Here is a 72,089-nt window from a genome sequence, read left to right as displayed (position 1 = left end):
CAAATCCATTCTTCACATACACATCCTTATCCATTATTTCTCATACTCATTCACATCCATTCTTCACATACACATTCACATCCACTCTTCATATACACATTCACATCCATTCCTCACATACACATTCACATCCACTCTTCACATACACATTCACATCCATTATCATCACATTCACATCCATTCTTCACATACACATTCACATCCATTCTTTACATACACATTCACATCCATTCCTCACTTACACATTCACATCCATTATCATCACATACATTCACTCACATCTCATATCATTCATTTACATTCTGATTCACATCACATCACATCACATCACATCACATCTATTCATTCATCATCTATCTGATTCACATCTTATCTCATCACATCTATTCACCTCACATTCTCATCACCTCTATTCACATCACATCCATCCATCCAGTCATCATCTATCTAATTCCCATCACATCTATTCACCTCATATTCTCATCACTTCTATTCACATCACATCCATCCATCCATTCATATCTATCTGATTCGCATCACATCTCATATCACATCTATTCACCTCATATTCTCATCACTTCTATTCACATCACATCCATCCATCCATTCATATCTATCTGATTCGCATCACATCTCATATCACATCTATTCACCTCATATTCTCATCACTTCTATTCACATCATATCTCATCACATCTATTCACCTCTCATTCTCATCACTCTATTCACATCACATCCATCCATCCAATCATCATCTATCTAATTCACATCTTATCTCATCACATCTATTCACCTCATATTCTCATCACTTCTATTCACATCACATCTATCCAATCATTTATTTGATTCACATCTTATCTCATCACATCTATTCACCTCTCATTCTCATCGCCTCTATTCACATCACATCCATCCATTCATTCGCATCATCTATCTAATTCACATCACATCCATCCATCGATCCAATCATCATCTATCTAATTCATATCTTATCTCATCACGTCTATTCACCTCATATTCTCCTCACTTTTATTCACATCACATCTATCCAATCATCTAGCTGATTCACATCTTATCTCATCACATCTATTCACCTCAGATCTCATCACACCTCTCTTGACATCACACCCATCCATCCAATCATCTATCTGATTCACATCTATTCGCCTCATATTCTCGTCACTTCTATTCACAGAATTTAAACATAGAATTTAAGAGGATTCTAATTTTTGATATAAAGATTCTTTACGCATCTATTTATGCATAATTCAAATTTAAGGAAAATGACACTTTTGAAATAAAATTAAATCCTTTAAGCATCTTCCTATGCATAAATTCAATTTTAATGAGAATGACACTTTTGAAATAAAATTAAATCCTTTATGCATCTTCCTATGCATGAATTCAATTTTAATGAGAATGACACTTTTGAAATGAAAATAAATCTTTTATGCATCCTTCTATGCGTAAATTTAGTTTTAATGAGAATAACACTTTTGAAATGAAAATAAATCTTTTATGCATCTTCCTATGCATAAAATCAAATTTGATGAGAATAACACTTTGGAAATAAAAATAAATTTCTTTATGCATAAAATCAATTTTGATGAGAATAACACTTTTGAAATAAAAATAAATTTCTTTATGCATCTTTCTATGCATAAAATCAATTTTAATGAAATTAACACGTTTGGGATAAAAATAAATCTTTTATGCATCTTTCTATGCATAAAATAATTTTTAATGAGTATAAAATTTTTGATATAAAAATAAATCTTTTAGAATGCACAAACGGAGGGAAATACTCTTTTAGGAATAACCTAATGATAAACTTTAGTTCCATAAAATTTAAGAAATTTTTACCATAACCTCCTTCATATGGCTGACCATTTCTCAATTTTAACATCAAATTTATGACTTGAATTAATCCAATTTGAATTCTAATATCTCTAATCTACTCCATTTTTTAAAAATCAAGAGAGTGAACAATGAAAATAGTTTAATCAATCTTTTAATTAAAATCTCTAGGATTAAGAAGGGCTGAATTGTAAAGAAGAGAAGGGAGTGGCCTTTCCATCAAGGCATAGTATCTTATTTTAATTCAAATATTACAAAGCATAGAATTTAAGAAAACCATAGATTTAAAATTCACAATAAGTAAGAATTAAGCTTACATGGAGCTTGTAACTTTCCTTTGGCTTGAGGGATTGAGGGTTCTACTCTTGTTTGCAGCAAGAGTGACCACCAGTTCTTTTGGAGAGGATTTAGTCAAAAATAATTGAATTATCAAGTGAATTCAATGTATTTGACTCTGGGGAGGAGTAGAGTAACAGTGCATAAACACTATTAACCTTTTACAAAGGGGGAGGCTTCTATTTATAGGAAAAAATGAGCCTCTAATGAAGCAAACTGTTTTTAGAATTTTCTAGATCAGTTTGGTCAATTTTTGACCATTTTTGGGTCAGTTTATCTCACTTTTGGATCTAGTTGAAGCAGGAGAGAGGAGAGATAAAAATAGGCACCTCCTTCATGAGGGAAATTCCCCACACTGAGGTGTCAAAATTGCATCATTTCCTCTAAATATCTCTTCTTTTTTAGCAAATAAACCTTGTCCTTAGTCAACTCTTCATCTTATGTGAGCATTTACTCATTTTTGGGGGATTTTCTTTTATTATTCAATTTATCTCCTCCCTACATTTGGATTAATCTTATTGGTCATAGGAACCTTAATTCAAAATTTTGAAAAAATCTGGACCCTCAGGCTAAGGTCCTTTTTACCTATTTTTAAATAATTCTAATTGCACATTGGAAAGTTCTTTTTGAATTTTTGTTTCAGGGGAAACCATTTTAGACACTAGGAGGATTTTTATATCCAAAAATATCTCAATTTTGGATTACCTCCCTCTGGACATTTTCTCTCTCTAAGCCAAAAAAATAGGATAAAACTGGATATTTCTTTTATTTCAGAGAGGGGAATAATTATAAGATCAGAAGGGGAGGTTCTTACAGCTGCACACCTCAAAATCTGGAGGGATAAATTTTACATTCTTGAGATGCGATTGTTGTGACTGTGGCAAGAGTCAATGGGGGGTTGCCCAAGTGAAAGCCATGTCTCATAAGACATTAAGTTGTAATTAGCCCCTGTATCTAGAAGAGCTAATTTTTCGGTGAAGCTCATCACACGATTTTCATTCCTAACCATAATCAAGCAGGCTTTACCTCCTAATCTTCTTCTTTGAGGTCGACAACTTGGGCCATGTTGACCACAATATGTTTCTGCCGAAGTTTGGCTTGCGTCACTTTAGCCTTTTGTTGGGCTACTTGTTTCATTTTTTCGTGGTGGTTGTTTTTTTTTTGGTCATGAATTGCCCTAAGAGTGGTTTTTTTTAGTGGGCCATAGTAGCATTTTAATTTGCTACCATATCACACTGACAGTGTCTCTGTGCACACAACACCTTGTGGGTTATCTGAGTGACTAGGAAAAGTCCTAAGCCTCTAAGCTTGAGTTTGTGTTTTTGAGATAAAGAGGAGTACCGTGTCTCCCTTGTTCATTTTCATGTACTTCAATTGGTCATCGAACCATTCTTTATGCCTTAGTTTTTTTACAATCATGCTATACACTACTAGGAGGCGTGTTTCGTTAAGCTTTTCAAGCTCCAATAGGCGACAGCCTAGGACATTCCCCATGAGTTTTTCTTGTACATCAATTTGTAAACTTGGGACCAAGAACTCCATTGGCATAATCGCTGTAGTTCCATAAGTCAAAGTGAAGGGGTGTCACATTGGTAGTGTGACATGAAAAATTGATATCTTTCATTTTCAATTTTGTGCATATTTTGATGGTTTCTCAATGGTAATAAGGTGGAAGCTTGTCCAAGAAGATTGCGGCGCCCACAATGGAATAACGGCGTGGTGATGCGGCGGCTTGGGCGCGGCTACCCCGATAACAACATTCTATCTTCAAATATATTGGTTTTACTTGATTTAGGGTGCACACATTGTAAATGCCACAAGTATGCTTGATAAATACTTTGGTATGGTAGATAGGCTAGTGATGTGGAAAATAAAAGTGGGCCTTCATGCTCACATGGATTTTAATTGTATTATTAATATGGTATTCACCATAAGGCTACAAGTTCGGGAGTGTGGAAGGCATGTGGAGGAGTGTGTGTAGGTGCATAATTGGAAAAGATTCTTCTAGAATGCCTACATAGAAGAGGAGAATTCTGCCATGTGTAAATGGGATCTCCACCTACATGCCACTTAGACTTGGCTATTATCTCATCACACTCTCAAAGTCAAAAAGTCTTCAATTTAATAATCAATAGAAGACTTAGCCTAAGAGGACAATTGATGGTGACATCTACCCTTATGTCACTGAAGGGTTGAAGATTTTTATGTTGTAATTTGTAACAATGGAAGAGAGGGTGATTCTCCACCTATAAAAGGAGCCCTCCTCTCCCTTTCAAATCAAGGAATGAGCCTCCTCAATTGAGCATTTTGTGTCATTGCCATTCTCTTATCTTTCAAACCCTTATTCAAACACTCTCTTTACATGTGAATGTCTCATTTAGCATTAGCTCCTCATGCTTAACCCAATTTTGGACCTCTTTGATGATTCATGATAAGTGGGATAAGGAGTTATTATCTTGGTGGGCCTGTGACTTCTCAAGGTAGCCCTTGCCTTATTGCCGCCCTCCTTTGGAGGTACCAATGGTTTTAGCGGTAATGAGTATGCGGAAAGACTTTGGGGACCATAGGTAAATCTTTACGATTGTTCGCTGAGCAATGTTAACCCTTACCCTCTAGCTTGAATCATGAAGGAGATGAAAGGCAAGAGGCTATGTGAAAATTGAGGTTTCATGCAAAGAGAGGGAAGTGCAGTTTTTGTGGTCCAATATCCAATTTTCAACCGGTAATTACTCATCACTCGGGTGTTGGTTTCTTAAATGGATCATATGGCTAGGAAGCTCTTTATATGCTCTTTCCACTCATGTAACTAATTTCTTAATCCCTTACTTCATTGATGATCAGAATTTCTCCCAAATTTGCTAACTTTTAGGCGAATTTTCGTAGTTTTATAGTCTTGTAGTAAAATGCTCATAACTTTTTGCTCAGTTGTCTGTTTTTGAAAGTTTTTATATAGGCGCGAAGCTCTCTTCAAGCTCTACCCATCTATATAATCCTATCTTACATAGCCTTTATGGATTTAAAAGTGCAATTCCCTGTGTATCTCTGTTTTTTTAACTTTTGGCCATTCTTTCTTCTTAATAATGATTAATTCTTCTTAATCTCTTATTAAAAGGCCAATCCCATGTATCTTATCCTCTTGTAAGTGATTGCTATATTCATTTGCTTTAATATGTTCTGACCAAATTTCCCAATTCGATTGGATGAACCTTACCAATATTCTCCGTATGTTTCCGTTCACATAATCCTGAGTCAGAAGATTTTCTTCCAACAAAGAATCGCCCTCTTGTTTGGAGCTGCAAGACTGGCTGAAATTCTTGCTTCTCCAGAGCCTTTCATCTTTCCTTCCATGAATTATGATCTCACCTTTGATGTGTATATCTTTATCTTAACCTAGGGAGAGAAAGGGAGGTGAGGAGGCTGTGAGGTTTTATACAAGTGTGTTTTGATTCTAAGAAGTGACCGAAGTCCAAACCCCAACTTTGTGTCACATCTTTTGGTGGAGTTGACAGGCAGGTTTTACTTAGAATTATTCTATTTTAACCTCAAGGTCCCCCATAATTAAAGAAAAATTATTTTGGAAAAAGTAAATTTCCCTTGTCGCTACTCATCTTTTGGTGCAAGATGTTCAACATTCCGGTGTTCCATGGATCGGAAGGAGAAGACCCGAGGAGTAATCTCCGAGAGTTTAATCGAGCATGCCGCTTGACGGGTTGGTCTATGAAGGAGAGGGCAGAAATACTTCCAGATTTCTTGGAGGGTGTGGCCTTAACTTGGCACATTGAGGTTTTGCCAGAGGAGTCCAAGAATGATTGGGAAAGATTGACCAAAGCAATGAAGGAGAGATTTGGGACAGTGGAGTCACCAAATGCTTTACTATTGCAATTGGATCAAATTTTCCAAAAGGAAGGAGAGTCAGTTTCTGCCTTTTCAGTGAGGTATGAAACCTTATTCATCAAATATCAACAAGCTGCTTTACATGTTGCTTCTTCTTCTTCAGCTTCTATGGAAGATTCAAAGAGTTATTTAGCAATGGAGCACCTTAAGATGAGCAAGTTTATCAGGGCTTTGGATCCCCACTTACATGGAAACGTTCTTAGCAAAGATCCCACTAATTTTAAAGAGGCTCTTCGTATTGCTTTGAAGAAGGAGGCCACTCTTCATATTGAGTCCACATTCCAATCTTCTCCAAGTGTGCCAACCCCACCACGAGTAGAGATAGCCTCAACATCTCAGGTACAAGCTCCATCCTTGGATCATAACATTGCACAACTTATGGCAGAATTTGTTGATTTGAAGTTACACTTAGTTAATGCAAGGCCACCTAGGGTTCCACGAGCTGAGGATAAACCTAGGGATAGAAGTAGTGTCACATGCTATGAATGTCACCAAGAGAAGGGGCACTATCGCACTGAGTGTCCAAAGTTGAGAAAAAGTGAGGATAAAAGTTTAGCACTTTTAGAGGAATTATGAGCAGAAGAAGAGGAAACATTGATGCCATGAATGGCAAAAAGGGGTCGTAAAACTAGAAGCCAGGAAGAAGAACAAGAAGATAAATCTAAAGAAGAGGAGAAAAATAAGAAGAAGAAGAAGTCATCTAAGTGAAAAATTGGACAATCTAACTTTCCTCTTAAATAAGGATCTCTTAGTTATGACCTCTTAACAGATCTTAGGGAGAAAACAGCACAAATCACATTTGGGCAGCTTTTGGCACTCTCTCCAAAGCTCAGAAAGGAATGGGATAAGCTAGTTAGCACAAGGGAATCTAAGAAAAAGAAGAAGAGGGATAATGGGACTCCTATGGTTCAGAAGGTGGATATTGATGTAGGAGATGATTTGCGTGTGATCGATGTCATCATTGAGGGGCAAACAATTTCTAATGCATACATTGATGGAGGTGCATCAATCAATGTCATGAGTGAAAAAACAATGAAAGATGCTGATTTAAAGTTGTCTTCTACTAACTCTCCCTATCGCATCAAACTTGCTGATAATACTAGGGTGAAAACCTTAGGAATTGTCACGAATTTGGGAGTGGATGTATGTGGTATTTTTGTGCCTACAACTTTCCAGGTCATTCTTACAAAACCTGATGCTAGGGCTTATCCCATTGATATTGGGTAGGCCATGGGTTCGCCAAGTGAAGGCAATTCAAAAGTGGGAGACAAGTGATCTTTTTCTACAAGGTGAGAATAAGAAGGTCCACTACAACATCAAGAGTTGTCGCAAGAAAGTGGTAAGAGGTGAACCTTCAACTTCGGAAAGTTCAGAGTCAGAGTCATCCGATGAAGAAGAGACAAGTGGTAGCTCTGAGGATTCCATCTCAGAAGGGGAGGTGGAGGGAGTTGCATTTGGTCTTTCCCTGGGACGGGATCGAGGGGATGCTGAAGACAATGGAGCCTTGGAAGGGGAAGCTTCTTCAACCATGTGCAAGAAAGGAGATGTGGACCTCAGTAGTCTTCACCAACAGAATGAACTTCTTCTTGATGAGTCCATAGCAGGTACTGAAAGGGAGAATTACTTTAAAATGTTGGATGGATTTCCTAACCTTTTTGCAAACAGCTACTCACAAGTATGCCAAGTTACCCTAGTAGAGCACAAGATTGATCTCAAGCCCCTAAGTAAGCCAGTGGTACAGTGGCTAAGGCATTTGGGAGTAGTGCAAGCAGAGGTGCTTAAGAAGGAGGTAACTAATTTGCTTGAAGCTGGATTTATTTTTCCAGTAGAGAATTCAGAGTGGATTTCCCCAGTTGTAGTCACTCCCAAAAAGGATGGAAAATGGCGTGTGTGTGTGGACTTTCGCCCTCTGAATGCATGCACAAAGAGGGATTATTATCCTCTACCCTTTCAGGATGAGATTTTGGATCAATTTTGTTGCAGGTCATGAGTTGTATTCAGTGTGTGATGGATACTCTGGATACTTTCAAATCCGGATTTGTGAAGAAGATCAAAGGAAAACCTCATTTATCACCCCTTGGGGAGTGTATGGCTATAGGGTGATGCCATTTGGCTTGACCAATGCACCAGCAACTTTTCAACGCTTCATGAGTCAGGTATTTGCACCTTACTTGGGAAAGTTTATAAGGGTCTTTCTGGATGATTTTTGCATTTATTCAAGCCGCATGGATCACTTGGAAAAGTGTTGGCCTTGTAAAGTATTGATGATGCAAAAGGGTGTCTTAATCATGGAAAATGTCGCTTGGCACAAAGGAAGGTGGTTCTCTTGGGATATGTTATCTCAGAAGAAGGCATAGAGATGGATCCTGAGAAGGTGCAGGCAATTGTGGCCCTCCCACCATCTACCAATGTAAGGGAGGTAAGGAGGATTTTGGGTAAAACAAAGTATTACCAATGCTTTGTTGACATGTTCTCTGAGAAGATGTATCCTATAAATCTATTAACAAAGAAGAATGTTTCTTTCCAATGGGGGCCCGATCAAATTCAATCTTTTTGTTTGCTCAAGGAATGCATGAGTCAAAGTCCAATTGTGCAGCCTCCTAGGTGGGGGGAGGACTTTTATGTGAACCCAAGTGTCTCATCACATTCAGTGGGTGCTATACTCTTGCAAAAGGGAGAGCAAGGGCGTATGCAACCAGTGTATTATGCAAGCCGACAACTCACTGATGCCGAGGAGAGGTATGGTGAAATGGAGAAAGGTGGTTTGTCTCTTGTTTTTGCAGTAAAGAAGTTCAGGTCATACTTATTACCTCGCCCTTTTTTCTTCCTCACATCTCAACCTTCTTTACAATTCTTGGTCCGCAAACCCAATCCTGCAGGAGGGAAGTCTGCAAAGTGGATTTGCGAGCTTCAAGAATTCTCTTTCACTTTTATTACAGAAAACACCACTAGGGCCTCTCTTGCAGATTTGCTTATAAGGAAGGAAGAGGAAGAAGGAATAGGAGCAAAGGAAGAAGTATATGAAGATTTGGAAACGCCACCAATTGCTTTCACTATGCATTTTGATGGAGCCTTTAGCCCTTCCAGGCAATGTGGGGCTGGGGGGATAGTTTTATTTGATCCGGAGGAAAAGAGGTATGATGGCCGTGTGGAGAAATGGATGGATAAGAAGCTTCTTCGACGCTGGGAAGGCCCCTTCAGGATAAAGCAAAAGTTCAAAAATAACACATCTTCTAGACAATGCAAGTGGCCAGAAGGTTCTCGGATATGCCAATGAGTACCGGCAGCGGCTAAAGATATTTTACCCTCAAGCACCATGGCCAGCAGATCCCCAAGGCAAGCATGGAGGATCTGCTGGGGGGGGGGAGATGTGACATGAAAAATTGATATCTTTCATTTTCAATTTTGTGCATATTTTGATGGTTTCTCAATGGTAATAAGATGGAAGCTTGTCCAAGAAGATTGTGGCACCCACAATGGAATCACGGCGTGGTGATACGGCGGCTTGGCGGCTACCCCGATAACAACATTCTATCTTCAAATATAATGGTTTTACTTGATTTAGGGTGCACACATTGTAAATGCCACAAGTATGCTTGTTGATAAATACTTTGGTATGGTAGATAGGCTAGTGATGTGGAAAATAAAAGTGGGCCTTCATGCTCGCATGGATTTTAATTGTATTATTAATATGGTATTCACCATAAGGCTACAAGTTGGGGAGTGTCGAAGGCATGTGGAGGAGTGTGTGTAGGTGCATAATTGGGAAAGATTCTTCTAGAATGCCTACATGGAAGAGGAGAATTCCGCCATGTGTAAATGGGATCTCCACCTACATGCCACTTAGACTTGGCTATTATCTCATCACACTCTCAAAGTCAAAAAGTCTTCAATTTAACAATCAATAGAAGACAGCCTAAGAGGACAATTGATGGTGACATCTACCCTTATGTCACTGAAGGGTTGAAGATTTTTATGTTGTAATTTGTAACAATGGAAGAGAGGGTGATTCTCCACCTATAAAAGGAGCCCTCCTCTCCCTTTCAAATCAAGGAATGAGCCTCCTCAATTGAGCATTTTGTGTCATTGCCATTCTCTTATCTTTCAAACCCTTATTCAAACACTCTCTTTACATGTGAATGTCTCATTTAGCATTAGCTCCTCATGCTTAACCCAATTTTGGACCTCTTTGATGATTCATGATAAGTGGGATAAGGAGTTATTATCTTGGTGGGCATGTGACTTCTCAAGGTAGCCCTTGCCTTATTGCCGCCCTCCTTTGGAGGTACCAATGGTTTTAGCGATAATGAGCATGCGGAAAGACTTTGGGGACCATAGGTAAATCTTTACGATTGTTCGCTGAGCAATGTTAACCCTTACCCTCTAGCTTAAATCATGAAGGAGATGAAAGGTAAGAGGCTATGTGAAAATTGAGGTTTCATGCAAAGAGAGGGAAGTGCAGTTTTTGTGGTCCAATACCAATTTTCAACCGATAATTACTCATCACTCGGGTGTTGGTTTCTTAAATTGATTATATGGCTAGGAAGCTCTTTATATGCTCTTTCCACTCATGTAACTAATTTCTTAATCCCTTACTTCATTGATGGTCAGAATTTCTCCCAAATTTGCTAACTTTTAGGGAATTTTGGCAGTTTTATAGTCTTATAGTAAAATGCTCATAACTTTTCGCTCGGTTGTCCGTTTTTGAAAGTTTTTATATAGGCGCGAAGCTCTCTTCAAGCTCTACGCATCTATATAATCCTATCTTGCATAGCCTTTATGGATTTAAAACTGAAATTCCATGTGTATCTCTGTTTTTTTTAACTTTTGGCCATTCTTTCTTCTTAATAATGATTAATTCCTCTTAATCTCTTATCAAAAGGCCAATCCCATGTGTCTTATCCTCTTGTAAGTCATTTCTATATTCATTTGCCTAAATATGTTCTGACCATATCGCCCAATTCGAACGGATGAACCTTACCAATATTCTCCGTATGTTTCCGTTCACATAATCCTGAGTCGGAAGATTTTCTTCCAACAAAGAATCGCCCTATTGTTTGGAGCTGCAAGACTGGCTGAAATTCTTGCTTCTTCGGAGCCTTTCATCTTTTCTTCCATGAATTATGATCTCACCTTTGATGTGTATATCTTTGGGTGGTTGCAAGATCAGGGTGCCCAGTTTTGTCCACTCAGGCACCCTGTAAACAATTAAAAAACAGGCATTTGTTTACCTTTAGTGGCTAATCTCTCCTAGTAAATGAAGGAATTTCGTTTCAAGTTCTTTTGTTAGAACATCATATTCAAAGTTGGAAATATAGTTGCATAATTTGATTAAGCATTAGATAGTCAAAAGTCCTCATTTTCTTAGGTACAAAGTCAATGTATACACGCTGTCCCAAACTTGAACTGATTCCATAAAATGCTAATATCTTTTACATATAAACTCATATGAGATTCCCACTTTGTACCTTAGATCTTCACATAATATGGAGCTTAACTTGATTTTTTGAGAAAATTTTAAGATATTTGTCTATTTTCTTTAAATATTTCAAGGTCTTTAAAGTGTTATAATATACGCCACTTTTTGTACCCACAATAGCTACCACTTAAAATCCTCAATCTTGTAGATCAAAAGAGTGGGTAGATACTGAGACATTAGTAGAATGTGGTGGTTAGTAAAAATTGCAAATCCAATGGTTGGATTTTTAATGATCTCTTTTTCAAAATTCTTCCACACTATTAGAAGGCCTGTAAATATTAATAATCTAATTAGTAAAATTACATTTTTGATGTGAATCATATAAAACCTATAGGGACTAGTGTGCTTGTAATGGTGCGTCTATGGAAAAATAAATTGGGTCACTCTAAGTATGGAAAGATTATTTTTTTATCATTTCATCATATTTTTGATTAATTTTGATTAATTAGACTAATTTATATTAATTTAAGTTATATTAGATTAATTTAAGGACAAGCGTATTTTCTATTCTTTGCTTGATCTCATTTTAAGTACCTTGCCCCCCAAAACGTGCTCTCCAAGCATTGTCCCAGTCCAACATAAACTGGATAAAACTGGACACCCTGATCTTGCAACAACCCCTTTATCTTAACCTAGGGAGAGAAAGGGGGGTGAGGAGGCTGTGAGGTTTCATACAAGTGTGTTTTGATTCTAAGAAGTGACCGAAGTCCAAACCCCAACTTTGTGTCACAGTAGCATCCTTGTAGGATGTTCTATAGGCCTAAAGTGCTGCCACCTAGCAACTTTTGTTCCCAATTGTTGAGAGGCACAGCCGTTGATGCTTTTCCATAGAACAATTTTTATCCAGGATTTACTTCATATATTGTACTATAAGAGAATTGAGTCTCATTTTAGGGATCCATCAGTCCAGCATAACCCCATCCCAGTCCCGTGGGTTAGCCAACCACCCAACCACTATAGTGATGGGATCCATTTAAGAATTTGTTTAGGTTTTGTCTCGGGTACTAGGGAAAAGAGTTGCCAAGCCCCCTAGCTAGATATTCATGCAAATTTAAAACAACTCACACCACTTACACACCCAATATGAAATTGCCTTTTTCACAAATTCAGCTCTATCTTTAAAACAATCTTTTAATGAAACTATAGTATCACTGATCATAATCCTCCAAAATTATCCAGTTGAATCCCAAATTTTAATTTTTCCTTCATCGGTGTACCTATGGCATCATTGGCAACCATAACGCTCACCACCTTTCCACTTAGGGGCCTTTTCAATATTTCCGCTCATAGTACCCGGTAACATATTCACTTATAAAAATCAAAATGGAATCTTCGTTGAAGATCAGCAAGATCAACCAACAAATCCATATAAAAGAGCCATGGACTCATCCATTGAGGACCAGCAAGGTCAATCAACCAGATCCATGCCCGAATTCAGAAAACAACTCTTACTCCTTGTTCCAATATCTTCCACGACGTACATGTGGGTATCTTCGGTGACCCAGAGCCCGAGCAACGTATGGTCAGCACCCTCTAGGATCCTTCGCAAATCACCTAGCGCTTCACTCATAGGCCGCTTCCTTAAGTCCCTCATCCACCATACTACAAGCTCACCATTTAAATTGAACGAGATGTCCTCCATTGACTCTCCGTCAGCTGTTGAAACTTTATCAGTTAGGTCCCCACAACCTCATTCACAAGACGGTCAAAATGCTTCCCCAGCATTCTTGACATAAAACAATCATTTAAAAACAGGTCATAAATACAGTTTCTATAATGAACTCTCGTCTTTCCACATCAATCCACATTATTTAATCCACATCCATTTCATATGTATTCCCATTCTCATCCAATCACATCATTTTCATCTCATCAAATCTTTCCTTTTTATCCTCATCAAATCTCATCCACTCGCATCTACCCATATCCACATCTCATCACATCACATTCATTCACATCTCATCTATTCATATCTACCCCGATCCACATCACATCACATCACATCCATTTCACCTCACATTTCATTCATTCACATCTATCTCGAATCACATCCCATCATATCACATTTATTCACATCACATATCATCCATTCACATCTATCCCAATTTACATCACATCCATTTCACATCACATCTCATTCATTCACATCCCGATTCACATCACATCACATCTCATCCATTCACATCCCATATCATTCATTTAAATCCCGATTCACATGACATCTCATTTACTCACATCTATCCATTTCACATCACATCACCTCCATCCATCACATCCATCACATCACATTCATTCATATTCATCACATTCACTCTCATCACCATCCTATCACATACATTCTATCCACATAACATCACATCACATCTATCCACATCATATCTCATTTATACACATCTCATCTCATTCATCCACATCCATCCAATCGTTCACATGTACAACTACCCACATCTATCCATACATTCATATCTATCACTTCCCATCCACATATATTCATGTCACATCACATCTCTTTACATCACATCACATTATTTCACATACACATCCATTCTTTCACATAAATCCACATCCATTCTCTCACATACATCCACATCCATTCTTTCACATACATCCACATCCATTCTTTCACATACACGTTCACATCCATTCTTTCACATACACGTTCACATCCATTCTTCACATACACACTCACATCCATTTTCATCACATACACATTCACATCCATTTTCATCACATACACATCCACATCCATCCATTCATTCATATCTATCTGATTCACATCACATCTCATCACATCTATTCACTTCACATCTCATTTCTATGCAAGTTTTCAGTTTGATTTATTTTGAATACAAGGAGTATTTCTTAAATCAGTATCCCCAAAACTTCTTGATCGGAATTCTGAATTTCATACCAGAATTTCTCGAATTCTATAACCTTGATCCACAGATCAATTCGAAGGGTCTCAAACTTAGTTTCAGATTTGGCAAGAGTTTTGAGTGTATTTTTCTAAATTGGTCACACCTTCTTTCCTCAAAACTGACGAAAGAGTTTGGTCTTGGTCATAGTCTAATTTAAGGTTCGAGTCGAATAAGATTTTTCCTGAACTATCTTTCTCAAAAAGGTTTGGTAATTCAGTTACTATTTTACTGAATTTCTTTCTTTGAATATTCACTTAACTGATTTCTAAAATAGATACGAATGCCAATGAGGAATAAATTAATCATTTATCTGAATATTTCGATCTCGATAGATTTCTTGAATTTTCTTTTTACAATCCGTGTAAATATAAAACGATAGAAATTTCTCTCTTAGAGTATTTAATTATTCATATACCAAATACTCATAGAATTTAAACATGGAATTTAAGCAAATTCTAATCTTGATATAAAAATTCTTTATGCATCTATTTATGCATAAAAATCAACTTCAATGGGAATAACACATTTAATAAAAAATACTTTTATGCATAAACTCAATTTTGATAGGAATAACACTTCTAAAATAAAAAGAATTTCTTTATGCATCTATTTATGCATAAAAATCAATTTTTATAAGAATAACACTTTTCTAATAAAAAAAATTCCTTTCTGCATCTTTCTATGCATAAAAATCAAATTTAATAAGAATAACACTTTTGTAATAAAAAATTTCCTTTATGCATCTTTCTATGCATAAAAATCAATTTTAATGAGAATAACACTTTTGTAATAAAAAATTCCTTTATGCATCTTCCTATGCATAGAAATCAATTTTAATGAGAAAAACACTTTTGTAATAAAAAAATCCTTTATGAATCTTCCTATGCATAGAAATCAGTTTTAATGAGAATAACACTTTTGTAATAAAAAAATTCCTTTATGCATCTTCCTATGCATAGAAAACAGTTTTAATGAGAATAACACTTTTGTAATAAAAAAATTCCTTTATGCATCTTTCTATGCATAGAAATCAATTTTAATGAGAATAACACTTTTGTAATAAAAAAAAGTCCTTTATGCATCTTTTTATGCATAGAAATTAATTTTAATGAGAATAACACTTTTGTAATAAAAAAAATTCCTTTATGCTTCATTCTATGCATAGAAATCAATTTTAATAATTAATATCAGTGATATCCATGCATATTCATAGGTGAATATGTACATGGAGTAATTAGAATATTTCTTTTAGATGTAAAAATGGTGAAAATTACTCTTTTGGAATAACATAAAAATAAAATTTCTTTTCCACAAAATTTTAGAAAATTTTGCCATAACCTCCTTTGTATGGCTGACCATTTCTCATTTTTTTCATTCTTTATTTAACTTAAATTAACCCAAAATAGATTTATAGAGCTCTAATCTACATAATTTTCTAAATTCAAGAGAGTAAACAATAAAAAGAGTTTAATTAATCCCTTAGTTAATCTTTCTAGGATTAAGAAAGGTTAGAATATAAAGAAGAGAAGGAGGTGGCCTTTTTATCAAAGGCATAGCATTGAATTTAATTCAAACATTTCAAAACATAAAAATCAAGAAAATCATAGATTTTTCATTAAACAAAGTAAGAAAATTAACTTACATAGAGTTTGTAAGCTCTCCTTTGGCTTGAGGGATTGAGGGTTCTACTCTTGTTTGAAGCAAGAGTGGCCACCAAATCACTTTGGAGAGGATTAGGCCAAAAATAATTGAATTATTAAAAACTTCAATGTAAATGGCTCAGGAGAGGAGCAGAGTAACAGTGGATAAACACCATTAAGCTTTTACAAAGGGGGAGGCTTCTATTTATAGGAAAAAGTGAGCCTCTAACCAAGCAAACTGATTCTAGAATTTTACAGATCAGTTTGGTCAATTTTTGACCATTTTTGGGTTTAGCTTACTTTTTGGATCTAGTTTTGAAATAGGAGAGAGGAGAGATGAAAATATCTCATTTTATTGATTAAAAATTGGGGGTAATGATGAGAAAAAGGTGCCTACTTCATGAGGGGAGATCCCCACACTGAGGTGTTAAAATTTAATTTTTTAATTATTTTCTTTGGTCCTTAGTCCACTCTTCATCTTATGTGAATATTTACTCATTTTTGGGGGGGGTTTTATTTTATTCTTCAATTTATCTCCTCCCTACACTTGGATTAATCTTATTGGTCCATAGGAACCTTAATTGGATCATAATCCAAAAATATCTGAAAATCTGGACCCTTAGGCTAAGGTCCTTTATATCTATTTTCAATTAATTCCAATTGCACATTGGAAATTTCTTTTTGAATTTTTGTTTCAGGGGAAACCATTTTAGACACTAGGAGGATTTTTATATCCAAAAGTATCTCAATTTTTAATTATCTCTCTCTAGACATTTTCTCTCTCCAGGCCAAAACATGATCTTTATTTTATTTCAGAGAGGGGAATAATTATAAGATCGAAAGGGGAGGTTCTTTTACCTGCACACCTCAAAAGGTGGAGGGAGGAATCTTACACAGAGAGAAAGTGTCAAGGACTTTTAGTTAGGGACTTGAGGCATTGGTGTGGGATACCCAAGTAAGAGGGAAACTTGGTGTGAGATCCCTCTGCCCCCTCCGCGCGCTGGACTCCCGGTAGCTGAACAGCGGAAGCAGCCCCCTCATGCGCGGGGCAGGGTTTCTCACTCAGGGCCTCGCCCTCGAATGTCCGGGCACGAGACTAGGCTGGTGGTCACTCCAAAAACCGAAACCGGAAAAAATTCCCATGCCCAGAAAGCGAGGGCGATTCCACCATTATTTTTATTTTTTTAAAACGATTTTTTCTAACGTGATCAATTCTAGGCTATCCTTCAACTGAATAAACCAGATAGAAGGAAGCTATCACTGATATAATTTGTTCATTTTAGTAAATTCAATGCTTTTTTCCTGATCCAAGTCAAGCACAGCCGTTGATCTACTTATTGAAAAATTTATCAGGGGATTGTCTAACTACTCGAATCTTAGCGTAATCCTAAGATTTTGCAGTTTGATTATTAAAACTCCACTGATTCCAGCCTAACCCCATCCGGCCCATGGGTTAGCCACCACCCTACCACTGGAATCGGTGGAACCAAACAAGTACTCACCCACCCATAATTGAATTGCCGTTCTTAACTTTAGCTTTAGAAAACAGATACGCACACACTCCTCTTTATTGAAACTTTAATAAAAACAACCCTTGATAAACAATTTACGGTTTATACATGTCATACTTCAAAATTTTCATTGAGTCCTTGTTTCTCAACAAAACAGTATCACTCTGGACTCTCTGTTGAGACCAGCAAGTCAACAACGAGATCCAGTGATAGATTATAAAAACATAAGTCCATCATATAATATCTTCCTCGACATACACATGGATGTCCTCGGCACCGCAAGCCCGTGCATCACCTGGTCAAAACCCTCCACCAGGATCCTTCTTAGGTGTCCTGGCACTTCACTCAGGGACCGCTTCATCGGCCCTCGTCCATCATATCGGAAGCGCACCATTTTAACCATACCAAGGCTGGTCAAGACCTCGGCAGGTTTTGCCGCGTGAGCTGTCCCTCGAACACTCCCCGCCAGCTGTTGCAATCGAACTTCCCTTAGATAAACATATATGCCAAATGCTCCCTCCAGCATTCTGGCATAAGACAGTCTTTTAAGAAGGCAGGGTTTCTATGCAAGTTTACAGTTTTGATTTTTGTTTGAATACCATGAGTATATCGTAAATCCCTCTCTCAATACTTCTAGATCCAATTTTCAATTCCAAACAGAATTCTTCAAATTCTGTTAACTTGATCCTTAGATCAAAGTCACAAGTCTTAACTTAGTTTCAGATTCGGTGGGTGATTGAATACATTTTCCCTGAACTGGGCACATCATCATTGATTGAAACTGACGAAGGAATTAGGTCTTGGTCAATAGTCTGAGTTAGAGTTTAGGTCTGAAAGGTTCTTTCTAAATTTATCTTCTCGAAAGGTACTATCTCTATTTCTCTTTTTCTAAAATTTCTTTCGACGAATATTTATTTACAAATTCAAAAACATGGATTTCTCGAGGAATATTCATTTATGTCGATCTCCGATTAAAATTTATCTTTTATGCATACCTCTATACATTAAAATTAATTATGATAAAAATAACAATTTTATAATAAAAATATATCTTTATGCATACTCCTATGCATGAAAAAAAAATGATAAAAGTAACACTTTTGATATAAAAATTTATCATTATGCATACTCCTATGCATGAAAATAAAAATGATAAAAGTAACACTTTTGATATAAACATTTATCTTTATGCATACTCCTATGCATGAAAATAAAAATGATAAAAGTAACACTTTTGATATAAAAATTTATCATTATGCATACTCCTATGCATGAAAATAAAAATAATAAAAGTAACACTTTTGATATAAAAATTTATCTTTATGCATACTCCTATGCATGAAAATAAAAATGATAAAAGTAACACTTTTGATATAAAAATTTATCTTTATGCATACTCCTATGCATGAAAATAAAAATGATAAAAGTAACACTTTTGATATAAAAATTTATCATTATGCATACTCCTATGCATGAAAATAAAAATGATAAAAGTAACACTTTTGATATAAAAATTTATCTTTATGCATACTCCTATGCATGAAAATAAAAATGATAAAAGTAACACTTTTGATATAAAAATTTATCATTATGCATACTCTTATGCATGAAAATAAAAATGATAAAAGTAACACTTTTAATATAAAATTTATCATTATGCATACTCCTATGCATGAAAATAAAAATAATAAAAGTAACACTTTTGATATAAAAATTTATCTTTATGCATACTCCTATGCATGAAAATAAAAATGATAAAAGTAACACTTTTGATATAAAAATTTATCATTATGCATACTCCTATGTATGAAAATAAAAATGATAAAAGTAACACTTTTGATATAAAAATTTATCTTTATGCATACTCCTATGCATAAAAATAATACTTGGAATATAGAAACCCTAAAGATTAAAGAAGAATTTTATTTCACTAATTTCAACAAATTTTACCATAACCTCCTTTGTATGGCTGACCATTTTTCAACTTTCTAAGTCTTAAAAAATAGCTAGAAGTATTAGATTTATCCTAAAGTAAACAATTTTCCTCTTAATTAAAACAACATTATAAAAAAAACTTGACAATTTATCATTAACCAATTACCAAGGATAGAGAATGGTTGGTTTTGCTAGAGAAGAGAGGGGAATGCCTTTCTGTAATGAGCCATAACATTTTTAGAGAAGACATAAAGCATAAAAATCATTAAACCATAAAAACCATGAAATAATTGAAAAAAAAGACGAGTCACCAACTTACTAAAGACTTTAATAGCTTTCCTTTGGCTTGAGGGTTTGAGGGTTCAACTCTTGATTGAACAAGAGTGGCCACCTATCTTTGGAAGAAGGAAATGTCAAAAAAACTAGTGAATTATTAATGAATTCACAGTTCTTGGCTTGGGTGGAATAGAGTAACAATGCATAAACATTATTGAGTTTCAACAAAGGGGAAGGCCTCTATTTTAAGGAAAAAGTGAGCTCCTAACTAAACAAACTGATTCTAGAATTTTCCAATTCAGTTTGGTCAATTTTTGACCATTTTTAGGTCAGTTGAGCTAACTTTTTGCAACTAGACTTGAATTAGGAGAGAGGAGAGATGAAATATCTGAATTTATGATGATTTAAAACTCAATTAATCATGTGAAGTAGGCGCCTCATTAAATGCTCTCCCTCTTCCTTACATATGTGTCAAAATGGCATCATTATACCCAAATTATCTCATATTTTGATATTACTCATAGTTTTTTTACTAATAAACCTTGTACATATTCAACTCTTCACCTTATGTGAGCATTGAAGGGACTCCTCTTCCTTACATATGTGTCAAAATAGAATCATTATACCCAAAATATCTCATATTTTTAATATTACTCATAGTTTTTTACTAATAAACCTTGTACATATTCAACTCTTCACCTTATGTGAGCATTTACTCATTTTTGGATATTTCCTTTTACAAATTGGATTTATCTCCTCCTCACACATGGATTGATCCTATTGGCCCACAGAAACCTTAATTGGACCATAATCCATAAATTTCTGAAAATCTAGACCCTTAGGCTAAGGTCCTTTATACCCAATTCCAATAAATTCCAGTTGCACATTGGAAGTTCTTTTTGAATTTTTGTTTCAGGGGAACTTATTTTAATAAGATGAGATATTTTTTTATCCAAAAATATTAAAAATTTGAATATTCTCTCTCTAGAATATTTTCTCTCTCTAGGCTAAAACAGCAGTTAGAAACAAGATCTTTTATATTTCTAAGGAGGGATTTGATTACACGAGAAGATGCTGGACATCTTGAGAGGCTGGGGAGGAATCTTACACTTGGTATAGGGTCCAGGTGTGCTAGAGTTATTCACTTGAGGGGAGGTGTGCTAGAGTTATTCACTTGAGGGGAGGTGTTTAAATATGCAAGTGAATGGGTGTGTGCGGGAACATGCCCTTAGCAAGAGACTGTAAAAGGGAGTCTGTAATTGAGTGGGCAGTAGTGAAAAGGTGAGAAGAATCTACTGATGAGAGAATCAACGGTAGCATGAGTGAATATATGGGTGTGGAAAGATTCTAGGAAAAGGTGTCCCTAGGGGAGGTGGCACAAATCAAGGAGAAATTAGTGGGATTAGATGCTTGGCATCTTGTGGATGTATAACCTATAAATTGATGCATTGGCCTAATGAGAAATTGCTGGTTTTTGAGTATCCATGCCTACATTAAGCTATTTAATTAATTACTCACTAATCTCATCTTAATCATCATCTAATCACTTGCTAATTATGTTGATTCTTGCATTTGATCCACCATAGCTCATCACATTGCTACACATTTTACACACAGTTTCACGCTACAGTAGAGGCATCGACCTTACAAAACCAGGGACATACAAAGGTTTTATCTTCAAAGAATGTCCCTAAACAAGCATGAGCAATGAGACGCTCGAGAAAGAAAACCACAAAAATCGCAAACGGGATAGCCAGGTAGTTAAAAGTGGTTCGGAGGATGGCACGACCACCCACGCATCAACCTCTTTGCCAGACGAGGAACATCTGCTACCTTTAGCCACCCGAGCTAGGGAACTGATTGACACTAACACTCTCCCTAAAAATCTAGCCGACTATCCTAATCCCATTGAGGAGAAGGAAAGGCTCTTGGTAGCCTAAGAATTGGTCAGGGGGACTACGAAGCTCAGATAGAAGATGAGCCTCCAACTACTTACCTAGAGCCATGCCCTTTGGTCTCCAATGTGCAACCTACTGGAGAAGAGGCTCATGTATATAATAAAGAGCTCCCAGACTAGTCACCCCCTCATAAATCAACACAAGTAGCAGCACCCACTGTGACAGCTACCTCCCTAGCACAAAAACCAGGTAGTTGAATACCCCCAGCACAGAAACTGGGTAGCTGAATATCTAAAAAACCTGGGGGATGACCATCTCAAGAGAACAAACATAGAAGTCCCCATCCAAATACCTTATACAAATAAGAGCTTGAGGACAAGCCAAGGTGACCTTCCGCAAGGCACAACCTCTGCTCCTCGAGACATTGCAAGTCTCTCTTCCTTCCTCTCTTCTTAGATCCAGATCCCCATTAGCACCTTGCATTAAGGAAGGCATGCAAGAATCCATGGAGCTAGAGAGCTCTAATGAGACAGAGAAAGACGAACTCTTTGAACCCCATAAAATCACTGGCACCCCCACAATTCGAGTCAATAAACTCAGACAATATTTTGAAGGTGATAAGGTCATGCTACATTGCCAATAACCTTCAAACGGCCCCCTCCAGGTCACTGCAATCTTGGATGGGGGGGCAAGAGTGAGCATTGCTACCAAACAGTGCTAGGAAAAATGGGGAGCACCTCCCATGGATGACATGACATTACTAGTAACACTCCTTGACGGAGCCGCAAGAACCATTGGTCTTTTGAAGGATTTGAAAATAAAGATCCTTGGAACCACCTTCTGCCACACTTTTGTGGTGATAAAATTTGGTCGTCGTTCGTCGCAGAGCTAGTTTCATATGATTGCATCCTTGGATGACCTTTCATGAGGGAAACTAAAATGATCCACGATAGGGATACCAACCATATCTACATTTGAAGGAAAGATCAATCAGTTAAGATCAACCTACGCACGTGGAAGGTACATCCCATGAGCAACGAACCTGTTGTGGAGGATTTAGTAACAACTACCAGATCCACTACAGTCCACCACCTGTGTCTAGCATGTAATAAAAAACTCATGATGAAAAGGGTAGCAAGGAATGTGCACATTTTTCGAGCTTGAAGACTTTGAGAATTGGATGCATATCCTTGCTACCTTGGACATACTTCTAAGATGCACAGGAACCAGGTTTGTGATCAGCTGACGGGCAGGAGATCACATCTCTCTACATGCTTAGCACTGCATACCTGCCTAATGTCACTGCTCATGAACCTGAATAGGCCGATAAAGCATAACCATCACAGGGAACACACTCACACAGAACTCGCAGACCTGAATATCTTCTATATCTAGTAAATAAGCCTTACAAACACCATATTGGGGAATATGGGAATTTCCCACAAGTTTGGGACACGTGGTCTCAAAAGTTTGGATTAACCATAACTTGCACACCACTAATCCAAAATGAGCGCTTTATAACTCTTTAGATTCCATTTTTCAAGCGCTTTCCAATGATAGGTCATATGATAGGGTTTTGAGAAACTTACAAACATGTTATCCATGTCCCCCCTTTTTTAAGTATTCAAAAATGGGAATTGGGAAATTCCCAAATTCACTAATATGGTGTTTACACAATAAGAAGAATCACTAGATGGCTGCTGATCTTGCTTGAGTTCCAGTTTGACTTCATTATCACAGTGTGGAAGGACTCACAACATGTCTTGGCAAACCATATGTCGACAATCCCCAATGGCGAGCCACTGGTGGGAGTTGATGAATGATTTACCAAACGTTGCCCTATTCCAATTATGTTTAATTCTGGAATGGGAAGAGGAGAGAGCATACTTTCTAGCCAACGGCTTACCAGTTGAGGCCCTTCTCAACAAGGACCATGCACACTTTCTAGAGAATGGATTACTAATAACTGACACCCTCCTCAACAGGGACCATGCACGATGCCTCATTAAATAGGTAGCCCTCTACCAACTAGTTGCAGGCCAACTTTATAGGTAAGGGAAAGACAAGATTATAAGACGTTGTGTCTGTGAAGACAAATATCTCTTCCTTTTAGAATAGGCTCACTCCACCTTTGTTGGGGGGCACTTCGCTGAAGATATCACTTTACGCAAAGTCCTCACAACCGGGTTATGGTGGCCCACCTTAATGGGTGATGCAGCGGAATATGTCAAGCAATGCGATGAATGCCAACGAGCAGAAATTTCCTACTTTAAGGATAGCATGCCCCTGAACCCTGTTGTGTCCTTGAAACCATTGGAAAAGTAGGGCATTGATTTCATTCGGCCCATTAGCCCCGTAGCTAGATACACTCAATCCCGATATATTATCGCTGCCATGGACTATTGCGCTCGGGCTACCCATAAATGCATGCTCTACCACAAAATTACTATATGAGTTAATAATCACATGCTTCGGATGCCCCCTTGAGATTGTGAGCGACAATGGAACACACTTTATTAATGAGGTAATCCAATTCCTCTTACAAATACCTTGTCACTCATAGGATATCTTCCCCCTATTACCCCCAAGCTAATGGCCAAGAAATAAAAACCAAAAACAAAGTTTTATGTGCCATTCTCACCAAAATTGTTGAGGCTATGAGGAAAAAAGCGTTGGTCTCTATGATCCAAGTGCAATCTTTTCCTTGATCTGACTATGGGACTTACGGGTTCGCTCAAATCAGTTCAAATAGTTAAGGCTCTTGACTACGTTATAGAGTAAAAATATCCTGGAGGAATTGCTCGTGTTTTTCGAATGAGGGAGGTTTTTTCGGGTTCGGTTTTGGAAGAACCGAGGGAGTAGTCTCTTGTTTGGATATACGTGGGCAAGGCCCCTGTTAAATTTGCAGCAATGTGATGAGCTATGGTGGATCAAATGCTAGAATCAACATCATTAACAAAGAGATTAGACGATAATTAAGACATGATTTTAGTGAGCAATTAACTGATAGCTTAATGTAGGCATGCATAATCAAAAACCAGCAAATTCTCATTAGGCCAATGCCTCAATTTATAGAGTTTACATCCAAGCATCCAATCCCACTGATTCTGATTTCTCCTTGATTAACTCCACCTCTTTTGCTTGATTCTCTCCACCTCTCCCAGAATATCTCCACACCTCCTAAATCTCCTCATGCTACCCTTTATTCTCTCCCAATAGATTCTTCTCACCTTTTCATAGGTTCTCTCACATTTAAAGATTCTCTTTTACAACCTCTAGCCAAGGACTTGTTCTCGCACACACCCTATTCACTTGTATATTTCAACACCTCCCCTCAAGTGAATACTCCTAGCACACCTGGATCCTATACCAAGTTTCCCTCTTACTTGATAGTCCGCGACTAGTGCCTCAAGTCCCTAAACTCATAGTCCTTGACACTCTCTCTCTATATATATGTGTCCAAGGCTGCTACAAGTGCCCGTGACCTTGACTAAAGTGCTCACACATACATCTACCACATGGCCTACATCATCAGTGGCTCAGAGGTGGTTTTACTCTGTTGGGGCAGGTTACATTGGATTGTAGGGTTTCTCTCTCTCTCTCTCTCTCTCTCTCTCTCTCTCTCTCTCTCTCTCTCTCTCTCTCTCTCAGAAAAGATGATCTGACTCCTCCATGAAGTTTGCCGATGTCGTTCCTTCTCCACTGGGTTTGCTGTAGTAGTCTCTTGCCATGTGTCCTGGCTTTCCACAGTTGTGGCAAGTGAAGGTCCTTCCTCCTATTCTGCCTCTTCCTCATCCTCGTCCTCGAGAGAATCCTCCTCGGGTGAAGAATGCTTTTTCTTCTCCTGCTATTGAGTCGAGCCATTTCTTCTCTTTGCCTCTGCTCTCTTGCTCTAGTAGAGCTCCTTCTATCCCGTGTAGCTTCAATTCAGGTACATTCTTTAGTGTTGCTACAATGTTTTCATATTCATCTTTGTCCATAGTCTTTAGAAGCACTGCTAGTGCCTCATCATCTTCTACCTTTTTGCCAATAGCTGTTGCTTAATGATTTATATCTCTTCAAGTGTGTGATTAAAGGTTCACTTTCCTTCATATCCAATTTGTAGAATTGCATTAACAGATTTATCTTTGAATTTTTAGCTTGTGTGCCAAACAATATATTGAGTTCATCCCATGCATCTTTTTCCCATTGTATCCCTGTGATGGGATAAATGATTTCATCATTTAAACTGAGTGCGATAAGTCCCAATAATTTTTCATTCTTGCTCTTCTACTCATTTTCCCCTCTCACCTCTGGGCATTCATCTCTTCCCTCAACTAGCCCCCACAGATTTTTCCTCATGAGCAGATACATGGTTTTTGTCTGCCATGTGTAAAACTGCCCCCCATTAAATTTGGCTGTCTCTTGTGCCGTACTCATGATGATGTGAAGGGGGTCTTACCTCTTGATCCAATTTTAAAATTCAAGGGCAGTGTCTACCCTTTTACAACTCAATCTGGTGTTTAGAAGATGATTACAACATATTTATCAGCATAAAATCACCAGAAATTACATTAAATCAAGGGTAACCAATTTGTACAGAATGGTTGGAGTATCAAACCATCTTCGAATTGCAATCTGAAGTTATAAGGACCTGTATCAGATACCTAATGGTTAATTTGAACCCTCAATTGCACTAAAAAATAGTGATCAGAATTGATTAATCATTGATTAGCAAATTAATCCTTTGTTTTGTGTGCAGAAAATAGAGTATGCAGGGAGCCAGATATGAGAGGCCTTAGAGTTCAAATGAGTTCAAATCCTTTCAAGGCCATTAATAGCAATCAGTCTAGTAGAGGATTAAGCCAAGAAACACAATATTTGACCAAACATTGAATGCTTAATCTCTGTTTTACCAAAGTCACCAAAGTCACCTGCAAATTTGATGAAGAGCTTGGATCTCACTGTAGACTTGATCAAATCAAATTCTAACTTCACGAGCTTGTAGAGAACCCTTGAAAACCCCTAGGGTCAAGAGGAATTAGAGCAATTTGATCTGGAGCAGCAGAAAGATCAAATTTTCTTCAAAAAGAATGAGCCTGCAGAATCACAATTTTCCTGAGCTGTAGAAGGCAGTTTGCTGCACCGATTTGCTTGGCTGGAGCACAGGTGAGATAGCTATGCATGCCTAGAAGGGCTTGAGCTAATGTTGCTCCTGGAGGGAGATCAAGCCCCTCCATTGGCTGGGGGTATAGTGGGCTACTTGAAAATAACTAAAAAAGTGATTATTTCCTAATCATCTACTAATCCTAATTAGTTAGATAATGGGCTTATAAACTTGATGGATTATAGGCTAGGCTCTGATACCATGTTAAATTTGCAGCAATGTGATGAGCTATGGTGGATCAAATGCTAGAATCAACATCATTAACAAAGAGATTAGATGATAATTAAGACGTGATTAGTGAGCAATTAACTGATAGCTTAATGTAGGCATGGATAATCAAAAACCAGCAAAATCTCATTAGGCCAATGCCTCAATTTATAGAGTTTACATCCAAGCTTACAATCCCACTAATTCCTCCTTAATTCACTCCACCTCTTTTGCTTGATTCACTTCACCTCTCCCAGAATATCTCCACACCTCCTAAATCTCCTCATGCTACCCTTTATTCTCTCCTAGTAGATTCTTCTCACCTTTTCACAGGTTCTCTCACATTTACAGATTCTCTTTTATAGCCTCTAGCCAAGGGCTTGTTCCCGCACACACCCTATTCACTTATATATTTCAACAGCTCCGAGTGAGGGACCCTGCCCCGCGGAAGAAGTGCTACTTTCGCTGCTAGCACCCCTAAATTCGTTGTGCGGTAGAGACAGGGATCTTTCACTATGTGTCCAAGGCTACTACAAGTGCCTGTGACCTTGACTAAAGTGCTCACACATACATCTACCACATGGCCTAAATCATCGATGGCTCAGAGGTGGTTTTACTCTATTGGGACAGGTTACATTGGGTTGTGAGGTTTCTCTCTCTTTCTCTCTCAGAAAAGATGTCCTGACTCCTCTACCTTAGGAGTCTCCATAAAGTTTGCCGATGTTAATCCTTCTTCATTTGGTTTGGTGTAGTCGTCTCTAGCCATATGTCCTAGATTCCCACAGTTGTGGCAACAACTGAAGGTCCTTCCTCCTCCCCTGCCTCTTCCTCGTTCTCGTCCTCGTCCTCGTGAGAGGCCTCTTTAGGTGTAGAATGATTTCTCCTCTCCAATTGTTGGGTCAAATCCTTTCTTCTCTTTGACCTTGTTCTCTTGATCTAGTAGAGCTCCTTCTATCTCATGCAACTTCAAATCTGGTACATTCTTTAAGGTTGCCGCAATGTTCTCATATTCTCCCTTGTCCACACTCTTCAGAAGCACTACTAGTGCCTCATCATCTTCTACCTTCTTCCCAATGGCACCATTTGTTGCTTAATGCTTTTGTATTTGTTCAAGTGTGTGGTTGAAGGATCACTTTCCTTCATGTCAAGTTTGTAGAATTGCATTAGTAGATTTATCTTTGAATTCTTTGCTTGAGTGCCAAATAATTTGTTAAGTTCATCCGATGCATCTTTAGCTTGTTGTATCCTGCAATGTGGTGAATGATTTCATCATTTAAGCTAAGTGCAATGAGCCCTAGTTCTTTCTCATTTCTGCTCTTCCACTCATCCTTCCCATGCTCCTTTGGACATTCATCTCTTCCCTCAACTAGCCCCCATAAGTTTTTCCTCATGAGCAAATACATGGTCTTTGTTTGCCATGTATGGAACTGCTCCCCGTTAAATTTAGCTATTTCTTGTGCAGTGCTCATGATGATGTGAAGAGGGTCTTATCTCTTGATCCAAATCAAGATTCAAGGGCAGTGTCTACCCTTTTACAACTCCAATCTAATGTTTAATGATGATTGCAACAAGTTTATCAGCATGAATTCACCAAAAATTACATAAAGCCAAGGGTAACTGATTTGTACTGAATGGTTGGGATATCAAACCATCTCCGAATTGCAATCTAAAGTGATAGAGATCTGTATCAGATACCCAATGGTAAATTTGAACCATCAATTGCACCAAAATGTAGTGATTAGTGCTAAATAATCACCAATTAGTAAAATAATCTCCTATTTTGTGTGCAGAAATGAAGTGTACGGGGAGGCCAAATCTAGTGCCTTAGAGTTTAAATGATCTCAAATCCTTTCAAGGGAATTATTAGCAATTAGTCTAGTAGAGGATCAAGCCCAAAAACAAAAGATTTGACCAAACATTGAATGCTTAATCACATTGTTTTACCAAATTCACTTTTGCAAATTTGATGTAGTGCTTGATGCCACTTCTCCTTGAGAAATTTCTCAAATCTGAGATCACCAGCATGTTTAGAGCATCCAAAAAACTCTTGGGCTAGCTCCATTGGCTCCAATTCCAAGTAGTGATTATGAATTTTTCTCAAAAAAAGAAGTGCCGGCGAAATCGCGTTTTCCTCCGCATCCAGCAGAGGTTTGGCGATTTGATTTTACAAGCTGGTGCGTGGGGAGCATGACTAGGTGTGGCTAAAAGGTTTTAGCTAAAGTTGAGGTTAGAGGGAGATCAAGCCCCTCCACCAGCTGGGGGCGCAGAGTATTATTTGAAAAGAGGCTTTAAAATGGATTAACTCCTAATTATAATTAGTAGAGTAATTAGTAATTTGGCTCAAAAATTAGATGAATCCTAAGCTTGGCTCTGATACCATGTTAAATTTGCAGCAATGTGTTGATCTATGGTGGATCAAGTGCAAGAATCAACATAATTAACAAGTGATTAGATAATGATTAAGATAAGATTAGTGAGCAATTAATCTAATATCTTAATGTAGGCATGGATACTCAAAAACCAGTAATTTCTCATTAGGCCAATGCCTCAATTTATAGGTTATACATCCACAAGATGCCAAGTATCTAATCCCACTGATTTCTCCTTGATTTGTGACACCTCCCCTACATTTAGGGACACCTTTTCCTATAATCTTTCCACACCCCTATATTCACTCATGCTATCCTTGATTCTCTCATCAGTAGATTCTTCTCACCTTTCCACTGTTAGCCACTCAATTACAGACTCCCTTTTACAGTCTCTTGCTAAGGGCTTATTTCCCGCACACACCCATTCACTTGCATATTTCAACATTGTGGCTCTGTGTTTGTTCTGCAATTTGGTCACAGCATTGAGAGGGATCATATGGATGAAGTTGTCTCTTACACTCAGCAAGTTAATGATGCTGGTGCTGGGATTAGCTTCATGAGCTTTTCCTATTGTCCTTGGTCTCAGCAAAAAACTCTTATACATGTGGTCTATCCCACACCCAACGCATAATGAAGTTAATGCGGAAGCGCCGACACAGGTACTTTCCATCCCTTTTTTGATTGGACACTCCGCCACTTGGTGAGGTCCTGCGCAATGGTAGCATGGGTAGCATGGGTAGTCTTTCAGCCACCCATCGAATTCGTGTCCCGATCCTATGGAATCAAGGTGGCTAAGTATTCTGAATATCAATTTGTATGAATTTCATCACACAATTACAATCTTTAACTAGTACTTCATAAATTTTTGTCATTTCTGGCTTCTCGATTGTTCCACTTTAGCTAATTCGCTCTAATACCACCTGAAAGGTCCCTGCCCCCTCCGCACAACAAATTCCAAGGGTGCTAGCAGCGGAAGTAACACTTCTTACAGGGCAGAACCTCTCACTCAGGGCCTCGCCCATGGATATCCAGACAAGAGACTAATCCCTCAGTTCTTCCAAAACCGAACCCGGAAAAACTTCCCTCGCCCAGCAGACATAGGCGCGATTCCTCTAGGATATTTTTATTCTAACGTAGTCAAGGTCATCACTAACCAGATTGATCCGAATGAACCCGTAAGTCTCATGGTTAGATCAAGGAAAAGACTTGCACTTGGATCATAGAGTCCAACGCTTTGTTCCTCATCAAGAGGCACAACCGTTGATTCTTTTCCATATAACAAGGGTTATCCGGGATTTACTTCAACTATCGTAACTTAACAGAATTGAGTCTCATTTTAGGGATCCATCAGTCTAGCCTAATCCCATCCAAATCCCATGGGTTAGCCAACCTCCCAACCACTGTAGTGATAGGATCCATTTAGAAATTTGGTTATGTTTTGTCTCGGGTACAGGGAAAAGAGTTCCCAGGCCCCCTAGCCGGGGCTTCAAGCAAACTTCAAGATAGTCACACCACTTACACTGTAAGATTCCTCCCCAACCTCTCAAGATGTCCAGTATCTTATCTTGTAATCAAATCCCTCTTCAAAAATATAAAAGATCTTGTTTCTATCTGTTTTGGCTTAGAGAGAGAAAATATTCTAGAGAGAGGTTATTCAGATTTTGAATATTTTTGGATGGAAAAATATCTCTTCTTATTGAAATAAGTTCCCCCGAAAGAGAAGTTCAAAAAGATTTTTAGAAGGTGCATTAGAAATCAAGTATAATCTGTTCAAGAGGCCTTATCCTAGGGGTCCATATTTTCGAAAAATTTTAAATTAAGGTTTTGAGGGGCCAATCAGATTCATCCAAATGTGTGGAGAAGATAAATAAAAGAAATAAAGAAAATCCCCCCAAAAATGAGTAAATACTCACATAAGATGAAGAGTGGTGGACTAAGGACCAAAGGAATTACTAAAAAAATGGATTTTTGACATCTCACAATGGGAACAATCTTCTGTTAAGAACATGAGCATTTCATCATACCAATCTGGAGCCACTGTAATCCGGAACAAATACGCATCAGGAAATTGATCTGATACACCTTCTGAGGCTTCTCTAGTGTCAATGCAAGATAAAAAATCAGCTATTGCCGGGTGTATGACAAACAATAAATTCAAACTCTTGCAATATCAACATCTACCTAGCTAATTTGCTTGCTAAATTAGGTTTATTAACCAAAAACATCAGAGCTTGATGATCCACATGAAAAGAAAACTTATTGGCCAAAAGATAACGCTATAACTTTTTCACTAAAAGATCATTCCAAGTGCTTATTAATTTTCTATTAGTTTCAATTTCTTTTAACTTTTCTTGATTTTATTTATGATTGTTTGTTCAAAATTATCTTTAGTATCTTTTAGTATTTCCATTTAATTTTAAATTATTCTTCTTATTTTATTTTTTATTTTTTTCTTATCTCTCTTAGTCTCTAAAATTGATTTATAGTGTTACCTTGGTTGTAACCTCGTTGTAACCTAAGTCTATTTTGATACTAATTGCATCTTATCCTAGGTGAGTTTCTAATCTAGCCTAACCTTTCTAGGATAATCTAGATCTACCCTATTCTATACAAGAACTAAGTTAATACTAACCTATGTTAATGACAACGTAAGGCTATCTACCTATTTTAGTCAATTTCATTGTCTAGCTAAGTTTAGTAATCTAAGTAATTAGCATATTTACTAAACTACTTTTGTTACCCTAACGAGCCTATCCTAGGATAATTTACTAAACTAGCTATCTTAATTTATTAACTTTATTTGATTAATTTAAATAATTATTTAATTTATTCACTTAACTAAGCTAACTACTTAACTAACCTAATTAGCTAAGCTAACCTAATTAACCTAGTGAGTTAGTCAATTTCAACCTACATATTGTTGAGATTATCGTTATCATAGAGTGAAGTTTAGCATTGTCTCTTGTTGCCACTAAATTCTAAGTAAACAGACTCTTCAAACTCTCTATTTTCCAACAACTATTTGGAGAAATATATGCAAACAAATGCTAATTTTAAATTTGTGGAGAAAGATATGAAAGCATTTGTGGAAAGGTTGTATCATGTACACATGCATGGAAATGTTAAGAGACATACCATGAAGAGGATGCTTGCACTATGTTTGAGTCAAGATTAAAGAATCAAGGATGTTTTGATAGCACTGGCAACCTTTTGGAGTTTATAGAGGACGGATCTCGGCTCGTTGAAGTATAATAGTTTGTAGAGAAGTGACTCGTGAGTTGTTGCAGATTACACTACTGAGTAAATCTTGTAGGCTGATGTAAGTTGTGGGCTTGTAGGTAGTGGACTACTAGAACTCTAAGCCATGGCGGCAAGAGTGTAGAAACTTCAATTGTGCTTAATGATCGTAGAGTAATGAGACTTGGCAGTTGGCATTAGGCAAGACTGTAGAAACTTGCAAGACTGTAGAAACTTGCAAGATTTGGCAGTTGGCATTAGGCAAGACTTGGCAGTTGGCATTAGGCAAGACTGTAGAAACTTGCAAGACTAGCACTGAACGGGGGATGGGCATGGAGTGGACTTTGGAGCGGGATTTTTTTGACAACTAATCTCTCTCTATACCCATGTCTTCTCTTTCTTCTCCCTACTCCCACCTCAGCCCATCCCAACCCAGCCCAGCCTAGCCCTGCGCCAAGCCACCTCCTCCCCCTCGTCTCCCCTCCAACCCACTACAACCAACTCCTCTCTCTCTCTCTCTCTCTCTCTCTCTCTCTCTCTCTCTCTCTCTCTCTCTCTCTCTCTCTCTCTCTCTCTCTCTCTCTCTCTCTCTCTCTCTCTCTCTCGTGCCCCCTTTGCTCTATCAAAATCTATTCCTCTTCCCTCTCCCTCTCCCTCTCCCTCTCCCTCTCTATGTATATAAGTATATCTCTCTCTCTCTCTCTCTCTCTATATATATATATATATATTCCGCTTCAAGTTGACAACTCAATTGCCTTTCTAGAGCTTGGACTTGAGGTTGGTGCTTGCGTTATTCTTTTGCATCGCATTTAGAGGGTTCACATGGAGTCTAATAACCCTAATGAATCCGTAAGTGGAGATCCCAATCGTTTGTCGTACACACGGAGAAGGTAGTGGGACCGATCCTAATGTTGCGATGACCAAGCGATGATCTTTGATGATAATTTGGTCAGTACTAAATAGTTTAAAGCTCTAGAGTCCTGTACCTTGGACATTGAGGCCAAGTACACTCACCTTCTGTCACTCTCTAACCATTCATTTTTGTCTTCTCCCTCTCTCTCTCTCTCTCTCTCTCTCTCTCTCTCTCTCTCTCTCTCTCTCTCTCTCTCTCTCTCTCTCTCTCTCTCTCTCTCACGCACACACACACACACACAGATTTATTTGTGTGCAAATACTCAAAATCTTAACTTTAAGGACAAGAGAACTATTGAAGGAAAACAAACAAACAATACATCTAAAATAACTTCATGTACACAATTATCTTACGGCAACAGTCCAAGTTTACTAAAGAAACACACATTTATTAAGTACTAAAAATTCCATACAAACAAGAGATCTCCAAAACGAGCAATTCCACACATTTATATCTTCTAGCTACCATTATTATTCTCTTTTATTCAATTATGGCAACACTTTATGGTCTATTACCACTTCTAAACTATCTTGCACTTTTTTCCCAAGCTCCTCTCGAAGAATGGATTCTTCATTGTCACTATGTAGCTATATGCATGCCAACTCCCTATTACAATACTCAATTTCATATTCCATTGATATACAACTCCATATTCAAATGGACCATCTTCATTGAGTTTGTTCCATAGCTTTTGTGCATCTAGACTCTACTACATGTGCTCCAACACTTCACAACCATTCTGGCTCTTGCATTTCATCTACACCCTTTACTTAGACAAGACTATGGAGATGGCTTCGTTGATGTTCGGCACAATGTTTCTCAAGATAGACATGTTGGAAGGATGAGAGGGTGAGAGATAGAGGGTTTTGGGTTAATGTGAGAGAGAGACAAAGATAGAGAGAGGAACAGCTTGTTGAGGGACTATGCATTCAAAGAGGGACTACGGTAGATCTGATGAGCTCCAAGCCATACCTTTATATAGTTTTAATTTGGTTTAATTATAGCCTCCACATATCACTTTCAATAGGGACCTCTCCTTTTTGTTGCATGCAAAAAGTAGTGATTAAAGGAACACCACTCATTTTTTGGTGCATGCAAATAAGGAGTGATTAAAGGAACACCTCTCCTTTTTTTGGTGCTTTCAAACTGGGAGATAGTGCACATGATCCCACCCTGTTTACAACCTAAACACTCATTATTATAAAAAGAAAAAGTGATTTATATTTTTATGGTTAATCTAATGAAAGTCAATTGTCAGTACACTATTCACAAGGTTATTTGAAAGACACACATTCCCCAATTGTTATCTTCAGGGTAAAATCTTTCAAAACTATTCGTTTAAAAAAAAATCAGAGAACACTTTATATGTTCTAGACAATGTGTGAAGACACATAGGTCAAGAAATCCAAAACCTTTGACATAAACAAAAATACAATAAAACCATTTAATGGCTTAATCATGATATTGCAGGTCCTCCTATCATGCTACTCTATGAGATTTTCAAAAATAGATAGACACAACACTTCCCTGATAAGCTAGTGCTAAATGAGAAGCTTGAGGATGCTAGGCTAGCCATCACTTTGACCACGGAGTTGTATTGTGAACTAAGCAAGAGAGGATTATTCCTGTAAGGTTCCCCCCTTCTAAAATAGGGGAAATACTTAAGATAGTCCACTAAGTCTTAACTTGGAGAAAATCTCCTATTTATCGACACCTTGACCATGTAGAGATTCAAGGATACGATTCATAGATAAGACCTAGTCCTATCCCCGCAGGGAGAGTGTGATCTTCTAAAAATCAAATCACCCATAAATTGGGCAACTACTAGACTTGATTTCTAGAGGCAACACTTTTTTCCTCATCTATGCAAGGCACAGCCGTTGGCCTAGTCTTCTAGAATAGAGTTGCCCAAGAACCTATTTATCTAGCGTGGGGCTTTCACTTAATTTGTTGGAAAGCTACTCGACTAATCGGCTCCACCGGTCCGTAGGATGGTGCCGTCGGGGCATTCCATCCTCCCACTTTCCACCCTACTCACGCGTCAATTTGTTTTCTAATTAATCCTACCACACTGTTTGACATAAATAAACATGTTCCTTAATTAAGGCCCTTTTCACAAGGTTTGTTAAAACAGTCTTCTTCCACAATACAATAATGCCAAAGACAAGATATATAAAAAAAGTTTATACATGAATCAATTCTATACAAGCCAAACCGGCTCTCTTATTCTTTTTCTTTATACTGCCGATGATCTAGAATTTGGCCTTCCAGCCTTTTACATGCTGGGCAAAACCCTACGGGACCATACACCTCATCGTCGGCTGCCGCTGGTGGCGAGGACTCAAGCCGGCCTGTCGCCCTCTCAGGCTCCATCGCTCGATCCTCCCGTCCCTTAGAGGGATGTCTGCACACTAGGGTGGGCTTATTCACCACACTAGCCTGGGCCCTCAGAACTAGACAGCATCATAATCTCTCTCGCCTCAATCGGCGAACCTTATTCTCCCAATGGTATGAGGGATATCTTGGGCCATTCTTCAGCTTTGCTAATGACGCCGCCTGGCTACACAAGCACGGAACGGAGTTAGCATCGAAGCCACGAAAAACTTGCACTCTTTAAAGATAACAATTTCAATGCAATTCATTGAATACATCATCACTCAATTCGTAACTTCATACAATTTTATGTCATTATTTTAAAAGGAAAAGATACACATTTATTAACACTAATATTTTAAAAAAACTCTTCTTTAAAAGATAACCAAGCTAACCTAGCCACCATTTCCTTGAGGAGCTTGTAAAGGGAGGGTTGGGGCCGCATCAGGAGCATCTTCTCTAATCTCATTGGGTTACGCGCTCCTCTTGAGAGACAATATTCTGACGTTTTCGAGAAGGGCCATCTTGGACGTCGTCTTGTAGGGCTCGCTGTCGCGGTCGAAACGTTCCAGTCAGATCTCAATTCTGAGATCATTTGCTCACCGTATGAGCAAAAGACCACAGCGCAGGAACCCTCTCTTAAGGCTAAAACCTCTTGCTAAAGTCCACGCAAATGGGGGGGATTGTGAGATGTCCTTAACACAAAAACGTTTTGCTGAAGGGGAGAAGGGCTGCTGTAAGTCTCTTCACATGGGGGAGGGGGGGAGGAGAAGAGTTAAGGACACTGCCTCCTAGCAAGAGGGGGGATAGAGGAAAATTGCCTTATCTGAAAAGTGGCAAATGAGGGGGTGTGGAGAGGGGTGGCTATAAGGGGCGGCTGTACCACAGCAAGTACACTGCACTGGAACAGACGGCGGTACGGACGGCGGCACAACAGAGCATAAGCTACACAGAAATGCGTGTTGCCCATGGAGCACCCCGACGGGGGTTTATATAACTATGGGGTACGGGTATGGGTGCTGCACAAAGCAAGGACAAAAGGACAGTGTACCAACAACAAAGGCTGTAGATCAGTGGCCTGCATGGCTCACGGGGAAAGGTACGGTGTCGGTTAACAGGGAAAGGAGTGGTACGCATGTACCTATCTGGTCAGGGGTAGCATGGGTGTCCACGTAGCGGTACGTGTGGACCACACAATGGGCGGCCGTCCTTTGGTTCTTGTGCGGCCATCGTACGGGCACCTTGGTAAGTGTACGGTCCAAATTTTGGCGCGGGGTTCCCAAATCTGGGACATCGGTCTTGATTTGCGTGCCGCCCACTACCCCGGGGGGTGAAATTTTTTTTTTGTCCGAGATGTTCTCCTGGTTGCTGGGGTGCAGACGGTTCGTCAATCGGAACGCCCAGTCATGCATTTATTAAGGTTTAAAAGTCGTCGCTTTTTAACAAAAAAATGACTGAATTTTGCATATAAGCTTGATCCGGTGTCCGTTTTGGATGCTATAAAATCCTATATTAGGGTAAAATCACACGCAGATTCCAAATTTGGGCTCAGAATTTGAAGATTCTAAGTAGAAATGACTCATTTAATAAAATCATTGATTTTAATACCATAAAAACTCATAAATTTATCTATTACATGGACATTTCTTTATTTTAGTGAAGATGGGTATGTTACATCCTTCCCCCCTTAAAGAAATTGAGATGTCCTCATCTCGTCTCATGAATTGGGGATAATCCTTTAAGAGTGTAGCTTCATCTTCCCAAGTTGCATCCTCTTCAGGGTAATCTTTCCACAGTACTAGATGTTCTACAAGAGTTCTATTTCGGGTTGCCTTTCCCTAGAATCTATGATGCTATTGGGCTGTAATTCAAGGACTCCTTGAGTAGGGCTTACAACTTGTTCATCATCAAGAATATGATCAAGACTGGGTACATAAGGTTTTAACAAACTTACATGAAATACATTGTGGACTTTGATATGGGCTTTGAGTTGGAGTTTATAGGCACTTTTACCTAGACACTTGATAGCTGTATAGGGACCACAATACCTAGGGCTAAGCTTCTTATATTTCCCAAGTGATAGAGAACTTAGTTTGGGTCGCACTCGTAGAAAAACTTTGTCTCCTTCCTTGAAGATCCTTTCAGACCTCTTGGTGTCAGCATAATGTATTTGTCGATCTTGGGCAGCTTTAATATCCTTTTGGATTGCCTTGGTTCGTTCCTCCATCTCTTCGAGCATTTTCCTGGATGCCTCAACTCTTATGGTCGGATCAGAGAAATTTAGAGGAGACAAGCATTCTTGCCCATAGAGTGCTTTGAGAATGGTGACATTCCTATGCTCTGATGATAAGATGCATTGTAGGCAAATTCTACCAGAGGAAGGTATTGAATCCACCTTCTTAGTTCCCGTCCACAATATGCTCTGAGAATGTCTTCAATTACTTGATTGACTCTCTCAGTTTGGCCATCGGTCTTTGGATGATAAGCTGTGCTAAAGCAAAGTTGAGTTCCCAGGGCTTGAAATAAGGACTGCCAGAACTTTGAAGTGAAGTGAGAATCTCGGTCACTTACTATCCTTTTTGGGAGACCATGAAGTTTGAGGACTTCCTTGATGAATATTCGAGCAACATCAGAAGCTTTGAAGGTCTTCTTTGCTGGTATAAGGTGAGCTACTTTGGTAAGTAAGTCCACTACTGCCAGAATGAAGTCATATCCTCCTTGAACAGTGGGGAGACTTGTGACAAAATCCATACTAATGCACTCCCACTTCATTTGGGAAATATCCAAGGGTTGAAGTTTCCCAGGCATCTTGACCCTTTCAGCTTTGATCCTTTGGCACGAGAGACATTGCTTCAAGTACCGAAGGACATCATTTTTCAAGCTTGCCCAATGAAAGCTCCTTCTTACGGCCTTTAATGTTTTTGCATAGCCTGGGTGTCCTACAGCAGGACTATCATGAGCTTCATGGAGGATTAGTTTCTTTAAAGCAGGATCCTTAGGGATACATAGCCTGTGATTGAAGTAGAGGCTTCCTTCATGAGTGGAGTACCCCTTGATTAGATTCTTCTCTTTCTCTAAATTTCCTCCTTCTTCTACTAACTTCATTATCCTCTGATAATCTGGATCATGGGATGAGACTTTTTTCACCTTGACCAGTATGGGATTATTTGGCATTGAAATTGCACACTTAAGAAAGATTTGCGGCGGCTAAGTCCATCTGCTACCACATTATCTTTCCCAAGGTGGAATTTGATGTCGAAGTCATATTCTTGTAGAATTTCAATCCATGTCCTTTGCTACATGTTGAGGTTAGGCTGGGTGAAGATCCACTTCAGACTTTTGTGGTCAGTTGTTACAAGCTGGAATTTGCCCCCCAAGAGATAATGTTTCCATAATTTGAGGCGATGAACAACTGCTAAGAGCTCCAAATCATGGGTGGCATAATTTGCTTCATATTACTTCAGCTCTTGCGGCGGGAAGTATAAGAGACTCGTCTTCCTTCTTGGCCTAAGACACCACCAAGTGCTAGACTACTGGCATCAGTAAACCACTTCAAATTCCTTGGTGAAATCAGGAAGTTTCAGGACTGGGGCAGAAGTAATAATGACCTTGAGCTGATCAAAACTGTTTTGATGTATTGGCAGCCACACTATTTTGCAATCCTTCTTAAGAAGATCCGTCAAAGGTGCAACTACCAAGGCATAATCTTTGATAAAAATCCTATACCATCCCGTGATTCCCAAAAACCCCCCACGAACTTCACGAACTGATTTAGGGGGTGGCCACTCCAGAATATCTTTGACCTTGGCGGGGTCTACTGAAATGCCATCTTTGGAGACGATGAACCCAAGATACTCAATTTGATGAGTAAAGAAGGTACATTTGCTCTTCTTGGCATAGAGTTTGTGTCTATGCAACAATTGCAGAACTCTACGCACATGCTCCTCATGCTCTTCCATTGATTTGGAGTAGATTAAGATGTCATAAAAAAAACAAGCACAAATTCATCCAAGTAAGGACGGAATATATCTTGCAAGCATTAGGCGGTTGAAGATTGCAGGAGCATTGGTTAACCCGAATGACATTAAACTCATAGTGGCCATAAAACGGGTATTGAAGGCTGTCTTGGGTATATCTGCTTCCTTAGGATAGGATAATTATTATTGTGACAGTGACTTGATTTAGCCCTCGATAATCTATGCAGAGGCGAAGAGTTCTGTCTTTCTTTTTTTGGAAAAGAACAGGTGCCCCCCAAGGAGAGCTACTGGGGCGTATGAATCCTTGCTCAATGAGTTGGGAAAGTTGCCCTTCAAGTTCAATGGCTTCAGGAAGGGACATTTTATAGGGCATTTTTGAGACGGGTTGAGCTCCACGGATCACCTCGATTTCATGATCGACTTCTCGAGGAGGCGGTAGCCCTGTAAGCTCATCAGGAAAGATGTCAGAGAATTCTTGGAGCCAAGAGGGTTTTGTCTCCTTACTAGGTTCAATGGCTTTGTTGAGCTTAACTAAGAAAACTTGCTGACCTTTACATGTTCCCTTGAGAAGATGTTTTGCCTTGACTACCCTAGATTTAGGTTTTCCTGTTATCCCCTGAACAAATATTACTTGGCCATGCTCATTTTCAAAAGTGATACTCCCCTGGTTACAATGAATGCTAGCTTTGTTTGCAATTAACCAATCCCCACGGAACAGAGTTAGCATCGAAGCCAGGAAAAACTTGCACTCTTTAAAGATAACAATTTCAATGCAATTCATTGAATACATCATCACTCAATTCGTAACTTCACACAATTTTATGTCATTATTTTAAAAGGAAAAGATACACATTTATTAACACTAATATTTAAAAAAAAACTCTTCTTTAAAAGATAACCAAGCTAGCCTAGCCACCATTTCCTTGAGGAGCTTGTAAAGGGAGGGTTGGGGCCGCATCGGGAGCATTTTCTCTAATCTCGTTGTTGCACGCTCCTCCCGAGGCAATATTCTGACGTTTTCAGGAAGGAGCCATCTTGGACGTCGTCTTGTAGGGCTCGCTGTCGCGGTCGAAATGCTCCAGTCAGATCTCAATTCTGAGATCGTTTGCTCACCGTATGAGCAAAAGACCACAGCACATGAACCCTCTCTTAAGGCTAAAACCTCTTGCCTAATGTCCATGCAAATGGGGGGGGGGATTGTGAGATGTCCTTAATGCAATTCTTCCCCCACGCAAATGGGATGGGGGATTGTGAGATGTCCTTAACACAAAAACGTTTTGCTGAAGGGGAGAAGGGCTGCTATAAGTCTTTTCACACGGGGAGGGGGGGAGATTGGGGGGGAGAAGAGTTAAGGACACTGCCTCCTAGCAAGAGGGGGGATAGAGGAAAATTACCTTATCTGAAAAGTGAAAAATGAGGGGGTGTGGAGAGGGGTGGCTCTAAGGGGGGCGGCTGTACTACAGCAAGTACACTGCACTGGTGGAACATACGACGGTACGGACGACAGCACAGCAGAGCATAAGCTACGCAGAAATGAGTGTTGCCCATGGAGCATCCCGAGGGTTTATATAACTGTGGGGTACGGGTATGGGCGCAACGCAAAGCAAGGACGAAAGGACGGTGTACCAACAAAGGCTGTAGATCAGTGGCCTACATGGCTCATGGGGAAAGGTACAGTGTCGATTAACAGGGAAAGGATTGGTACGCATGTACCTTATCTGGTCAAGGGCAGCATGGGTGTCCACGTAGCGGTACGTGTGGACCACACAGTGGGCAACCGTCCTTTGGTTCTTGTGCGACCATCGTACGGGCACCCTGGTAAGTGTGTACGGTCTAAATTTTGGGCACCGACCTCGATTTACGTGCCAAACCACCCCGAGGGGCGAAATTTTTTTTTGTCCAAGATGTTCTCCTGGCCCTTGGGGTGCAGACAATTTATTTTAGAAATATAAATATGTCTTTGCATGGGAGCACATAGATTAGAAAGAAGAAGTAGACCTTGTAGTACAGCAATACTGAATTTCTTTGGTACTAGATGCAAGGCTAATTAAAGTGCAATGGTACATAATAAACCCAAATTATGTCAAGAAAGTAAAAGAAGAGATTAACAATTTGCTGAATGTAGGGTTCATCTAAAATATCAAGAAGAGATTGGCTATTTCCAATTGTAATCATGCCAAAAAGCAATGGGAAGCTAAGGATTTGTATAGATTATTGGAAGTTGATTACCCAAACAATCAAACAACCCTTGCCACTCCCTTTCATAAATACCATGCTAGATGAGGTTGCTTATACAATGGCTACAACAGGTATAATCAGCTTAACATAGCACTAGAAAATAGGCCCAAAACCATGTTCAACATAGAGTGGGGAGAATTTATGTATAATGTGATTCCATTTCGATTATATAATACCCAACCACATTCCAAAGGTGTTCAAAACTTTAATTTATTTCATGCACACATTTATGACTATATTTCTTGATGACTTTGCCGTAGTTTCAAAAATGAAGAAACACCTAGAATACATGCCACTCCTTTTTCAAAGGTGTCAAAAAAGGATAATCTCTCTTAACTCATTCAAGCATGTTTTTTTATGTCCCCAAGGGTGAACTACTAGGGTATATCATCTCTTGAGAAGCTATGAGTACCTCATCTGCAAAAATCAAGGTGATCCTACACATGACCTCTCCAAAAAACATTACCCAGGTCAAATCATTTGTGGGATACATGAGCTTTTATCAGTGCTTCATCCATGAACTTGTTAGGATTGCTACATTGCTCTACAAGTTGACAAGGGCTCATTGCTTTACAAATTGACCAAGGCACACACAAAGTTTAAACAGAGTAAAGATGAGGTAAAAGAATTTCAAATTCTTAAAAAGATAGCAATAGATGCAATCATTATGAGGAAACCTCGGTGGGATGCTATCTTCCATGTGCAGGTTGATGCCTTGAGAATAGCAATAGGGAGTATTCTTGCTCAACTAGAGGGAACAACTAGTTTCCCAATCTATTATGCAAGTAGGAAATCTTCACCGATAGAGAAGGCCCGCACGACCATCGAGAGGAAAGCTCTAGGAATGGTGTTTAATGTGCAAAAGTTCACACATTACCTTCTTGGGTTTTTCCATTTCTATGTAGACCATCAGGCTCTTCTACATTTGATATAAGGTAGTGGTCCAAGGAAGCCTTTTTTCGTTTCTATGTAGAACCATTAGGCTCTTCTACATTTGATCAAGGTAGTGATCCAAGGAAGGCTTATGAGATGGATGCTACTACTACAAGAGTTGGACTTCTACATCATCCATAAGATAGGGAAAACTCACTTCAAGGCAGATTGCATCTCTAGGGTAGATGACAATCTAGAGGTATCTTTAAATTGTTTTTCTTGATGCATGACTCTTCACAATTGATGAAAAGCCTTAAAATGGCAAGAACTAGTAAACTATTTGCTAATCAATATGTTTTCAAAATACATCGAGAGGAATTAAAGAAAGGCAGTGTTCCTAAAGTCCTAGAGGTTCCCTTCAATTAGGGGAAACCTTTATTAGCTTGGAGGAGATATGATCCTTCAAACATGTGTAGCAAAATCCAACCGAGAGGCAATCAATGAAGCTCATGCAAGAGATGCATGAGGCTGAAAGACCACTGGAAGACCAATGCTTAATGACATGATGCCCTTAATCTCGATAGTTTCCTTAGAACCATTTATGAAATGGAGATTGAATTTTGTAGGACCCTTAAAAAGATAACCCCAAGAAGCACTAGTTACATCATATAGTGAAAATAATTATGCAACCAAATGGGTAGAAACTAAGGCATTTCTTGACAATTTCACTAAGAGAACCACACTATTCTTTATAAGCATATACACTAGATTTGGGTGCCTGGTAGAAATTGTATCCAATCAAGAAATTCACTTTCTAAACTCAACTATATATCCAAACTTACAAAAGAGTTCTTGATAGTATATGAGAATACAAGTGGGTATTACCCTAATTGTAATGGACACGCCAAAAGCACTAATAAGACTCTAAAAAGGTATTTTGACCAAAATTATGTAGGAAGAGTTGCATAATTGGGGCTAGAAATATTTAACTACTCTATGGACTTCTTTATGGGCTTATCGGACAGCTTTTAAGGCACCTTTCCAATTAGTTTATGTGACAAAAGACGTAGTACTAATATAATTTTATATCACTAGTTTAAGAATAGCTACGAAGCACAAAGTAGGGGATGCAAGGTTTCCTTGGGAAAGAATAGATCGATTGAGCAAGTTAGCTGAAACTCAAACCGGGGTAATTAATAATTGAGGTAATTCAAGCCTTGGAAAAAGAGTTTCATAATGAAACTTAAGCCAAAGTATTTTCTTCTTGGTGATTTAGTATTAGTGTTGTATGAAGCCAAAGAGGAATCTCAGAAACCTAATCTTGAAATTCCATGGAGCATACCCTTTAAGATTTCAAACTTATACCCTAATGGAACCACCAAGCTCTTGGATTTGGTGATCAAAAAGCTAAAGCCTTACCAATTGAAAGTCCCAATTGTGCATGTACTCAATGGCATTACTAACCAATGCATGGAGGACACATGGCACCTTGGTAGCATATTCACATATTTCTCCACTCTTAATGAGGTTGGAAGGATATGGAGTATTGTGCCATGATTAAACTTCACTTCTAATTATGGCGTAGACATGTACATAGGTATCTAATATTAGAGATTAATTATATCCTATCATTAAGTCTTGCTTATCCCTAACACTCCGCATTTTTTGCATATTTTTTGTGTTATCATTTTTTCTTGCACCTTGCTCTTGAAGTTCTTATGTCCGCAAAATATCTATTTCCAAAGTTGCACATTGCTTTTTGAGACTTCGCCTTTTCTCATCACCATTTTTGACTTCTATCTCTTTGTGCACTCATCACCATTTTTGACTTCTATCTCTTTGTGCACTCATCACCAATAGAATTTCACACAAGCATAATTCAACTCACTTATTCACTAGGCACATCCTTGGGCATATCCTAGTGCCATCATGGGCATCCATTATTACATTGACTTGTTTTCTTGAAGCTCTAAGCAAAAAATAGCTTTCCATCTTACTCGTAGGTTTCGATCATTGGGCATTAAAAACCTATCTTTGGTCAATGTAAAGCATCAACACACCTCTAATCACCTTAATTAACCTTCGTAGAATAAGTGTTTTTCACCATGTGTGCTTGTCTATGAGTGCTTAATCTCTATGTAAACCTTTGTAATGTGTACAAAATGTTCTTGTAGCTTTCCTTTTCTTCAAAAGAAGGGAAAAGACCCATGTGTTCGCATTACAAATTTCTCTCAATTCTTTGTACTAACACTAATATCTCCATATTTTTGCATTTACCATTGATTGCTAAGTTTGTAGCTCTTCTAATCGTAATGTGGATCCTATTGCACATGAGAGAACTTTTTCCATTGCTTGACCTTTGGATTAGGCCTTTGTTATTTGTTTCAAGGACCTTTGATTAACATAGCTTTGATTAACACAAATTGCTTTAATGTATGTGGCATTTGTTTTGAGTGCTAAGATTGACCTCTATATATTCTCCATATTGTCCTTTGTTTGCACAAAAACCCAATTGTTGAGATGCCATTGGTTGATAAAATACATACTAAGAACTATGAATTGCATCGTGCCTTGTTGTACAAGAAAGTGGTCATTCGTCACTTTCTCCCAATGTTATAATATGTGCATGCTTAGTAGATTACTTTCTTCCAATTATCATTGCTTCTCGCTCTCAAGAAGATGAGAAATCACACACATCTTACTAGTACTAGTGCCTTTTTTACTTCTAGACATTAGCTTGAATTCCATGACATTATGCCATGATGAGTGGACACCTTTATTAATCTGACAAGATAATTGATCTCCAACTTTCTTGTGCTGCTTCTAGGGATCCAAGAATTGAAATGATGGGCAATGTAAGCAAAACTTAGGCTTCACACCAATATAATTTAACTAGGGGAATCTATCCATTACCTCTAGCTATTCTTCAGTAATATTTCCCCTTGTTTGCACATGAGAAGGCATGCTTGTTGTTGTTAGCTAGGATGTAATAAATCAAACCATTGAATAAATTCCATGGTATTACTTGTCCTTTTGAATCAAGTTGGGAAATAGAAATTAATTCCTCTCAAGGCTCTCATGTGACCACCTTGTTAGCATGTAGCCTTTTCTATATGTGCTTGCATGCCCACGTGCTACTTGCTTACTCCCGCATTGATGGGCCTTTACATTGATCCTTGGAACTTTCCTTGTTTCCCTAACAAAAGTGGAAATAAACACATACATCCATTACCCCATTTGTGCTAAATTGTGGTCTTGGACATGGGTCACTTATGCTACACATGCTCCTTTGATATCTTGGGTGTCACCTCATTAGCATTGTTAATAAGCTCTTTAACCTCTAAACCTATTTTTCCTTCATGCTGCTTATGAGCGTATAGTGGTGTTGTAAAGAGGCTTAGGGATCTTAAAGAGATCAAGGAGGTGGTAAATTCTAACTCCTCAAACATAGTCTTCAACTACACCACTTTGAATTGTAACCAGTTGTGAGGGATTGCCAAATTATCCCGTGTTTCATTTTATGTTACTTCTTCCTTTGTTTCTACTTTGTCTTGTTCACCTCTGGTTTACCTTTTTCTCTTTTAATATGATTTTTTCCTCTTTTTATCTTTATTTGCTTGGTTTTCTCATCTTTTAAGCTTCTTATAATTTCTTGGTTTTCTGTCTTTGTTTGCTTGGTTTTCTCATCTTTTAAACTTCTCACAATTTGTTTTCCACTGTGTCTCTCTCCTCTGCCACCTGGATATATCTCTTTGCTCCCTTCTATTGCTTCATCTTTCTTGTCCCATTTCTCTTTATTTTCTTCTTATTTCCTCTTCTTCCCTCTTTCTTTTCATTTTCCATGATTTTCTTATCTTTATCTTCTATTGTCGTTTTTCTTGTTTGTGAGGGATTGCCAAACTATTGCATGTTTCTTTTTTCCCTTTGTCGTCCTTTGCTTATCCTTGCTTTGTCTTGTTTACCTTTACTCTATTTTTTCTCTTTTACTTTGCACCTTCTCACTTTTCCTTCTTTGTTTGCTTTGTTTCCTCATATTTTTAGCTTCTCATAATTGATTTTTCTTTTGCCTTCTTCTCTCACTTTTTATTAACTCTTGTTCTCTCCTTTCCTTGGATAGCTCTCTTTGCACCCCTCTATTGCTTCTCTTTTTCTCACTATTACTTCCATTTTTCTTGCCCCACTTCTCTTTAATAACTTCTTATTTTCTCTTTTTCATTTTCTTTCTTCTCCTTCTTCATGGTTTTTAATGTTTAAATGTTCTATTTTCTTTTCTCCCACTTATTGTTCTCCCCCTTGGTTGGTCTTAGGTTTGTTGTATAAAGGCATTTTGGCTTTGAGTTTTATTGGTGTGTGTGTGTGTGTACGTGTGCACATGCATGCATGTGTGTGTGTGTGTCATACACACATACAAACACATATATACATATGTGTATGTGTATGTGTATGTGTAGGCGTAGGTGTATGTGTATGTGTATGTGTATGTGTGTGTGTGTGTGTGTGTGTGTTCACACACACACACACACACACATATATATATACACATGTATTGTAATGAAGTGGTGGACACATGAGTGTGGACACAAAGTGTACATAGTAAAGGGCCAAGCATAAGGTGGAATAGGCCAAGGGGCCAAGAGTAAGTGGGGAACATAGGCTTATAGGCCAAAGGCCAAGGAGGGTGGACATTAATAAGTGTGTGAAAAGGGAGACATGGTATATAGGCCAATGTGAATTACTAATCATAATTAACTCATACTAATCAAGATACAATGTATATTGAAACTAACCCCCTTACTTGCAAGTTTGGAGTACTTTGAACATACAATTTGAACATACAATGTATATTGAAACTAACCCCCTTACTTGTAAGTTTTTTTGTGGTTGAGTATGTGTTATTTGGTCGTAAATGGATGTTTGCTGCCCAAGCACCATTGTGCTTTGCTAGCGATAGGGTAATCATGATGGTCAATGATACAAAGTTGACAATACCATACTGCACGGAAGAGGATCCAACCCTAATGGATTTTTATGATGCTGAACGTAAAAATTTAAAAGCCTCTTCCACAGAGGTCCCTCTAGACAATGCACTGCCAGCTCAATCAAAGACCAACTCCAAGAAAGCATCTACCCCTTCAGCTCCATCCTCGCCAACAAAGTCCAATACCACAACCTCGCAATCAGCAGATATTCCTGAAAAAGTTTCCCAAGCGCAACCATCTATGTCTAAAAAGGAACTCAAATAAAAAGCCTCGACCTCGACAACTCTTTGTTTACCACCCTCACCACAGGAGACGACTGCATGCTCAAAAGCCTCAACATCATCATTGACAGCTACTCCACAAGAGACTCTAGCCTCATCATCAACAATGCTTATGAGTCTCAAACCCATAACCTTCCACTTCCACTAAAAAGAAAACTCCACCAAGACAACCAAATTCAAGATATCTTAATGGTATCAAAATGTGGGTGGAGAAGCAACTACTTGTAGCCCAAGGCTACTCCAATCCGATTTGGGTGCCTCGATCATCAATGCCTCTTACTCAATGCAGCATCATTCAGAGGCTAAGGAAAACTAAAAGTACTTCACAAAACAGCGTCCCACAAAAGCCTGTGCAAGTTTCTCAAAGAACTCTGGCAACTCAACAAGTGTGGGTACCAAAAAGTTTACTGCAAGCACAAGGGTACTACCAAGGTAATACCAAAGCTTAGATTCCCAAGTGCATCAAAAAGTTCTCTTAGCATACACAAAGAAAGAAACCTCAACAAAAAAAGCATTAACCACCAATTTATAATGTTCATCAAAGTTGGGTGCTTGTGCACGTGCTTCAACAAGGATACTATGATGATAATCCCATCATATGGTTGCCAAAATTGATCAAAGTGAAGACAGGCTCACCACACTGACTACAACCCCAATGGCTTCACCTAAGATTCGACAAGAATGGAGGCCCAAGCAACACCAAGCAAACCACTCAACCCCTCTCGTACATTTAGCACCTACACAAGAGCTTGTGTATTCAATCAACCCCAATGGTAACCAACCAGAAGCTGTATCGACTGCCTCGACAACACTTGAACCACAAATTCAAGAATCAATTCCCACATCTGCAATGGAGACTTAAGAGTGCATCAAAGACAAACTCACAATGTTCTTTTCACCCCTCTTGATGTGAAGCATAAGTGTAGAAGCTACGTGGCAGCCTTAAAAACCTATTCTCTCATAAAGGAGAGGAGCCAAAAGAGCCTGTTGCTCGCAAGGTGGTAGCCAATCAAAAAAAAAAAAGGAAGAAGAAGAAAAGAAAAGAAATTTTTTTAAAAAAACACACGAGTCACACAAATGGCCTACCTTAAAAAAAATTAGTAGAATATCCCAAGCAACTCCCAACGCTCTTCACTAGCCATTACATTTGTGTTAAGCTTATAGCTTACTATTCTTTTGACTGAGTTAATGTAGCAGCTGCTCTATGAGTACATATCCATACTCATGCACGAGAGGACATTTGCACCAAAGCCTCACCATCGACAACTTCCAGGTACATCTTTGGATGGGGGGGAGCATGGTGGGCGAAAGCCTGGTCAATGGTACAACCCATCACCTTGAACTTTCCTTCAAATTGCAAACCTCTCGGAATGAGACTAGAGTCTTCACAACACAATGATATATAATCCTCATGAAAATATCTATCTAAGCCTTGCAAGCCGATGTAATTCTTTCAAGCCTCGCCAACGAGTGGCTACTTCAACTAGAGCAATTCAATAAGAGTCTATGCGATACAATTCTTGTACTCCATGCATATCTGCTTAATAAAGCACTTAAATATACATAAAAGCATAAGCAGAACATGGGATTCTAGAAGCATGTAGGAACAAGTCCTACTCAACAACATTTGGCAAGAATCCTATCACTAAAAGGGACTTCATCATCAAAGGCCAAATTATTCACATGATCAATGTTGCTTCAATGAATCAAATCAAGAACTGAGAATCATAATCTAGTTCTGATGATTTTGTCTACGTTCCTCCGGATCCTTCCTTCTCTTCTCCCCCATTATTAACATCTCTTAGTTTCGCAACTAATACAAAATCCCATGTAACTCTGCTTATGATTGCCAAAAAACAAAGTGAGCAAAAAATATAAACAAAAAAAGGCCCACAAAAATATAAAAATGTAATCATTCACAAATACCCCAATCCCCCCACCCCATTAGGAATTTCTGCTAGCCTCTAACCTTTTCATTTACTAACTAACCTTTCTTATTCCTTCCGGAGGAACAAGGATCATTGAACGTCACTCAACATCAAAAGCTCTCAACTTGTCAATTCTCCCCACACAAAGATCTTCAACGTGATCACAAAGACGCAATCGGCATAAGGAAGAGGGAAATGTTAACCCATTCTTAGGGTTAACAAGAGCTACTACCATTATCTTATATCAAGGAGTCAAGGTAGATACACCAAAAGGTCATACATTCAAGCTATGAAGCAATGGTGTCCAAATCTACAACTTGGACGGGTGCCTGTAATGATCCTATGTAATACTTATGGCGATTCCCGCTTCAAGAGCATGTGGTAGTAAGTTAGGATGAAGTCTCAAGTGATGTACTTCATGGATATATTATGAGAGTAGTCATTGTAATAGCATTAGGCCTCTTATAACCCTAAAAGTGGATGGTCGGCCATAATTTAAGTGAGTGTGAACACTTATGGCCATGTATATAAGTGAATATCTCTTATAATACAAGGACTCTCCCATTGTGCAATAGAGTCTTGCTCTTGCTCTCTCTAATACATGCTAGTGAATGATGTGAGGTGAGAGGAGGGACGAGCACACATAGTGCAATGCGGCGGTGTGACAACGCTTGTGGGAGACGTAGTGGAATTGCTTTTCCAAGGAGTTATAAAGCTTGGAGACCTCAAGGGTTACGAGTTCGGCCATTGGAAAGATCCTCATATGATAGTTGCGGTTCACCAAGTAATCTCTTGTTGGATGTGTTTCAAGAAGGGTTAGGGTGAGCCATAACAGTGGTTGTCTGGATGTTGTTCAACTCTAGTTGGTGCTTAGGGCTTTGAGAAATTTTTTCCTCTTGTGGTGAGAAGCTTTTGGTAGGAAGACCACCTTAGGCACCACTCCACAACTTGCTAGAATAACTACCGCAAGGCAGACTTGTTGAAGTAGTTTGTCCCTATAGATTGAGCATGAATTGAAGATGGGAGAGTGTTTTATGCAAAGGAAGCATGGTGAATCAGTAAATCAACCCTGACTATTTCTTCCATTTTTGGAAGTTTTTTCTCATGCTCCCAAGTACTATCTCTCGCAATCAAAGTAGATTAAGTGATTTGTGGATGGTTTGAAACCATCCTTACATGTATATGTTCCTGCACATCGACCTTGAACTTTTGAACGATTCGTCTTTACTATTACGACCCTCAAGATAGGTAGGAGAGTTCCAAGTCAGGGACTCAGCATAGCATGGGCAATAGAAAGGCAAAGACAAGGGTGGCCAGTTTTAAGGCCAAGGATGATAAGGACAAGGCAGGTGATGCCTCGGTGACTTGCCTCACCCCTGAAGAGCATCATGCCAATATGGTTGGTGGACAATGCTTTTATCGTGACTCCACACTGAGCATATTGGAAGGGACTGCCCGAAGAACATGAAGAAACAAAATGACAAGGAAAAGGAGAAGTGCAAGGAGAACGAGCTTGTATCTATAACACTGGCACCATCTACCCCCCCTCTCGCACCCACTAGTACCAGAATTGCTCTTCACTTAACCCGATCTAGGTTGATCTTGGGTCTTTAACTAGCATGATATGTGATGTGCCAAATTCATAGACATATAGTGTCCATACTCTTTGATGGAGGAGCCTCAAAGGACATCATCTGAGACTGTGTGGTTGAGCTGTTGAAGTTACCTACCATGGTAGACACCAATGGCGTAGTCCTAGCCATTACCATGAAGGGCAAGCAAAAGAAATCGAGCTAGTTGCAAAGATATTGGAGAATGCCTCGTTGGATGTTGGGGAGTTTTGCGTCGGAAGTTCAAGGTGGCATATTTGGCTCAGGTGGATATTATTCTAGGCTACAAGGTTGTATGATCATGCAGGTGTGGTCTATCACAAGGAATAGAGGTTGACATACAGATGCTTCTTAGAGGTTGGTCAAGAAGAAGGATGGGAGTATGCATCTATGTGTGGACTATCAGGCACTCAATAAGCCCACTCTCAAAAACAAGTTTCTACTACCTCGCATTAACAACTTGTTGGATTAGTTCGCACAAACGAATTGGTTTAGTAAGATGCATCTAAAATTCAGATACCATCAGGTTTGCAAACATCTAGATTATATTCAGAAGATAGCTTTCCAAAATTTGTTTGGTTTGTTCGAGTTTCTTTGGGTTAACGAATGCCCCGGCTACCTTGAGTAGGATCATGATATCTCAGATCTTCCAATCTGTCATTGGGATATTCATCATTGTCTTCTTGGATGATAACTTGTTCTTTAGCAAGACTAAAGATGAGCATGGGAAGCATGTGGGGAGACGGCCTTGAGGTTGATTGATACCCATAATTTGTGGCTTCACCCTCAAAAGACAATCTTCAATGGTCAAAATTTCTTTTTGGAACATTATCTCGGAGGATGGAATCTCGATGGATCTAGAGAAGATTGAGGCCATTTTTTGTGGCCCATACTCGAAAATGTGCATGAGCTTTGTGGATTTCTTGGCCTTACCATCTTCTATCGATGTTTTGTAGAGCATTAGGCACAAGCGACCAATCCTTTGACAAATGCTACAAAGGAGGAATGCGAGTATTGTTGGACTCTAGTTGAGCATGCCTGTTTTGAGAAGCTCAAGGTGATTATGTTATCTGCTCTTGTTCTCCGATTGTCAGATTTGGATGAGCCCTTCACGGTTTTTTGCGAGCCAATGTCAATTCCGCCATTCTCCAATTGTCGAATTTGGATGAGCCCTTCACAATTTTCTATGAGCACTGTTGCAATAGCATGGCACCCTTTTGCCTACGAGAGGTGAAAGCTCTGTAGTGCTGAGTTGCGGTATTGCATGTATGAATAGAAGTTGCTTGTAGTGGTGCATGCCGTTCGAAAGTGGTGCCACTATTTGATTGGCTCAAAGATTCAGATCCGTGTGGATCACCATTCTCTCAAATATTTGCTGACACAATCATAGGATGACTTCTTTCCTTGCGAGTTACTGTGGTGGCATCTTCTTTACTTTTCAGATTGATTATTTGCATATGCCCATGATACTCCACAAACATCAGATGTATGCTCCAATGGCTTGGTAACTCCAGCGTGAAGACTCCATCACTGAGCTTCTTGATAATCTTGAGTGGACTTTTCTTCTTCGGAGCTAGTTTGGAAACAACTTCCCCACAGGACAGGTGTCTGGTCCTCACCTAGAAGGCTTTGTGCCCCAATACAAACCATTTGGGTGGCCCAATTCGACGGTGTACAGTACACCCCCACTACCCTTGCTTTGCCTAGTTGGTAGAACTAGCATGGCAATCCCAGAGTTATCAGTGAGGTTGCATTGCAAACAAATGGCATGACGCATCAAACTCTCACCCCTCCTGCCCCCACGGGCACCCTGTCACTCTATTCTTCTGGCTACCGATGGCATCATGACTTTCAGTAGGCTCCTCAATGACCACAAAGAGGTTTGACGGCATAAACTACTGCCCCTACTCACACAAGACCGCCATGGCACTCACTTCATCACTCGGGCCATGAAGTCAGGCCCTGCCACACCTTGAGGCTCAAGATATCATCAGCAACCTCACCACTTGGCATGTTTAGCAGACATGAAGCTGGAGCCAGGGATACGACAGAGGGTGCTCCCACACAACCATTAATAGGCCCACTCGTAGTGCCAGTGGCACATCAAATTCACGTGCTCCAGTACCGCTCAGTATGCCTTCAAGGCAACGGATCTGGAGCTCAAGACCTTACCTGTCCAGGGGATCAAGTGGGATCAGATGTTACAGGCCGGTTCTTCCCTATCATGTACTCTCCCTCCCATGGCAGCCAGCCATGGAGGGAGCCCCCCTTCTCAGTCTTGTAAGTTACCATAAGGTTGTAATCCGTTTACCCTGATAGAATCTCTTTTGAATGAAAGAAGGATCTATTTTTCCCGTCTTTATAATGCATGGGACCCTCCGAACTGCAACCAAGCATTAACAACCAGTCACAGCAACATTTGTGCCTGCATTCAAGTCTTTAATGAGTGCCAATGACTGAAAAGACAGGAGCAACCAAGCTTTCATCATCATCACCTTGAGGATTGTTATGGAGGAAGCACACTCCCATGCTAAATAAGTCTATTGCTATTCTCAAGATAAATCCTTTTGACACTGCCGAGTTCCTACATGCCACAAACTTGGTTATCTGATTAAAACATAGAGCTGCATGCACTCATATGCTTCGGTGCTATCTCTGCATCTTTGAAGAAAGCTAGATTGGGTTGAGTATGAACCATAACTCATTTATAATGAAGCAATTGTTTACATAATCAAAATGATAACTCTCGTCACTGTTGCAGGGGCCTCTTCGAAGAAAGCTAGATTGGGTGCAATTCATCTCATACCGAGCATGCAAACAGGCCATGGTCAGGGTTTCTAATAAACTACCAAAATTATACAAGCAATAACTGGAGGAACATATACCATAAGTTATTTCACGAACTTAACAAAAACCAGTGTGACCTTGACTCCATGAGAATCTACTCACAAAGCTTCAAATCATCAATTCCATCATGCATAGCATAGACTACATGTCACGTGCCATAACATCCCCACTCACGTCATCAGTGCCCAAGAGGAGGTGCAGGTTCATGCTAAAGATGTCACCTAAGTAGACAAGTCTTCATAGATAAACTATCAAACTGAGTTTCTATCACTTCTTCTGAGATGAGGGGCAGACTCATCCATGGTGAAGTGGCACACTAAGAGCGTGCCGCTTTGGATAGAAAGAAAAAATATAAAGACTTCAATTAATAACTGGTGATGCTTGATCTTCAAATTGGTGGTCAGCTTTATTCAACGCGCATAGTATCAAGTCAGTATAAAATGCAAGATTATTCTTCTATCATACAGGATGAAATTGGGTGACAATTGTTTGGTCGAAGATATTCTCTCCTGATCCTGCTTTGCTGGTCCAGTAGCACTGAAAATCAGTCTGGTGGCAAACATCTTTCTTTAGCTAGATGCATATTAAATCATGTTCCTAATATACAACCTGCACAACTGATAGCCAACAACTCGTGGACATAACAGCTTGAGGACAGAATGCTAAAGAAGTCTCAATAAGTGGTTAAAATATACACAAGAAATGCCTTAAATGCACATCAGAAGAATGTCACAGTCTGGCATAGCAGTGATCTTTCCTCGTGATTACATCCTGCGGCAATACATAAACATCATCTGCAAATTTGGCTTTTGTAGAAAAACACTAAGATCTGCTCTAAATGAAAGTGTAGAATCATCTCAAATAAGAAGTTTACAATACCCATGCAGAAGAAAAAGCAACAAATCCTCTTAACCACCTGTCAGTCAAAAGAAAATGGATTGTGACAAAGGACCCGGAAAGAATAGAGTTTATAGCAGCGCACTTCAAATTAGTTGAAACATGAGCATGGACCATTGAGAGATGAAAGCGGATACACAGAAGATCCACAAGTCTTATGCCTACAGGACACAGTGCCAACCTGCATATGTTGTGAAACAGAGGAGGGCTACTTAAGCCACGTTGCCTCCTAAAAAGCATTAAAAATGCAGCTCCACCTTCCTTCATAGGAATAAATTTTTGTGCTTGCTTAACAATGACTGTAGTTGGCACCAAGTGAATAAAATATCCTCCTTGCTAGGTCGGTAACTTGAACAGAAGGGCAGGTGAATGCAGATTATTGTGTGCTCAGAGTGTCATGCTCACCATTGCGTCTCTCCCCTTCCCATTGCCGCACCTCTCTTTGACTTAGCTTCAGATCTGACTCTCTGATGTCCTCTGCATCCTTCCCTACCACTGACACAAAGTCATCCCTTCCCTCCATTACGCGCATTCTCAGGTCGGTCACTTTGTCTATGAGAGCCTGAACTGTGAGATCAAAAGCATCCTTGAACTTAGTCAGCCGATGCCGTGGATCGTTATACACCAGCCCTGGGATCAAGCGTATTACTTCCTCTCTCATTTCCTGAACTTCAGCTGGAGAAAACTTGAGCAGCACCTGCTCAATGCTTACATTTCCACTCCTAACATTCTCCTCAGAAATGAACACAGAGTACTTGCTATGATTCTGTGGAAGATGCCATACATACTGAGTATATGCCGAGTGACGATGGAAAAAGACAGGTATACACCCAGAAATCATGGAGTCAAATATAGAGCGGCGGGTATAGGAGTCACCCTGTGGCTGCAAGCAAAAGACCGACTCCTGAAACAGCTTCATAACAACACTTGGCACATGACACTTGCTCTCACCTCTGTCACACTCTAGAAGGTTGCAAAACTTTGAAACCTTACATTGGTCCATGATCTGACCACGTATAGACGTAGCAAGCTCTGGACGAGGGGCTCCAGCAAAGGAAAAAAGGGCAGGCCTGTTTGCAATTCTGACGCGATCTTGCCACTCAAGAATGTCACTGTCACGGGAAGGATGGAAATAGGTTGGGTAGGGGATGCCAAAGTCATTCTTGTGGTAAGGGCTTGCTTCAACCATCAACATAGACATGTTCATTACCTCAGAGATGTAAAGAAGTTTGTTGCCCCAATCACTGTTATCATCAGTCAATCGCCGGAAATCCCAGGTGATCCGACCGCCTATGACAAAATGATCACGGCCTCCCATGACCTTCCATTCAGGCCTGCTTCTCAGCCAGCCTGCCAATCTCAGAGGTCCAGCATCCCGTACAGAAACATTAGCTCCCCATAGGTGCCGAGCTATGTCCAGGCCTGCATAGAAGGGCACATACAAAGCAGCTGCTTTGCCAGAGTCACTGGTCAAGCATTCATACTGCTTCATCCTATTGTGGAAGATCACATCCACTGCAAACTGATTTGTAGCAAACCAGCCACTGCTGGGAAGAGATCCCTCGGGATCTGCTAGCACAGGGCCCAGGCCTGCATTCTCTGTGTATTTACACATATTGGTCCAAGGGTTTAGCTGTCGGCAGTTATCGAGTAGCTCCTGGTTGAATTCTGCGGGGAGGTCGTGCATGAAGACATACTTTCCAGCGCAGGGGTCACTCCTGTTGTTGATGGAGGCTAGGGCACGCCAGAAGGGCTGAAGGGAAGGGGGTGATCGCTTGGGGATCTGAGTAGCAGTAGACAGGCTTTGAGGTGGAGCATTGGCCACGTTGCTTCGAAGCGACTCCGATCTCTTGGAATGGTGAAGCAGAGGAGAGTCTTCTGTGGCGATGGAGATGTGGGTTGCCGATGAGTCCTTATGTGTTACGATGGAAAAATGGAAGACGAAGAGCAACCACCAGAGACCGATTGCGCACAGGACGAGAAAGCAACGGGAGTAGAGGCGAGAGAGAGACCAGGAGGGCTTCTCCATTCTCCGTCGATGCATAGAAGAGAGGGCGGGCAGAGATGCGGCACCGACAGAAGCAAGGGGCAAGAAAACCTCGACAGGGCGAAGATTTTACCTTAATTTGGATGGTTGTGCAGTGGATTCCGGTGCTGCCCGAGCAAAATCTACCCTAATAAACAGCTGAGAGAGCTAGCGGCTATGGGAGCAAACAATCAAGCAGCAAGAGCAAAATCTACCATGATACACAGCTGAGCGAGACAGCGGCTATGCAGAAAACAATCAAGCCAAAGTCTACCGTAATACAAACCTGAGCGAGCCAGCTGCCATGGCAGCAAGCAATCAAAGCAGCGAGAGCGCCGAGTGCGTCGTGAGAGTACAAAAAAGGGGGAAAAACGCGCACGCACACACAAAGAGTGCGTGTAGGGGTGGGACAAGGACGCCTACCTATGCAGTGTTTGTGCGATCGTCAAGCAAGGTGTCCACCATTTTGTGCAGATCTCTCGTTGACAGAAACTCCAGCGAGAGAGGCGCTGTCGGCAAGAATGAAGCAGCAGGTTCCAAGAAGGGCGCGGGGTCAGCTCGCTGCTCCACCTCAAGCACGCACAAGCACCTCCCGTCGACTGTCTCCTTCGAAACATCTCGCTTTTATGGTTGGGTATGCTCTCCGTCCCCCCACCCCTCTAAAAAAACCTCCATCCCAAGAAATGCCTCATTACCTAGGTTTTCTTTTTGAAGGCCCAATTACACATACTTGTTATTTGGTCATTTCTGGAAATTTTTATTAATTTCATGAGTTTTATTACTGAAAGGACTAGAACCCCCCAATTTTTGAAAGCTTCAAACTCAAAACTTTAAGTTTTTTGTTGAATTTTGAAGGTCCCATTACTCAAGTTTTTTTTTTTGCACCAATTGTTAAGCACCACCACACATTTGAAAGGCCTACAACCCCTCTCTCTCTCTCTCTCTCTCTCCCTCTCTCCCTCTCTCTCTCTCTCTCTCTCTATCTCAAATGTCATCATTTGCACTGCACAAGTCGAAGTTGGCAAGGTCGATGCCTCATTCTCCCCCTTGCTAAGTAGTTGAATTAATAACAACGGGTTCAACTTTGAACAAGAGCACTAGCCCTTGTAAGTGCATGACACATTGTTTGGAAATCATGGTTTGAAGTACACACTAACAACATCTATAAGTGCCCATGGATGTATCAAAGAATGCAACAAACGGGACAAGAAAAGGTTGAATAAGCAATGTTGCATGTCCATCTTGCAATGTCGTCATCGTTGATCACTATTCGCAAATATCTGCCATACAAAGTTGGCACCTCAATCACCGAAAATTTAGACATGTTAGCACTTGGAATTTTCTTTCAATAGAAAATAGACATATCGATCATTCCAAAAGCACTACAATACTATAAAAAGTTCACCCGTCGCTAGTGCACAATTTAAAAAATTATTCTCTTTGCTCCCAATACGTATGACAGTTGAGAAATGGCTAGCCCAAATCCATTTCCAACTCCATCCAGCACATGCCTAAGTGAGGGATCCCTCCTAGACATGTTTGCATGATGCTTTTATTGTTTTTTTAGTATTACATATAGTATATCTTTTTCACAACTTCCTTTTGGAAAAACTTGTAAATATGTGACTCGAATGAGCTCCCACATGTCTAAAATCTTTAAAAAAGGACCAATGTGCTAGTTGTCACTTTTAGTTTTTTTAATTAAAGTCAAGCAAAGTCGGTGTAGCAAGTCCAATACCTATTGGAACATGACTTTTTCCTTTAAAGGCTACACAAACAAATTATGCAAAAAGGAGTAAGGCTTTCTACTCAAGGGTAGAGGGTCTAAGTTAAGGACAAGGGTCTAAGTTAAGGCCACTATAGAATGTGTAACGTTAATGAGTGAGGTAATAACTTATTTTTAAATCTCAAAAGCATTGAGTCACTAGCAAGGTTCTCCCAAAGAATGTTTCAAGCGATGATATTATTTAAACTTTATTGGATTGCTTAGAGCAATGGGGGCCAATCCATTGATAGAATTGGGGGATATTTAAAAAATGCAAATGGTCAGCATCTTACTAGTACTAAAGTATCCAATCATGTTTTGATGCATTGCCAAAATTGTCTTTTCTCTCCATTTTTAAGAATTTTATGTACTCCATTTGGGAACAGGTGTATCTATCCTAAAACATGGTAATAGAAGGGAAGATTTTCTTGGAGATTTCTTATTCTCACACCGAAAGGGTTTGCACAACTCACACCATCTCTTCCACATGTACACACATGCTAGCATAGACAAGAGAAATTGCTAAATGAACATGCACTAATATTTTCATCAAAGCACCATGTCATCAACTTTTTCATGAGTGCTAGTGAGAAAGAGTCTCATGTCATGGGCATCAAGTCTTTAAATTTAATAAAAACTTTTATACAAGTTTTTTCTTGAGTGTAGACAAATTTCCTTTACACTCGGGTGAGTGAGGGTTACAAGAAAATTCTTGTCTCATCGGCCAAAAAAAAAAAAGGCATCCAAGTGCTTAAGCAAAGCTACAAGACTATTAATGACATCTAGGAATTAAAATAGAAACAATGACATCAAAGCAACTTAAAAGATAATTATTATATTGACTTTTAATTCCCTCTTTAGGAATCCAAGGTATGGGCTAGCAAGCTTTGAAGTGGTGAACAATGATATTTTTCTTCCATCCCCTTGTGAGGTGTTGAGCTATTGTTATATTTCATAAGGTTTCATGACCATGCAACTAGATAAAATTTGGCAAATGTGTAAAATATGCATCCATGATAATGAAATGATAGAAGCCGTAATTTAAATTTCAAGTCAAGAGAATTTTATATTAATCCTCTTGACATGCACTTTTTTAGCATTTCCCATATGTTTTTCAATCCTCTTAAAACATGCTCTTTTTTGGAAAAAGAATTTTATATTAATCCTCTTGAGATGCTCTTTTTTGGCACTTCCCATATGCTTTTCAAATCAGGCAATCATAAATCAAACCCTCCTTCACCTTGCACCGCCTCACTAACTCCAAAAAAAAAAATTTACATTTTTTTTAAATATGAAACTTTCAAAAGGGAACCATGCTTAGTAAGCTTTTAAAAAGCATGCAAGCATCCATGAGCAACTTTGCTTTCTATTGTTATTTTTATCTTGTTTTATTATTTAGATAAAGTAGTCCATACTACTTACATGGCATGTGGTGGTGTGTGGCTTCTCTTTGTTTAGATAAAGTAGTCCATACTACTTACTACATGGCATGTGGTGGTGTGTGGCTTCTCTTTGTTTCCTTTATACTGGTGTTTCAAAAAAGCCATTTTAATGTGTTGAGAGTGGTACCTTCTAATACGATTGAGATATGTTCTAAGAGTGCAAAGAGAGTCGAGGGGAGGGAGGGGGAGATGAACTAGAGAGGCATTGTTGTCACTATTGACAGGTATCAAGAATTAGTTTCTAAGAAGCTCTCGATCCCGCACTCCACCTTAAACAAGCACCTCTCAAGTTTGTCCTTTAATACTAAAATCATCAAATTTTTACAATGTTCTACTAGAGAAATTTCTATTCCGCAAACTTTACTCAATTGTTTAGAGAGAGAGCCCAATTCATTGTTGGTAGCCTTAGGGGAGAAAAAATACAAAGTAAGATTAGTTTATTATCATCACTAACTCCGTCTTTGAGCATTCTAAGGAGGAGTATAGTAGTCCAAAAAATGGGAGAGAGACAATTGCATAGAGATTTCTCATTTTTAACACCAAAAGTTTTTACACTACTCACCAACTTTCACATGCACACACACTCTAAAATGTATGAAGTTGTCGTAAAAGCGCTTGCACCACTCACACCAACTTTCACATGCACACACATGATAAATGTACAAAGAGGTCATAAAATGACCATGTAATAACATTTTCATTGTTGAGAAAAAGAGATCCATGTCATGATCATGAGACATCATGAGACTTATGTCAAGTCTTTGAAATTTTTTTATAAGAAGTGACGTAATTCTTTTATAAACATTTTGTATAGACAAGTTCTCTGTTTTACTCCTACTCATTAGGCCTTCAAGAAGAAAATGATTGTCTCATTATAACAATTGCAACAAGAAAAAGAAGGATAAATCTATCCAATTGCTTGAGCTAAAGGCACCTAGAATTCAAAATAGAAACTTAAAGATAATTATTCCACCTGGGTTTTCATGCACTCTTTAGGAATCTGATGTGAGGGTGTAGCTCACAATATCTTTGGAGTCATTAAAGATGTAATGTTTCTTTAGGAGGAGGTCTTTAGGAATCCAATGTGTGGGCCTCTCCCACAAAAACTTTGGGATTATCATTGACAAGAGGAGTTTTTTACTAAAACATGCTACTAGCACACACATACCTATCCCAAGATTTGTGATCACTAGTTGTGTGATTGGCTACATTATTGTGGTGGGCTAAACAAGGTCTAGGGTGGTCCAATGGGCCTACTTGTTTCTCTATCTTATAGATGTCACCTAGAATAGCTAGCACCTCACTAATGTGAATTACATTGGACCTACTCATTTCTCCGCTTCTAGTTGTACGTAGAAAAGCTAGCACCTCACTAATGTGTTTGTTAAGTAGCACCACAAATTTACTTGCTCCTACTCTTACCAGTCTTATCCCTCTTACCCTTTTTCCTCCTACCTACTCTAGTTAATCTTAATGTGTTCGTTCCTAGATTCTTTCGCTTCAAGCAGTTTTGGAGAATCAAGCAACAAAGTCTATTCTACTCTCCTCTTTCCTTCTTCCATAAGGGCTATGCCTCCTTGTGCATACTCCTTCTCCAAGTCATGCAAGCCATTGGGATACATACAACCTCTCTCATAATTTCACCCTCCTATGATCCTAACACTTCCTTAAGCTATCTTCTTTTCTTCCTGCTATGAGATTGATGGGGCATAAAGTTTACGAATGATTTTAGTCATGGATATGGTGGAAATTTGATGCTAGAGAGACCATGAGGAATATATTCTAACTAAGGCACATGTGGTTACCTCGCTCTTAGAGTAAAGATCTTGAGCTTATAGCCCACCTTTTTAAGTTGCCATTTTACTATCACATTATGTCATATCGTTTGCCATAATTTCTCCTTTTTTCACATTTGACACTATGCTCCACACACATTGTTCTACCCCTTGTGTTGATTATGATTAGCCAATTCACTTTTGTTACTTTGAATTCAATGGTGAGATTCTAGTGCTTGGTAGTAGTTGTTGTTGAGATGGTCCATGCGACCTTATCTTAATTTCTTCTTTGAGTTCCATGCCATCTTAAGAAATGATTGTGGGCTTGTGTTGTTGTTGGGAGAAGAAAAAAAGGAATCCTAGTGAGTTTGATGGAATCAAACTCACTAGGATTCATGTCTTTATAAGGGCTCTCTAATATGTTGTTAAGTGGTTTTTGCTCTTACCTCCTTAAGCTATTTGCCGAATGCGAGTAGTTGTTTGATGTTGACAATGCAACGTCCTCTTGTGTGAGAAGCTTTCTTTCCTCTTTCATTAGAGCAATTTGTTGAATATGAGTGGTTGTTTGATGTTAAAGATGCAACCTCCTCTTGTGGGAAGCTTGCTTTCGTCTTTCCTTTTAGCTTCCTTGGGTTTTTGAGCTCCAAGCCACCTCTTAAAGTAAGCTCACTCTCTCTCACACATTGTCTCAAAGCACAAGCACGTAATGTAGCAAGAAAGGAAAGCTCACTTGTTAATCTCAAAAGCTCAATTTTATTATTGGGAGAGTTTTTTAATCAAGCCTCAAAATTCACTTTTATACAAGGTTATGGTGTGTGCACTCGCAAAATCCACTCCTTTTAAGTGGACACACTAATGTGTCCACGTAAAAATCACTTATATAGGTGGTGTGTCCACACACCCTAATGTGTCCACACTAAGGTGTCCTCCCTGGTTTCTAGTTTACTACATGTGGCTCTAGGCACCTAACTCTCACATATTACACATGAAGCATAAAATTAGGGTTGCCTTATAATCATGGCACCACCTACAAAGAAGTTACGAATGGAGTAACAGTTGCACACAAACATGTCTAACGGCGGACTCAATCAGATTTTCAGTGAGAAGCTGAACAAGAACAACTTCCATGCTTGAAAGCTGCTTGTTGACATATGATTATAATTAAAATTAGATGTATATAATCTATCATGCAATTAGAAACATATGCATCATTTTTCCTCAATTGTGTTTAACACACTTTTTGAATTTTTACCTGTACAAATCGAACGTGTTTTGTGTCAACATACAAATGTAAATGTTTGGGGGCTAGATCTTATCCACATATATAGATAGAAATGTTTGACAAACCAAATGAAAACAATATCAATAAAAGTTGACATTTATAATTCTCTGCATGCTATTGTATTTAGAATATTTATGTACTTTTTAAAATTATCATCATACACGTAGGTAAGGTATCAATAATATATGGATAAGCATCATACAGTGATCCTTATGAATTGCCACATATCACATATAGTGACTAGTCCATATGATTTACCATGTATCACATAGTGATTAGCCTATGTGATTTATCATGTGTCACATAGTGATTAGTCCCCGTACGATTTACTGCATGTTAAACTATGATTTGTCTATGAAAAAGATACAATCCACTATAGATGATGTAATGTTTGAAATTATTTACATATAGTTAGAATGGTATGGCATGCACAATAGTAGTTTTATTTTGAGATTTGTAATAAAATGTGAGTTTTTGTGCAAGTTTTTTGGGTTTCTTTTTATGCAAACACTATATGAACACCTAATTTTACTTTAAATTTAAATTAATTAGCATAATCTCTTTGGAATTTTCATACTATCTGTCAATTGATATAGGAGGCATCTTTGTACCTATCTCCATTGGCCAAGAAATCATAAACTTCTTCACTCCATGTTTAAATAATAGACTATGTAAAAGATTATCATCCATTCTTACCAATTCCTCAAAATGGTCACTCAAGGGTAGGTGATCTACATACCCATGCTAAAATCCTTTGTAAAAATTAATTATAGTGAAACATAACTCCAAAAGGATCAACAACCATCACAAAATTCTTTCAGTTGCATAAGGGGTACAATAAATCTTGATGATGATAATGAATATAATATGTTAACTAAGAGATTGTGCCAGAGATTCTTTACTACTTATACCCTTCTTGCTTCAGTGGGTAATGTGGTTGATTTTGGCATCATTTAATTATTGACTGACAAAGCCTATTAAAATTGTATCTTGTGCCCTCCACACTACTAATACACATTTGAATTAAAATTGTATCTTGTGCCCTCCACACTACTAATACACATTTGAATTTAAATTTCAAATGCATCTACATGAATATGAAAGATTATATCCCACCTTAAACATCACAATATATGTTCATTGGCTAATGCATGCTTGAGCTTATCATAGGCCTATTGGCATTCTTTTGTTCCTTTAATCACTATCAATAACTTGTGCAAGGTCAACATAGAAGATTGTAAATTGTTGATAGTAACCATATATCCCATAAAGAGTTGAATCGATGGGATTGTCTCATTACTAAAAAATGTACTATATACCAGATGTTGAAGCAATAGCAATTGATGTTTTCATATGAATAGGACCCCCACTAACAATTGTTTATGGCATGACACCTAAACAAAAGTTTATAGGCATAAAACCACGTCTCACTTGAAAGTGTTTTGATGTATTGCATATGTGCATATTCCCGATGAAATGATTTGGAGTAGAAATGTTATAGATGTTATAACCCTACCACTCATGAGATCTGAGTAAGTAGAGATGTTTTCTTTGATGGGATAAGTAGCTATTATGCACCAATGAAGCCAACAAAAGAGGAAAATGTAAGAAGTAATGATGTTGTCCCACATGTAGAGTAGCAGCCACATGTGATTAGTGTACTTGGAGAGCCCTCTAGCAATGGATCTAATGTTAGTCCATGGCCAGTGGGGGTAGGTCACTCATATATGGATGGTGACTCTAGTGGCTCTAAGTAGAGCCTTGATAAGGATCTTGGCATTTCATCCATGGTGGTTACTCCTAGTAGTACAAGGAAAACCAGAGCTATTTTGAGGACATCTGGTAATGATCCAAGTGTACGCAGACCTATGAGGGTTAGAGGCCCTATTGAGTGATAAGTTGAGATGTGATGGATATATAGCCCATCATTATTCTTACATGGTTAAAGTAATACAAGCATTGAGGCCCACTTATTTTGAGAAGGCATTTGGAAGCCTAACATTAGGTCATGTGTTTCAAATATAAACCCAAGAAGCACCTTTCATATTGCTAAACAAGCTTCCCTCAAGCAAGGATAGGAGAAAGAGATAAGTGGGGATGGGAGAAAGAGGCAGCCACATGTAAAGCTTAGGTGAGACCTTTCATATTGCTTGACCTCAAGTGAGGATGGGAGAAAGAGACAACCACATGTAAAGCTTAGGTGAGAACTACAACTAAGTGCACACTTGAGAATATTATTGCTGCTAGGTTTAGGTGTCTACTTGAATTGGTTATGTTGGATTGGAGATCAATGTAGTAACACACACATAGATGCAACAACAAGGAGAGATATATGGAAGTATAACACTCAAAGTATATTGATAAGAATGAATGAAGTATAATTGAAGTGACATGATAGGGTTACTTACACAAAATCATAAGAGTGCATACATACGCTCGAGGAAAAAACCTCCTAAAGAGGGAAAAAGTGTCCTGGCCCAGTATTAGCCTACATCCACACATGACTACCATATAAATGGCTACAAATCCACCCTATAGTGATGATGTGAACCCCTTTGTGAACATATATGTCACATTGTTGTGTGTAGAGACGTGTAAGCCAAGTTAATCTCTCCTGCAAAGATCCTCTCCCTAAAATAATGCTAATGCACCTCAATGTGATTTATGTGCAAGTATGAACACAATGCACTTTGGTTATCAATGTGCTTTATGTGTAGGTATGACCACAATGCACTATGGTTGTAAGTGAAGATGGAGGTGGGGGCCTACTAGTCTAATACCAAGATCTGTCTCAAAAAGTCATTTTAGCCATACAATCGTTGTGTAAAAGATGACGTGTACTCAGCTTCATAGCTCAAACTAGTCATTGTCTGCTGTAAGGTCCCCAACCTAAAAAGAAGAATCCTTAAGATAGTCTACCGTAGCCTTTGAAAGAATTTCCTATCGACACCTCGACCGTATAGAGATACGAGGATATGACTACTAGGTAAGACCTAGCTCTATCTCGTAGGGGGAGCGTGGTATCCTAAATGGTTCTAAAATTGAATCACCCATAGAGTGATCAACCTATCTTGGGAAACCTCTATCCTTGATTTCTAGAAGCAATGCCTTTTTCCCCATCTATGCGAGGTACGGTCGCCGCCTCCCCACCCACTGACCTAGTCCTCTAGAATAGGATTGCCCATGGACTTATTTACCTAGCGTAGTACAATTGATTAGATTTGTTGAAAAGCTACCCAACTAATCAGGTCCACCCGTCCATAGGATGGTGCTATTAGGGCGATCCACCTCCCACTTTCCACCCAACTTACCCATCATTTTTGTTTTCTAATTAATCCAACCACACTATGTGACATATATAGACAAGTTCATTAATTAGGGATCTTCACTGTGTTCATTAAAATAGCCACTTAACTTAAAACAATGATACAACAATACTAGAAAATAAAGGACTTAATAAAATAATAATAAATAGAAAGGTTCAAATCCAGCTATAACCAGATCCAGGCTCTCTTATTCCATGTTTTATTCTACCGATAATCTAGAATTCAGCCTTCCAGACTCCATAGACTAGGAAATTCTTATGGGAACATACACCTCATTGTTGGTAGCCTGCAAGAACTCAAGCCGGCCTGTCGCCCTCTCAGGCTCCGTTGCTTGATCCTCCCGCTCCTCAGAGGGATGTCTACTTGCGAGAGTGGGCTTATTTACCACACTAGCCTGGGCGAACAGGTAGTACCTGGGCTAGTGAAAAGGAAGTAAGGGAAACTATCTAGGGGTTGAGATATACGGGACAGAGAAGAGAGTAGAGAGTGAGTAATAAGTGTGCTACTACATTATACTATTGGGCTAAGCCTTCACTCAAGTAATACAGTGATTCATTTGTGCAATTCTCTATTATGTATTGTATAAGTCTATCTAATTCCTAATTTGTGTTAAGTACTTTCATGTCTGGACATGTCTTCTAATTGGAATCTAGATCATCCAAAGTCATTCATATCCAAATGTGACTCCTATCTGGAAACAGGATCAGGAGCCACATCGTCAGGAATCATGTCAGACATAAAAACTAACCTCTGCATTGTCATGAACTAATTCCCTTAGCTTAGGCAGATCATCGGTGCAACACACTAGCGTTAACTTATAACGTTGGGCACAGTTGTATTAGGTGGTTTGGAACCACGCAAGTGTTGGGTCTCGACTGGACACACCGAATCTTGCTGGGGATTGGTGGGCCAAATAGGGGAGTGAGAAAATAGAGGTTAGTCCTAGGTCAATTCTGCATAGCTGGTTAAAAGGTCAATTCTGCATAGCTGGTTAAAAGGTGAACCAAGAAAAGGGAGTGGGCACATACTGGGGTGAGAAATGTTCAAGAGAGGGAGTCATAAGAGCACAATGGAGTAGGCATGGAGAATGAAGGTTTCTCAAACGGAGCAATGTGGTACCGCAGGCTGAGGCTACGGGATACGAAGGACAACTGCATTGTCAACTTCACCATCCAAGAAGACTAATAGAAGGGATTCCACAACAGCTGGAAAGACATATTCCGGAACCATTGAGGAATCAGGAAGAAGATCACAAGGAGCCACCAAACAAGAGGCAGGAAGCTCAGGAAGGAGAAGAACTGGTAGATGTGGGTAGGATGTCCCTCAAGTACCCTAAATTCAAGGGTAAGAGTTAGGAGGACCCAAATGACCACATCTTTGCCTTTGAAACCACATTCCTGGCCACTAGAGCTTTGTTGCCGCAAAAGACATAGTACTTTATGACAACGTTGGGTGGCAAAGCCACTAGCATCACATACGCCCAATATGGTCTAGAGCACTTCCAAACATTTGAAGAACTGAAGAAGGATTTCCTGAAAAAGATTCAGCAAAGACAAGACCATAATGGAGGTGCTGGAAAAACTGTAGAGGATGACACAAAAAAAGAGGCCAACTGAAGACTATGTAGCTGAATTGTGATTAATGTTGATGTGCTTGGATCAGCCCAACTGTCCTACCCTAGCCACATTGAGCTAGTGGTTTGTGAGAGGACTGAGGGAAAAGCTCCAGACGATAGTAGCCTTTTATGACTTAGATGCCCTTATGTTCGAGCAAGTAGTGGTAGGACCCACCAGAGCTGAAGGGATCCTAAAACAAACAAGCAAGGACTCCAAGAAGAACAAGAAGGACAAAAGGAAGAAACCTCAAAATCAGATTCCAAAGAGGATACGTCACAGTCAGAGTCCAGTCAGGAGTCGAATGTCGAAGAGCGGAAGTGTCAGAAGAACAAAGGTAGGAAGCAGCCAGTAAAAGTTCAAAAAGAACTAAAGGCCTCCCTAGCCAAGATTGTCAGAGGACACAGAGGATCCGAACTCAGACCAGACATCTAGTACACGAGGTGCAACAATCAAGGGCACATGAAAGAGGAGTACCAGTTAAGAAACACTCAGCACAACAAGTATGCGCTATCTGTGGAAGGAACAATCACTCTACATAAACGTGTTATTATGACACCTACAACAGAAATTTGAGGGTGGTGGAAAGGCAACAACATCAAGCTCTAGCAGTTAATCGGGTCGCCACCACAAGACTCAAGTCAATAGACCATATTGAAGATGAGGTGGAAGATTTGGGGGAGGTGGAAGATTTAGCCCAAGGGGAGCTTGTTTCTACAACAATGATCTAGGGCACAAACAAAATGATTGCCACATATTTCAACATCATGAGCAGGAACTACAAGAGGCAAGGCCACAAAGGGAGGCAAACCTAGCAGGAAGTGATGCAGCTATCAATATGGTAAAAGTATACCATGGGGTAGGAAGAGAAAAGCCACCAGAAGTGATGGTGGCCATGACAAGATCACAAGGGCTTGTCAAGCTGCCGATAGGTAGGAATGCCGAACCAGAACAAAAGCACAAGCCAAAACATTGGGCAAGATAGCAGAGGTGTTATGGCTCACCCAAACCCCCCTAGAAACACATCCAACAAGAAGATTACCTGGTGAAACTTAATTATTGTGAGGATCTTTCCAATGGCTGAGCTCGTAACCGAGGTCTCCAAGCTCTACAACTCCTTGAGAAGAAATTCCATCATACCTCTCGCAAGTGTTGTCACATCGCCGCGTTGCACTACGTATACTCGTCCCTTCTCTCACCTCACTTCACTCACACACTCACTAGCATGGATTAGAGAGAGATTAGAGAGGATTAGCAAGAGCAAGACTCTATTGCACAATGAGAGAGTTTTTTGTATTGTAAGAGATATTCACTTATATACATGGCCATAAGTGTTTACACTCACTTAAACTATGATCGGCGGCTAGGCACTTTAGGCTCATAAGAGGCCTAATGCTATTACCATGACTACTCTCGTAATATATCCATGAAGTACATCACTTGGGACTTCATCCTAACTTGCTACCACATGCTCTAGCGAGAATCTCAATAAGTATTCCATCACACCATTACGGGTGCTCGTCCAAGTTGTAGATTTGGACACCATTGCTTCATATCTTGAATGTATGACCTTTTGGTGTATTTACCTTAAATCCTTGATATAAGATAATGGTAGTAGCTCTTGTTAACCCTAGGAATGGGTTAACATTTCCCCTTCTTGATGTCTTAACATTTCCCCTTCTTGATGTCAATCTCGTCCTCATGATCGCATTGAAGACCTTTGTGTGGTCTGATGTCGATCGCGTCCTCATGATCGCATTGAAGACCTTTATGTGGGGAGAATTGACAAGCTTTGTTGTTTTGATGTTGAGTGATGTTGAATGGTCCTTGTTCCTCCAAAAGGAATAATAAAGGTTAGTTATTAGTGGGAATTCCTAATGGGGTGGGGGTTTTTTGAAAAGATGTAGGGGAGAAGAGAGCTTGAGCTCTTGCAAGCACACACACACACACTCACAAAACCCTAAAAGAGAACACACAAGGTGAGAGGCTGAAAATCTTCTTTTTCTAAGGATTTATTTTATTTCAAAAGTGTTATTCTCATTAAAATTGATTTTATGCATAGAAAGATGCATAAAGGATTTATTTTTATATTCAAAAATGTTATTCTCATTAAAATTGATTTTATGCATAGAAAGATACATAATGGATTTATTTTTATTTCAAAAGTGGTATTCTCATTAAAATTGATTTTATGCATAGAAAGATGCATAAAGGATTTATTTTTATATTCAAAAGTGTTATTCTCATTAAAATTGATTTTATGCATAGAAAGATGCATAATGGATTTATTTTTATTTCAAAAGTGTTATTCTCATTAAAATTGATTTTATGCATAGAAAGATGCATAAAGGATTTATTTTTCTTTCAAAAGTGTGATTCTCATTAAAATTGATTTTATGCATAAATAAATGCATAAAAGGATTTTTATAAAAGTGTTGTTCCCATTGAAGTTGATTTTTATGCATAAATAGATGCGTAAAGAATCTTGATATCAAAATTAGAATTCTCTTAAATTCTATGTTTGAATTCTATTAGATAGATGTGAATGAATGGATGGATGTGATGTGAATAGAGGTGAATAGATGTGATGAGATGTGATGTGAATCAAATAGATATGAATGGATGGATGGATGTGATGTGAATAGAGGTGATGAGATGTGAGGTGAATAGATGTGATGGGATGTGATGAGAATCGGATAGATGTGAATGGATGGATGGATGTGATGTGAATAGAGGTGATGAGATGTGAGGTGAATAGATGTGATGAGAATCAGATAGATGTGAATGGATGGATGGATGTGATGTGAATAGAGGTGATGAGATGTGAGGTGAATAGATGTGATGTGAATCAGATAGATGTGAAAGAATGGATGGATGTGATGTGAATAGAGGTGATGAGATGTGAGGTGAATAGATGTGATGGGATGTGATGAGAATCAGATAAGTGTGAGTGAATGGATGGATGGATGTGATGTGAATAGATGTGATGTGAATCAGATAGATGTGAATGAATGGATGGATGTGATGGGATGTGATGAGAATCAGATAAAAGTGAGTGAATGGATGGATGGATGTGATGTGAATAGATGTGATAAGATGTAATATGAATCAGCAGATAGATATGAATGAATGGATGGATGAGATATGATGTCATGTAAATCAGGATGTAAATGAATGGATGGATGAGATATGATGTCATGTGAATCAGGATGTAAATGAATGATATGGGATATGAATGGAT

At 39.0% G+C, this 72,089-nt stretch overlaps 1 protein-coding gene across 1 annotated transcript; it reads right to left on the bottom strand.

The window, feature by feature from the left end:
• Positions 1–55,383: 55,383 nt before the first annotated feature.
• Positions 55,384–58,776, bottom strand: MUR3 (Exostosin family protein). Its single transcript, XM_086823047.1, has one exon. It carries the CDS (start codon positions 57,661–57,663, stop codon positions 55,996–55,998), a length of 1,668 nt encoding a protein of 555 aa, XP_086679173.1. The 5' UTR covers positions 57,664–58,776; the 3' UTR covers positions 55,384–55,995.
• Positions 58,777–72,089: the final 13,313 nt, after the last annotated feature.

This window comes from Cibotium barometz, chromosome 29, assembly GCF_041138505.1.
Source record: "Cibotium barometz isolate CiBa-2024 chromosome 29, ASM4113850v1, whole genome shotgun sequence".
Classification (NCBI taxonomy): domain Eukaryota; kingdom Viridiplantae; phylum Streptophyta; class Polypodiopsida; order Cyatheales; family Cibotiaceae; genus Cibotium; species Cibotium barometz.
The sequence above is the reverse complement of the archived record's forward strand: the minus strand, read 5'-3'. Positions and strand labels throughout refer to the sequence as shown.

What these genes read in the sequence shown, in the direction of transcription:
- MUR3 (XM_086823047.1), bottom strand. Translation starts at nt 57,663, where the DNA reads ATGCATCGACGGAGAATGGAGAAGCCCTCCTGGTCTCTCTCTCGCCTC.